The sequence below is a fragment of the Aulonocara stuartgranti genome (genome assembly GCF_965226115.1).
Source record: "Aulonocara stuartgranti genome assembly, chromosome: 12".
Classification (NCBI taxonomy): domain Eukaryota; kingdom Metazoa; phylum Chordata; class Actinopteri; order Cichliformes; family Cichlidae; genus Aulonocara; species Aulonocara stuartgranti.
In genome coordinates, this window is record NC_138948.1 from 9,737,263 (window position 1) to 9,809,351 (window position 72,089).

The window sequence follows — 72,089 nt, forward strand, 5'->3', positions numbered from 1 at the left end:
GTTAGTACGTTTTTGGACAGTGACACACTTTTTTAAAGATAATTTTGACTCTGTACACCACCATGGTAGATTTAAATCAAATAATCAAGATGTGAAGTGCAGACTCTCATCTTTAATTCAAGGGGTTAAATAAAAGTATTGCAGTACTGTTTAGGAATTAAATCCATTTTTATTCACAGTCCCTGGGAAGTCATGGACAAAACAAAAAAATGAATGTGGGAAAAGTTACCAAAATCATCTCTACAAACTCTTTTTTTGGCCAACTGATGGTTGTCACAGTGTTCCAGAGATGTGAGGGGATAATAACTCTTGCAGGTTTAAAACATGGTCATTTGCTTTATTGAATCGTATTATTTTAGAAGCGAGCTAGAACCCTGGGCTGTTTTCACTTTTCATATGTTATGTTATTTCTAGCTGATTCTTGTACAGTGCTTCTGAAGATATTGTTTACTTTGTGCCTCTAAGTAATTCAAACATTAAATGGAAAAAGTCCCCCCCCCCCAAAAAAAGTGAAGTGCACAGAGACGCAAATATGATTTGATAGACAGAGGCTGTTGCTGTGGTTTTTCAAGTGAGGAAGAGAAATTGGAAATTATGCAAAAAGAGACAAGAGGGAAAAGAAAGGGGGAGGAGAAGGAACTAGCAGTCAAGGGAGAGGTTTGGAAGTAAAAGAGAGTTATGATGAGTATGTTTGCTCTATGAAATGCTCCAAAGCAATCAACTGAAGCAAATTAATGCCTCTTACTCTGGAGAGTGAGGGGGGTATGATGATAAAACAGAAAAACAAAATAGACAAAATTCTGAAAATGCCAAAAATTTATGAAAAAAGGAATTAAAGGGAAAACAGAAGCCCCGTGTTTTCTATCTGTTAAGGATAGCATTCCTGGCAGAGATGTGAAGATTGCCTTTCAATCACTGGACTGTGTTTCTTTTTTTCATGTCCCTTTCACCTTCTGCTCACATCCTTCCCTCTCGTCATCCTTGTCTTGTCTAACTTCCACTTTCTCTTTCCTCTTCCTCTTTATCGTCTCTTTTCTCTGTTGCTTTTTATCTTCAGTTTTACTCTTTATCTTTACAACTGTCCTCTCTCCTCTTTACCTCCACGCTTCTTCTCATTAAATTCCCATCGTCTCGTATTCCTCTCTTTTTCAATTTCCCCACCGTTAGACCCACGTCTAAAGCTGTACGCGTGTGCATGAGAAACGCATGTTTTTGAGTGTGTCCTAAATGTGCTTATGCGTGTGACAGGAGAGACAGATTGGTCAGTATTTAGGGAAGCAGAACATCAATAGTCAGAGAAGAGCAAAGCAATCTAATGCTTTTTCTCTCATCGTCTTCCACACATACACAAACACGTACGCGCGCTCCTGCTGCCTTCCTCAGGCGTTGGGTGGTTGATGGTAGTGTTGGTGGGTTGGTGGAGGTGGTGGTGGTGGGGGTTATTCAGGAATGCAGTGTGTTGTGTTCCACTGTGTAGCGCCACAGGTTGCTAAACAAGCGGTTGAAAAATGGGCTTCTCCTGTGAGCAGGTGAGAATTGATCGCCCGAATACCTCTTTTATTTCCTCTTCCCCTCTTGGTCTTCCATCTCTGCTCGTGTTTTTATTCCTCTTTTCATCTCATCTTTATCCCTGTGTTCTGGTTTTCTCTGTTTTAAATAATCTTAGTTTTAAATAATCCCTGTTCTAATATAAACTTTCATCCACCTTCCTTCGATCTATCCATCCATTCTCCTTTTATTCTTTACTTCTTTGCTTTCAGTTCTCTCCTAACCTGTTTCCTCTTCTTTGCATTTCAGCTTATTTACCCACTCTTCTGTAGACTGTCCAGTTGAATGTTGCTTCATTGAATCACCATTTATGCTCTTTATTCCAAGCTCTCCTATCCTCTCCACTCTTTCCCCCCTTTACCTGGTCCTGACAGCAATAGAGGCTGCCCAATAAAACAGGCATAAAAACGCACTCCTTGTCTCAGCTCAATTTTTGCTCATCCACACATGTACACGCACACACACTCACACTCTCTCTCTCTCTCTCTCTCTCTCTCTCTCTCTCTCTCTCTCTCTCTCACTCACACACACACACACACACACACACACACACACACACACACACACACACACACACACACAGGCAATATAAATCAGACATAAAAAGCCAATCCCTGTCTGCAGTCAATTTCCATAAAGATGCAAAGGGGAAGCTCTGGGGGGGGGGGGGAGAATGAGATGAGATTGAACGTATGTAATGTGTAATGTAATATATGTGTGTAAGTGTGTTTACTTATATTTTACATGCACTGTCTGTTTTTTTATGCGTGCATATCTTTTTCTTGTGTGTGTGTGTGTGTGTGTGTGTGTGTGTGTGTGTGTGTGTGTGTGTGTGTGTGTGTGTGTGTATGTATGTGTGTGTGTGTGTGTGTGCGTGCTTTCATCTGTTCCCAGGTGATGTAGACAGTGTGAGTGCTAGTGGCTGTCGCTATGCTAATGATCCCTGTTTACATCACACATCACACCACAGGCTTCGTCACATTATCCCCATGGGACAAACGTGCACACGCAGACACACACACACACACACACACACACACACACACACACACACACACACACACACACACACACACACACACATTCTCCATCTCCACCCACTTACCAACCCACACACAGACTGGCTCATTCAAACTCATATATACCTATACATTGATATGTTTCTTGAGTAACCACATGCTCTCACACACACACACACACACACACACACACACACACACACACACACACACACACACACACACACACAGAGGCACACTAAAGTTGCCTCCTCTAATGAGCCAGGCATGTTTGCAGTGCTGTCACAAACCACAGAGTTTGATCACTTTCTAACTCTGGAAGTAGGCCTGTGTGTGTCTGTTTGTGTGTGTGTGACTAATAATATTGCAGTTGCTTATTTTTTGAAGGAGGGCCCTGTGTAAATTGCTGATTTACAGTAGCTTGTGTGTGTGCATCTATGTAAAGGATTAAGATATACTATTGTTTGTGTCGTATGCGGACATTTCTTTATTCAGTCTGGCAGCAGTTTGTATGTATGTACATACAAACACACTTCTGCCAGAATGAATAAAGAAATTTGTATATTACACAATTGTTATGGTTTTAAACTGCAGTTGTGTATATTTATGTGGGCCTCTACATGTAAAAGATATACGTACACACAGGGGAAAAAAACCTTCTTCTTATTGTTGCTTCCTTTAGGGGTCGCCATAGCGGATCTTTTGCCTCGATCTCGCACCATCCCTATTATCCTCGTCTGTGGCACCACCCCTCTTCATGTCCCCCTCCACTACATCCATGAGTCTCCTCCTTCAATCCTGCCTGGCAGCTCCATGTGCAAAATCCTATCTCTATCCACTATCTCTCCTCTGCACAGGGGGTGACTCAAAATAAATGTGGCATTTAAGAGGCATTTAAAATGAAACTACACCCTCTTTAAATTCTATGGTTCAATTCAGAACACACAATAATAATCTGCCCCTTACCAGGTCAAAAAATGTGATAAACACAACCTGAGCGACAATGCATGGCACATTATACTGTTCCATTAATTATTTAGCAAACCAAAAATACAGAACCAATGTAAAACTAAAAACACCCCGTGATTCTTGAATAGCTTGTAGAGCCATTATAAGTTTGAGTACCTTAGTTTTTGGATTTTAAGGTTCATGAAGTAATATTAATACAGTTACAGATGCGCTTCCCAACCCCCTGAGCCACGGTCGCTCAGGATGGAAGGATTTTTAACATCCCCTTAATAATGTGCATATAATAATATTGAAAATAAACCAGGACTAATACAGTTGAAATTACAGATTCACATTCCCACTATTTTACCCTTCTTCCCTTTCAGTGACTGCAGGAACTTCTCTCACATACAAGAAGAGACTCACTTTCCACAACAAACCTGTGCAGGTAGTGTTGTTAAGTTGTTGACTGAAGCACCGGAAACAGGTGAACTGTTATGGACTTTTTTTATTTAGCATGTGATTTTTTTGCTGACTGCTCTTGCTCTAACTTCTCTGCTTTTCTCTGGTCTCTGGAATCGCGCCTGCTGGTCGCTCTGTACGCTGCACTACTGTAACTTGAGCTTTTTTTTTTTTTGCGTTCATTCAGCTTATGTACAAAATGTTACTGATAGTTTTGCTTTGATAATTCTTTCAGATGTGATAATCCTTTAGTGAAAATGTGATACTGCGACGGCCCTACTAACATTACCTACATTCACAGTAAATTCAATGTTATGTAAATTCCTTACAAAAGTATGTTTGAGCCTTCCTTGTTAAATAAGTAAAAAAAATTTTTAAAAATAGTCTGATTATAACTTTACAAACACGCAGAAAATCATGTTCATCATGTTCATCATGTTCATGTTGTAAAAGCCCTTCTGGCTGACCACTGAAATATTGCAACACAACCTAACATTTATACTCACATATGAAGTCAGAAAAACTTAAACTTTCACAAGGACATATTGTTTAAAGAATACCACAGTTTATGTGATGTAGGAACACATCCAGCCATGCAGGCACAAACACATGTTCTCTCTGTCTCTCCCTGTCTTTCACAAGCACACATACTCACACACCGCCCACCAGTGAGGACGGTGTGACCTGTGCGAGTTAAGAGCTACACACCACTTTCCTGTAATAACTGGTGCTACATCTAATCCTATTTCCATTAGGCATATGCTCCACAAGGATGTGTGTGTGTGTGTTTGTGTGCGTGTGCGTCTAGTGTCTGCTTCCGCGTGGATGTGTGTTAGCAGTTTCTATAATCATGTGTGTCAAAGTGTGTTTGAAGACTGAGATAGTGTCCGTGTGAGAGAGCATGCTTCAGGGGGACTTGGCTGGAGAAAATGTGTGTGTATGTGCGCGTGCGTCTGCACATGTGAATGTGTCCGGTCCTTAATTCACTCTCTCTGTGCCGTGGAGTGCTGAATCAGCTCAGCCCTGATAGACCTGCTCAGTCCTGGCCAGTACTTCAATTGGGCAATCGCAGTACAAACACACGCACACACACTGGTGTGCTGAGTCATACCTAAGGACATACAGGAATACGCTTTTATGCAGAAAATCAACTTTTATGTGATTCAGTCTCAGAAAGCATAAGTTTCAGAAGTAATCAAATGCACACATACTGTATGGAAGCAGTTATAATGTAGCAGTTAGACATTAAAATTCTTTCAGTAAGCTTGCATTTGCTCTGTGGATTTGCAATTCCTGCAGCATTCTTGAAGCAATTCTCTATAGTGTTGCTAATGCAATGACACATTCAAGAGACAGACTGAAAATGACTATATTGTTGATGGTGAGAAGAAGTGCTTTTATACACTTATAAGTATTGAAAAAATGCTCATCATATCCGAGCTTTGGAAAACAAAGAGCTGTGTGGGCACTGAACATAACAGAAATAGCATTTTGTAAGTTTTGCTTATATATTGTTTATATAAGTTGCATTTTATGACTAAAGATTCAATTGACAAAACTGCTATTGGACTTAAGATTCACTTTTCTGTTTTGGGATGTCAACATTACAGAAGATATTTCACATCAAAAGACCGGACATTGAATATTATCATTTTGAAATTTTATTAGTGCTCTCAGTTTTAAAGACTAAACACAGTTTTTGCTTCTGTGAATCAGTAAATATTTGGTGTATTGTCCACATTTTTACAATATTGAGGGCTTCAATGATGTACTACGGTTACATTTGTGTACAAGTTGAAAATAACATTAGTTCTGATATTATTAAACACTTTTCACCTATTGTACCTGTATAAAATGAGGGGAGAAATGTAAAAATACTAAAAAGCAAGGTTGCACTTATGAACTAAAGAGTGTGAGTTTGATAGTAGCTCATAAGCACTATGAATGTAAGTCATTTATATTTCATTTATATTGCTCCAAATCATCAATTCGCATTGCAGTTACTACATGTAACACAGCCTCTCTCCATCAACCTTCAACTCAGGCAAGAAAACACCCCTAGAAAAAGCATTTGAAGGGGAACAGGGGAGACCTTGAGAGGAAGAACAGAGGAGGGATCCTTCTTACAGGATGGACAGTCTTGGAACAGATCTCATAATTGGAGTTCAAGATGAAATCTCAGTGCAGGGATTCTCATGCCATTCTGTTCGTCGTTCCCTTTTCTCACAAGGAGCAATGTGGGTGAGGTCCAGTCATCCAATTATCCAATCAGTGCACTCACTGTTGGGCATATCACCCACTATGCACCTCTTCACCTTTCTCACTCACCTTCACAGTCAATTTACCACATATGCCTTTCATATCCTATCACCTTTCCACAAACCTCCCTAGTATAACTCTACATTTTTCTCACTCTTCTCGGTAGTATCAAGTACAGAACAGGGACTGTACTATTCCAGACTTCCCATTTCACCTGCTCACGTGCCCCACCAGTTCCAGCCTTAGCGAGTAGGCATAGAGTGCTTGTGTTGTTTCTTGTGAACTGGAATGGTACTCCCATCTTAATACCACTTTCTACGCAGTATACAAATTGCCTGAAGGAACGTTTACAAGTACAAGTATAATATAACAAAGCTACTTTAATCACATAGATCATTCTAAGGGGAAAAAACATTTCCAGCAATAAATTTGATGCTAATTATAAAACAGTGGGATCTTAAATTGTAACATAAAGCTCACTGGGACTACATTAGCCTAAGGGAATCATTCTCATTTTTAACTTGATGCAAGCCACCTACTGGGATTTTCTAAAGCTGATACTGAGTACATTAACATTTACTGATAGACGTTAGCCAACAGACTGAAAGAGGAAATGCAGTTTTCTTTTTATGATTTTTATTTCCCTTTTAATAAGAATTGTTTGTGTTTGTTTTTGTTTTGTTTTGTTTTTTGACTGAATCATTGTGGCCTTGACAGAAGTTAGATTTCTTTACCATACCACTAGCAAATGACCTTACATATAAGCTACAGATGATGTGTTTACTGTGATTTCAGCTGTAATTATGAATGAACTATAATTAATTCTTAAATGTAAAAGAGAACAGAATGTCTCTTTTACATTAACAATCATTAAGACAGAGAATCAAAGACATGATAGATTAAAGAGAAAATGGCACAGTTACAGATAATGGCCCTTATTTGTCAAACTACAAACTCCCACAAACTACACAGCCCTCATTCAAGTACTCTGTCACTGAAAAGCACAGACCGAGATAGCTGCCTCATCTTCCAAGCAGAGTTCGTGTGAGAGAGAAAGAGGGAAATAACTGCAATTATGAAGTCATACGTTCCATAGAGATTGTCCACAGAGATTTGAAGAAAAGCTACAGAGCTACAAAAAGTTGTTTTACTTTACTCAGTTTTACTACTTCTGTCTGTTTTCTAACTACAATTCAAACTCTTTTTCTGACCTAAAAAAAAAATTAAAGCTATGTTAGATCCTAGGTGCTAGCATGCGCAGGCTAACCTCCTTAAAACGGAAAAGTAAGTGCACTTAACTTAACCCACTTCTTATCTTGAGAAACATTATCTTGTTATAACAAGATTCACTCAAGTTGAAACCTGACTAGTATTTCGTGTTTAGTGTGTGAGCTATAGGGATGGGTACCGGTATCACCGGTTCTGACATAAACGGTAGTAACCAGACCGAAAAGCAGCGCACATTTCGGTGCTTTATTTCGGTGCTTTATTTCGGTGCTTTTCTTTTTCCTGAGATGTCATACACTTTGGATTCTAGCCAATCATTTTACCTTTGCAAGGATAGTAGGCGGGCCCAGGTATGTACGTTCTTTTAGAGCAGAGCTACAGATTAAAAACGCCCAAGGCGAAGCGGTCAAAGTCTGGCTGTACTTCACAGCAAAAGATGCAAACTCAGCAGCCTGCAACAAGTGCTTTAAGGTGATACTGTGATACTGTGCAAAGGAGGTAACTCCTCGAATCCGATGAAACACTTGGCGACGTATAGCATTTTGTTAAAAGCCGAGAAATGCGCCGTATTTGATAGCTTGCTGCGAGACCTCACACTGTGCACATCTACTGCGTGTGGGTTGCCTGTTATCGGACCCGGAGTTAGCAACATCCCCCAAAAACCCAAAGAGGAGAGTCCTGGCCCCTAGCCCTGCCAGTGTAACAGAAATGATGACGGATGATGATGCAGCAGCAGCCATTCTTCTCTGTGTGAGTAGCTTAATGTTGTCCGTGTGTAATTTACATTGAGTAGGTTAACCACGTTATTACATTAATGCATGTAAGGTGAACTACCAAACACCGTTGTAGTTACATGCGGCTGTCTTCTTGTTTGATGGCAGATACTCCCTTCACCCTGGCCAAAAAGGCTAAAATGACCAAAGAAAAAGTGGAAAACAGTTAAACATGAGAGGTTTTTGGACAAAGTTTGTGTTTTTTTCCATTGTTTAAGCACTGCTTCCAGCCAAGAGTGATGCCATAAATCCCCTATAGCTGCAGAAAAGGCTAACATTGTTATCTTTTTACAAAAAAAACAGCTGAACATGAGAGGTTTTTGGACCAATTTTGTGTTCTCCATTCTTTAAGCACCAGTTCGAGCACCGTTTAAGCACCAGCACCGTTTCAAAAGTACCGGTTTGGTACTGGTATCGGATAAAACCTAAACGATACCCATCCCTAGTGAGCTATACCATGGATGCTGGACTTTTTTTCCCCTTGTGGTCAGAAAGAAAATATACACCATTTATAAAACATTTAATTTAGCCTTTTTTAATTTCAAGTCATCATTTCTCTTTATAAGAATGCAAATAGGAAAACAGAAGTAGTTTCTGCTTCTTGCTGTGGTCTCATAGCACTACAAGAAGATCTGAGTATGCAGAGAAGCTTTTTATTTCATCCATCCATCCATTCGCTTCCGCTTATCCTTTTCAGGGTCGCGGGGGGCGCTGGAGCCTATCCCAGCTGTCATAGGGCGAGAGGCAGGGTACACCCTGGACAGGTCGCCAGTCTGTCGCAGGGCCAACACACAGGGACAGACAACCATTCGCACTCACATTCACTCGCACATTCAAACCTAGTGGCAATTTGGATTATCCAATTAACCTATCCCCACAAGTTGCATGTCTTTGGACGGTGGGAGGAAGCCGGAGTACCCGGAGTGAACCCACGCAAACACGGGGAGAACATGCAAACTCCACACAGAAAGACCCCGGCCTGATGGTGGAATTGAACGCAGGACCTTCTTGCTGTGTGGCAACAGTGCTAACCACCGTGCCACCGTGCTGCCCGCTTTTTATTTCAGTACTGTGATAATACTACACTTTAATGCTAACAGATAATACTTTTGTAATCCACCATCATTATAAGAAGACATGTATTAACTTGTTTTCCAGATTGTTGGGATTCAAATGATTATTTTTATATAAATTTTTCCAAGGTGAGAAGGAAAATCAAGCTGGCAACATACAGAATCCTTTTCAGTATCTTACTCAACGTGAATTCGTGATGAATCAAGCTCATGCATGAATCATAGATCAATAATATCCTAATTTTACACAGGATCAGTGAGGATGAAGACAGAAAACTTGCAGAAAAACAAATATGCATAGAAAAATAACATATTGTCAATATTTCAGAGACCCCCTAAACTGCTCAGTTTCTGTGTCTCTGCTGTAGTTCAGACCCTGCTGGTGTGGCACTTCTGAACTCTTATGACTAAATAATGAACATGCTGTCATGAGGAAACAAGCTTTGTCATCTCAGGATAAAGGGATAAATAATCTAGTTTCAGCAACATTGAAATATTACCACCATTCATTCTCAGTTTCGGTTTAACATCACTGCCACTGATGAGCACAAACACTTTACATGCGATTACCACTCACACCAAAACTGCATCTTATGTTGAGGGATAATATTTCTCTTGACTGGACATGATATGAATGTGCTAATAAAATAACATATGCATTTATTAGACACTGAGGAAGGAGAAGGGGCTATGTGTTTTAAAGATGTTTCTAAAGGGGTGACAGGAGGACTACATTTTAATTACTGAATGAAGAAAGATGATGGGAAGAAGCAACTGCTACAGGACTAAAGATTAGAGGAGCACACACCAGTGGGAAGTATGGAAAAATAAGTGAAAGGGTGGAAAAATAACAGAAATTACATCTTGATGAGAAGAGATGGAGGAAAAGTTTAAAGCCAAATACAAAAGCACTAATGAACTTTCAGGGAAGCAAATTAAATTAACTGTAGTGAAATGATTAAGAAAAGAGTCATCACAATAAACACCCCGTTTTTCTTTAATTATGGTTCTGAAATTAATTAGTGGAATGTTGTTTAGAGTACGATTTTGGCGTAATTACAAGCAAAGAGTTCAAAGGTTGGTATTAATTTGAATATTTCTAAGAGCACAAGTACTAAAAAAATCCATTTGATTTTTAGATTTAGCACATTTTTAGCAAAAAAAAGAAAAAAAGAAAAAAAAAAAGCAATTGTTTTTTGTCATCAGTGCATTTTAGCCCCTTGTCTAAAAGAAACAGGCAAGAGGTAAGATAGAAATGAACACCATACAACGTGGTAGAGGGTTTCTTTTGTGTTTTTATTTGTTTGTTGGAGGTTATTTTAGTGCAAATCTTACAAGGTTTGTCCCTTGTTTTTGGTTGTTTTTTTTAAATGAGGGATAAAAATGTTATTCTAAGCTAGGCAACAATTCTCCACTATTGTGCTATCAAGGTTAGAAGAATTTAGTTCTTATAAATGTACATAGAAAACCACCAAAACACTGAATAGCCCTGTTGTGGCAGTACAACCCATATGGAAAAGAAATAGTAAAAACATATATGATTTACTCATGAAAGTGGCCACTTTCATGAGTAAATCATATATAAATCATATAAGGCTTACATGATTTACTCATGAAAGTGGCCACTTTCTCATTACTTTCATATATTTTTTTAGTAAGTATACAAAACATACAAGTTTCATTATATAATTTTTCAAGGGATCTTGTATGTGTTTTCACTCTTGTATGCTTTTCATACAAGTTTCATACAAGACAGATAAAAACTTTATAAGATTTATATATATCTTTTCAATATGGGAAATATCAGGCAATGTGTAGAAGAACATATAAATTAGCACACAGTATAAATAAAAAAGTAAAAATGCTCCTTTCGATTTGTAATACACAAGACAGGAAAATAATCTAACACCTACTGAAATATAATAGTTACAGATGAGCCTGGAGAAAGTTCTAATAGAGGCCTCAGAAGAAGGTTTCGATCATACAACATACAACAACACAGCTACAACACCTTCTACTGAAACCAAATGTGTGTGCATTTGGTTTCATGTAGATATTGAGTGTGTATATGTAAATATATGCATATGTCAGGTGAAAATACCATAAGATGTGCACTAGTGTATATACCTAAGATAAGATAACTCTTTATTGTCATTGCACAGTCATATATAGTACAATAGTACAATGAAATTGGAAAACTGTCCCACGTCCCATGTACAAAACAACACGACATGAAACAACACGACACAACACAACACAACATAGTAACTTAACTTAGTAATAAAATGAATAAGTGTATGTTATTATTGCACATTAATTATTATTGCACTTTGCTATAATATAAATATTATTATTGTTATTGTTTTACTCCCCCAAAAAGTCCAGGGAGGTAGCCAATCAGGTCAGCTGTTTGCACTGATTAGGGCTATTGCCCTGTTGTAAAAGCTGTCCTCGACTCTATTTGTCCAGGACCTCAGCAGCCTGAACCTCCTGCCAGACGGCCAGCAGCTTAAACACCCGGTGTCCTAAAACTGCCCATTGTCCAGTTAACAGTTCACAAAGTCTACCAGTGTTTTTAACTGTGCTATCTAAATGTCTATCTGGGGTAACAGTGCTATAACTTTGGGCAATTTTCAAGTTTCTTGTAAGGAAATAATCATGAAACAATCACGCAGACATCCATGTCATTATAGGCAGTACCGTATTCTTGTTTTCTGTTAATTATATCTAATACTCTTGTTCTGGTTTTCTGTATTTGAAAACTAATTACACTAATTAATATGATTTAAGGATGGGTTATATACAAAATGTCAGAGGCAATTATTATTCAAATTTCAACTAAGGATGCAAAATAATGAACTGAGAAAGCAATGCATGTTTTTGCACCTCCGTGGAAGTGGACCCGGTACGCCTGTAAATCAAAATCAGTGCTTAGGAAGCATCTTGCGCGTACCTATTATGTGAGATATGTGGGTATGTGTGTGTGTGTCTTCAGCCCTAATTTGATGTCTAAATAAGTGGTTCCTGCCCCCAAGGGTTTGCCTGCAATATATCACTCTGGCAACAATGGAGCTGCCGCTGTCATCATCCCTGGGGACCAGCTGCTCACTCGCTCATGCATGGCCTCGTGGGAAATGCAGACCTGTGAACAATACTGAGATGCTAAATGATGTGCGCACACCCACACAGGATGCACTCTCTGATACAGTATCGGCTTATAGAACTTGCAGCCTGCTCATTATTATTTTCATTTCTTGATATGCGTACCCTCTTTTTTTTGGACTCATTGTGAGGCTGCTCTCTTTCTTTCATCATACTCCTGCTTTTCTCACTGAACCACTTCCCAAGGTGAGATGGTTGACATTTGCTTTAGGTAAATTGGTCAGTAGTCAAGGCAAAGTCAAACCTACAAAAAGGGAACATTGAGAAGACCTTGGAACGAGCCAGTCAGGAAGAAAAGTGGAAAGAAAGAAGAAACAGACACTTACAGAAAGCTTTATGATGGATAATTTGACCGTAATCTTGAGTCTTCACTATTAGTTTAGATTAACTTGAAAGCACATTTTGACAATTCTGTTTTAACCTAATTTGGCATGGCATACATCTTCAAATTCCATGAGCCTAGAAATAATATAGAGTTTCACTTGCAGTTGACTGCTCAGGTCAAACTCAGTTTGCTGCCCATTTAAGGAACAGACCCAAAAGCAGACACAGGAGAAACGAACTAAGGTTAACAAAAAGCAAGTCACTGAATAAACCATGAACACAAAAACAAAGCAAGGCGAAATGAGGGGAAAACTAAACTGAAACCCAGACTGGGAAAAAACTACGACCACCTATGAAAAAGTGACATGAACATGAATCTGAACAAGAGCATGCGAGAAACTATGATGAGGAAAACATGAACATGACCTGAACAGAATCATGATGTATTTTGAACCTGATTTGATGTGGAGGGACGGAAAACAGATGACCTGGCGACTGAATGCAAACACACAGACTAAATACACACAGGAGGTGATCAGTGGAAGTGGAAACACATGGGGGAAACAGCTGACTGGAATGAACATAAAGACGCCACAGGGGAAGTAAAACAAAACACATCGAACATGGAAACAATAGACTCTTCAATGTAAAACAGGAAACATGGAGAGAGGAAGACATAATAACTCAAGTTTGACAACATGAAATACGCAGACAAAAAACACATGACAGACTAACACAGAAAACAGGAAAAGACTTAAACACAGAGACATAGGTGAAACATAACCTAGACTAAAACTCAATTAAACCTTAATTAATAATAACACAACACAAGAACTTAACATATTTCCAATATCATATAAGAAATGAAAACCACAAAATAAACTCAAAATGCTGGGTCACAAACTCAGCCCCTGACAGTTAAAGCCAAATGGGCTGTGACCTCACCTCCCATTTCTCCATCTGTCTGTACATACATACATCACTATGCTATACCTGTTCCACATAGTTAACCTGGAACCAGGTTTACTAAGGATCTAAGCCCTGGAGTAGTGTTGTAGTTCCCCATTCGAGTTCTGAATGGCCTTACTGTATGTAAGTATACTGGTTAGCTGGTATAATCAATATTCCTGTGACAAAGTTTGCATCATTTATGTGATAACAAGATGCATGCCAACAATTAATCTGTTAGAGATAATGGCATAGAATTTATTGTGTCATTGTAAATTATAGTAAGTGATAATGACTAAATATAGCCTGTAGCGTTATTTACTCTTCTTACATTTATGAAAATAATGCATTTCGTCTGATATATTTAACTTTTTTGTCCAAAAGTAAAAGAATTGTAAACAGTGTTGAGCTGAGCATTTTGATTATTTTTCCCTAGCAGTACTGTACATAAGCTAATAAGTTTAAAAAAATTATAAGATCGCAATATTTTTCCAAAAACTTGTATTTCAGTTTGTTACAGGCTCCTAAATGAAGACCTAATTAATTATACTATATTACATTTATTTAAAAATGTTTCAACATCAGTGCCTAAAGAAGATAATTACATTTCGAGATAGTGTATTTTAAAAAGTGTAAGTTAACAAATACATATTTCTAAATAAAAATCACAAGACTATTTAAAGTTTAGGCAAAATAATTGGCAAACATTTCTACAAATTAAACTTGTAATTGGTCATTGCCTGAGGTTAGGCTGTCTTAATTGCCTCTGTGACTAACATGCCATTTTCTCTCTCTCTCTCTGTCACGGTGTATCACTCTCTCTTTGTCTCAGTTGCTAAACTCTCAGACAATCAGCTCAATTTACCTTGCAAAACAAATCTCCCTCTAGCCTTGCAATCAGTTAGCTGAGTGGGAAATCAATTAAGCCCATTGCTAAAAAAAAAGCTATTAATAGAAAGCTGACAAACAATAGGGAACCATATATCATGACAAGTGCTGATGTTTTTAATTAGTGCAACATTTAACATCTGCAATTATGAAGTCATAATGAAGAGAGATGACTGAGAGTAGTTTGGTCAATGGTTGAGAAAATGCACTGTATTACACTGTATTGTAATACACTGACTCTATTAAACAGTCTATAAAAAAGATAAAGCACTGTTTTTAAGGTGTAAGATGAGTCTATGGATTGATTCCATTGTTTTAATGTCTTTTTCCACAATTTGACATCTTGCACAACTTCTTTACTTTGCCTCAAACTATTCACTAAAATGACCTTTTCCCTTTTCTTCATCAAAGGAAAAAGTAAATTATATGTATTAAAAACTTTATGTTATTAGAATTTAAGCCTACAGGAAATTATTTTAGGGTGGTTCCCATACAAGGGATAACATTAAAAATTTCAGAGGAATCTAAAGTTCGCATTATACCTTCCTTGTCTGCTAAGGTCCATTCAGGTCTGAGTAATGTCTACGATGTCTGCAAACCTGTTTTTTTTTTTTTCTTTTACTTATCTGCAAAGAATTTACTTTACAATACACCAACTATGCATGTGTCCCAGATGGCAGATTTCAAGAAGACTTAAAAGAAGTGCAGGGATGATTACTTAGCCACTGGAGCCCAGTCCATGTCTGTGTCCACTACATAGTAAAATCAACCCCTAAAGATGATTCTATTCTTATTTTTTTGCATTTTTTTCTTTTTAATGTGCATATTTTAAATGTTCTCTTATTGCTTATTTATATTTTACTGCCATATTTTACAAGTAAATTGTCTAAAGCAGCACGTATTTCATGCTTTTTTTCATTTTACAATTAGCCTAATTTTTATTTTACTTATATTGAAGTCTGCTTTAGCTTCTCCATCAGCTTTTAATATTTTGTGCTGCATTAATCACTACTGCCTTTTAATTTGCATTTAATTTGTATAAAGGGTCCAACAGAGAGACCCTCACACAACCAAAATTATTGCAGCCATCTGTAATGAACTTGTAGCCTTTGAAATGGTTGCTCAGAAGAGAGGGACTGGGTCTGTGACCACTTATAGTCTGTTGCCATCTTCAAAGAAACGTAGGTGCACCAAGACAGAAATAAAACTGTACAAGCTAATTGGTCTCCTATCAATCTGTGATTGAATGAAATCAAGTTGGCAATTACGGTTCATGCAAACTGTTCATAATGATAAGATTAAAGATTGGGATGAATCTGTAAAAATCACAAATCTGTTGCTGTCTGCATTCACAGAAATTCACATTAGCTATTTTTATTCAAAACCAGCCAAAATGTCGTAGACCTGAAGAGTTACAAAAGTGCTACAGCACAGTGATGTAACTGCATAATGACATAAGCAGCTTTGCTTTTACTATACTGTTTATAAGAATAGAACCAATTTGCAACCAGCTGAGTCGAGTCCCTCTGTAGTCTCACTGTAGTTGACTTTCGCACACTGTTGCAGACTTGCTCTGCCTAATTACAAAGTGTTGGCAGTCCATCTTTCTGTGTTTTTAAAATAGATGGCAGTTATTTGCAAACCTTCACCGACACATCGGAGAATGATTGCAACCAGTCTCAGTTGTTGCCAGTTGTTTGGAGACAAGTTCATTCCTACCAGGTGGCCTATGCAATTGCCTTGGAATTGAAAATGGCCACTGAAACTACTTGCACTTGGCAGCTGAATGGGAAAAACAATTGGTTGCCAACCACTAATTACATTAAAAATACTCAAAGATGGGGCTTCAACAATACACATTTATAGCATACAGCCTAAAATAAAATAAAAAAAGGTCTCTGCTTAAGGTTAGGTCACCTGCATACACATTTGTGCATTTGTGCCCAGTGCAGTTTCACTGTTTATATGTTGCAGGGACTAAGTGATGGGGAGGAGTGACAGGCAGAGATGAAGCAGCTAAAAAAAAGAGCAAAGACACAGAGTTGGTGGTGATAGCAGTGTAAATATGCCAGTGTGGTTGAGCCAGGAAGCAGGGGAGTTGACCTTGGTCATAGTTTAAGACCTGTCTTTTATCCGGCTAGCAAGCAGCTCTGAGAACCATTTGTCTGCACACTGCAATGATAGCTTCTCCCTCCTTGTATCTCTTTCTTTTTTCTCCTCGGTCCTCCTTTTATCTGTCTAATTCCTTTCCCTCTTTTATTACTCACTTCAAAATTCAATTCAAAATCCTTGTTATCACTTTGAAAGCTTTGTATGGTCAAGCTTCCTTTTACATTTCCGAGTTAATACAGCCCAGGGCATGTTAGGTGTACCTTGCTTCATACGTAAAATCAAAGGCACCCGATTTATGCTTTTGAAGTTGTGGCTTCCAGACTTTCAAAATCACTCCTGTTGAAATTTATATCTACAGCCTTTAAAAAACTCTATCCTCCAGTTTAAATATCCTCTCATGACTGTTTTTCACTTTTAGTATTAGTCTTTAGTTTGCTTACCCTCAGTTTCGTCTTCTTAGTTTTTTTAGTGTATCTTCAGCAATCTGTAGAGAACTCTTGAGTGGAAGCTAATTAAATGTCGGCTTTCTTGTTGTCTAAAGGTGCTTGTTTAAAGTAGCATCCACTTAATTATGGACATAATCACATCTTTAAGCTTTAAACGAATATTGCTTTGCAATTTTTTAACAAAGATTTTTTCAATCCCATAAAGGAATTTTCTAAAACATATCTCACAAACATATCCTTCTGTTTTGAAGCAGTCATCTCACTGTCTTCTCTTGATTGTCAATTAAGATGACTTATAGCTATAAACACTATGTTTCTGCTGTTATACTGCAGAAAGCATCAATACATATTAAAACTGGGTTAATTATGCTTTGCGACTGATGTGATTAGTAGCAACATTTCTCTCTTAATTATAGATTTTTAGAGAGCATACTATATGAACACAATCCTTACATGCCATCTTCTTTGTTGTGTGATCACGATAAGATCAGCCAGAAAAAGGCATAAATTTAATCTACCTCCATAATACCTTCTGTTTTTAAAGAGACTGATTTTCTCGTGTACCTTTAACACTCCAACATCTGCAAGATTGCGCATATCATCATTTCAAACTACTTATTTCACGCAACTTGAGTGCTCGGAATAAGCTGATGTATCAGCTAATCTTCTATATTACTATCACTTGCTGTGCACTGTATTTAAAATAATGTTGTTTTTCCCTAGTTGCCCTCCGGGGTTACATTGATCTTTCTCTGCTCTTGCCATTTGCTGTCTTTAAATTAGCCTTCACAGGGAGTGCTAGGAAACAGAGCCTTTGTGCTAAAATGAAATCTATATTTACATGTATTCTCATTACAATGTTGCTATTCAATTATTGACCTACTGGGTTTCTAATCTATTACAGCCTCTTGAGGACTGGCTTGAGATGCAAATGCTTTCTCTGACTCTAAAGTGAAAAAATGTTATTTACAAGATGGCAGAGTTAAAGCCGCATCCTCGTGACCCTGAGGGCACACATCCTGTAATGACAAAACTCTGTAGGGGCAATGCCTGTGAAGGCTTATAGTGAGTGCTCACAATGTACTTTTCCTGGTGAGGTGGCTATGCTCTGAAGCTGGAAAAATTCAGAGCGTAGCCACCATGATGTCATCCACTGTTAGGGGATAAGAGATTTCAATATTTTTCCAAACTGAATGTGAAAGGTGAGGGATGACTGAGTGAACCTAGAACCAGTGTTTGGTTAAACAGATAACTATATCTATAACTCTTCAATTATCTGTGGGGATGGAGGATAAAAACAAACAAACAAACAAACAAACAAACAAACAAACAAACAAACAAACAAAAACCCCCAAAATAAAATAAAACAAACATTCAAATCATTATGGAGATCCCTTTGGGCTGGTTATTATCTTTTTAAATTTTTTGTTTTAAAACACTAAAAAAAAGTTCCTGTGTGTGTTATACTGTAGCCTAAAGTTTAAGTTTAAGTTAACTGGCAATAACAAGACCATGGATCTCAGCCTCATGTTATGGAGTAATGTTAAAGTAATGACTTCAATAGACCTGGACTTTGTAAAAAGAATCATCGCTTAGATCATTTACTTGCCTTGCAACTGAGCTGCTCTGGCAAGAGCAGGTGAGTCAAATGTACGGCTCCTGAACATCCGCCCGCAATACGATTATCCAGCTGAGAATCGATGTTGGCAGGACTGGGACTTTATTTTGATGGGCACACCATGCGCCCAATCACCCTCAAAGATAGACTGGGATCATACCATTATGTGAAAGAAGGAGGGGGATGGGGGGCAGCTGTTCAGAAGACAGCAAGTGTAGTGGTAGAGGCCAGGTACGTGGAGTGGAGCTGGATCGAAATGCAAACATGTCAGAAAAAAGTGAAGAAATGAGTGAAAAAGTCAAACGAGCAGCAGAATTTATAAAATAGAAGCTGGCTTAAGTGATACCCGTTTATGTTTTTAGCCATTTTCCATTGTGGAGGACAAAAGATTTCAAACGTGTCCAGGCCTTTAACATAATCTGTGTTGTAGTAGTAAATCCATAAAAAGAAGGCTTCAATGAAAAGAGGGAGAACATCTGGTTTAACAGGATGTACTGCCAGATCTGTTATTTAAATATAGGCATGTGTGGTATTCACAGAAAAATTGGAACCAGCTAAAAGCCAACAAAACTATTTCAACAACCACCAAACAGCCAAAAAAACAAACAATTAAAGAACAGGTAGGCAGAGTCTGCAAAAAGATGTAAACACATGTAAAGTTGGATCCTTGTCGGGCACTGAAAGCAAACATTTCACAGATGCTGAAACTGTAGGTTTCGTCATTCACATTCACTGAACCAGCAGCAGGAGAAGACCAAAACTATGCTTCACGTAGTTTTTACACAAAGGTTTTAATCAATTCCCTCTTACTTTTGCTGTCTTGCTTCCTCCAGTATAAAACCAAACTTCCTGCACAGCTCGGTCTCCCAGTGCGCTTTGAGACCAGTTTCCCAACAGAAATCTATATTTTCTGGCTGATTCGCTTACTTATTGTGCACCAGTCTACTGTTGTGTGGAGTGTTTTCCCAAAAGGTGTATCAAAAGTAAAAACCATGCTATTTAAAAGCAATAATATGTTTTTATAGTATTGGTTTTGTTGCAGAATGAAATCCATTTTTATTTTATTTGGGGCCTTACAAAAAATCTATATGGACTCAAGTATGTAGAAGAAATCAGATACATGTGATATGAATATATATTAAGTAAAGATGCTACAGAAAGACAGCAACATTGCATGAACTTTCATTTGAATTTGACAACCATTATCAGGAGACCACTGAGATGATGGGAAAGAAAAACAGCTAATCAATATCAGATGTTACAAACAATTTCATAGCTGGATCAGTTGGAGTGATGATGACACAGAGCTGTCCACACACTAAATGTAAATACTGAGATTTTCTACATCATGCTGTGTGTAAGATAAGTTGGACTTGGATACAGGGAGTTGAAAGCTGCAACATGGTTTTGTTTTCAGATTTTGATATGGCGTTTTTCTAATGTGAAACTGACTTTTTCCTTAAATCTATTGGAAACAGAGTCAACACACACTGTAGTTTTTAATCTTGGAATGAAACACGACAGCTCCAGCCTTTGACTGTGGCAGTATGAAAAAGTGAAAATGAGTGTGCTGTTATGATAATGTATGCAAGTATCTGCAGGACTTTGCATTTGTATTTGTGTTCTTTTTCACTGCAGCAATATAATATAATAATGTTGCAAACTTTGAAGCTGTTTTTTATTTTAAATCTACCATATATGTGCCATGCGCCAATAAAATGAACATGAACTACTGCATAGCTGAGGGGAGATTAATATTAAAACCTCTTTCTGGATCCATATCCAGGATCCAGAATGTTTGTTTGTGTGTGTGTGTGTGTATATATATATATATATATATATATATATATATATATATATATATATATATATATATATATATATATATAATGTGTGTGTCTGTGTGGACTTTGTATGTGTGTTCATGTGTGGTGTGCATGTGTGTATGAAAGAGGCACCATGATTAATGCGCTGCTGTCATAGGGCGCCAGATGATGAAGTAGTCATACCACAGGAAGAAGAAAAAAAGAAAATCAGAATAAGAGAAAAAAGTGGACAGATGAAAAAGAGCATGAAAAGCGGAGGCAGGATATTTATTTCTTTTATAGAAGAATCCTGTTTCACATAAAAATATCTTACTACTACCCTTCTGAGCAGGTGAATCATAAATGCAGGATGATTTAAAACAAGGGTTCTTTTGTAAAGGAAAAAAATCATTAGACTTGAATTTTGAAATAATCAAGATCAAGAATTTTAAAAGATGAAATCATACTGTCAGAAAATTACTATCTTCAACTTACTAAATAGCAATAAAATAATTGCAATGGATTGTTTTAAAGATGTTATGCCTCTCTGACAGTTACCTCTTGTGAACCTCATCAGACATTGGTGTCTTTTTTATTAAAAGAACACATCAAACTTTGAAACACTTAGTTGACAGGGAATAACAAATCAGGTATATAGGTGTAAACTAATATACGCTACCAGTCAAAAGTTTTAGATCATTGAAATTTTTCCAGGTTTTATTGAAAATTATGCAGTTTAATGTCACATTGCACTCTGAAATGAAAGCATAGTACAAGTAGGCAACTTGTCCTGTCAAAGCTGAAGTTGAAACTGAGACTTGCCTACTACAGGGAGTGCAGAATTATTAGGCAAATGAGTATTTTGTCCACATCATCCTCTTCATGCATGTTGTCTTACTCCAAGCTGTATAGGCTCGAAAGCCTACTACCAATTAATCATATTAGGTGATGTGCATCTCTGTAATGAGAAGGGGTGTGGTCTAATGACGTCAACACCCTATATCAGGTGTGCATAATTATTAGGCAACGTCCTTTCCTTTGGCAAAATGGGTCAAAAGAAGGACTTGACAGGCTCAGAAAAGTCAAAAATAGTGAGATATCTTGCAGAGGGATGCAGCAGTCTCAAAACTGCAAAGCTTCTGAAGCGTGATCATCAAACAATCAAGCGTTTCATTCAAAAGAGTCAACAGGGTCGCAAGAAGCGTGTGGAAAAACCAAGGCGCAAAATAACTGCCCATGAACTGAGAAAAGTCAAGCGTGCAGCTGCCAAGATGCCACTTGCCACCAGTTTGGCCATATTTCAGAGCTGCAACATCACTGGAGTGCCCAAAAGCACAAGGTGTGCAATACTCAGAGACATGGCCAAGGTAAGAAAGGCTGAAAGACGACCACCACTGAACAAGACACACAAGCTGAAACGTCAAGACTGGGCCAAGAAATATCTCAAGACTGGTTTTTCTAAGGTTTTATGGACTGATGAAATGAGAGTGAGTCTTGATGGGCCAGATGGATGGGCCCGTGGCTGGATTGGTAAAGGGCAGAGAGCTCCAGTCCGACTCAGACGCCAGCAAGGTGGAGGTGGAGTACTGGTTTGGGCTGGTATCATCAAAGATGAGCTTGTGGGGCCTTTTCGGGTTGAGGATGGAGTCAAGCTCAACTCCCAGTCCTACTGCCAGTTTCTGGAAGACACCTTCTTCAAGCAGTGGTACAGGAAGAAGTCTGCATCCTTCAAGAAAAACATGATTTTCATGCAGGACAATGCTCCATCACACGCATCCAAGTACTCCACAGCGTGGCTGGCAAGAAAGGGTATAAAAGAAGAAAAACTAATGACATGGCCACCTTGTTCACCTGATCTGAACCCCATTGAGAACCTGTGGTCCATCATCAAATGTGAGATTTACAAGGAGGGAAAACAGTACACCTCTCTGAACAGTGTCTGGGAGGCTGTGGTTGCTGCTGCACGCAATGTTGATGGTGAACAGGTCAAAACACTGACAGAATCCATGGATGGCAGGCTTTTGAGTGTCCTTGCAAAGAAAGGTGGCTATATTGGTCGCTGATTTGTTTTTGTTTTGTTTTTGAATGTCAGAAATGTATATTTGTGAATGCGGAGATGTTATATTGGTTTCACTAGTAAAAATAAATAATTGAAATGGGTATATATTTGTTTTTTGTTAAGTTGCCTAATAATTATGCACAGTAATAGTCACCTGCACACACAGATATCCCCCTAAAATAGCTAAAACGAAAAACAAACTAAAAACTACTTCCAAAAACATTCAGCTTTGATATTAATGAGTTTTTTGGGTTCATTGAGAACATGGTTGTTGTTCAATAATAATATTATTCCTCAAAAATACAACTTGCCTAATAATTCTGCACTCCCTGTATGACCACAAATTATGCTGTAATTGAAGCCGTTGTCCTGTGAGCTGCCTATCACACACGCTGTTAATTCTCAGGAAGTTGTCCTTAGATTCATTTGTGGATTTGGGTCTGCCAGACCTCTTCCTGTCAGAGCTTGGCCCAGTTTGAGTGCCTTTTGATGATAAAGGAAAATGTACTCATTGACATCTTGACTTTCTTTGCAATTTTTCTAAAGGTAAGACCTACATTTTTAAGTTTTTATGATGGTCTGTCCCTCTTCCATTGTTAATTGACTTTTTCTTTCCATTTCTGTAGCAACACAATACTTTCCACAGTACAATCCTGTTCAACTGATGTTCAGGAGGGTATACTACCACAGTGTGTTCCAACACTCCTTTTATGCAGACAGAGGGTGTTGTAAGTAATCCAGAAAAGTTGGAACCTGTAGGATTTCGTAGCACCAGATTTCAAGGCTTGATCAACCTCCATTGCTGCAGAACAGCTCTGAATTGTTCTGCAGCAATTTAAAGCTGCAGAAAAATTAAATTGTTGACTTTGGCTGGAACGTTTTTAATTTGCAGATACTAATGCATTGCTCTCTTAAGGTCCCACCACAACATTTCAATCAGATTAAGGTCTGGACTTTGACACGGGCATTGTAACACCTGCTTTTCTTTTTCAGCCATTCTGCTGTAGATTTGCTGCTGTGCTTGGAATCATTTTCTTGTTGGATGACCCAGTTTCAGCCAGATGGTCTCATGTGACTCTAGAATATTTTAGTGTACAGAAGAGTTCATGGTGAACTCAATGACTGTATGATGTCCAAGTCCTGTGGCTGCAAAACAAGCCCAAATCCTTACCCCCTCCAACACCATGCTTCACCGTTGTTATGAGGAATTTGCACTGATATGCTATGTTTGAAGCTGTGCATTATGGCCGAACATCTCCACTTTGGTCTCATTTGTCCAAACAACATTGTTCCAGAAGTCTTGTGGTTTTTCCGATCCAATTTTAGTAACTTAAGCCATGCAGCTCTTGTTCTTTTTAGGGGAAAAATCTTTTCTCCTGGCAGCCCCCAAAACAAACCATACTTGCACAGTCTTTTTCTAATTGTACCATAATTAACTTTAAAGTTTAACAAGCTAACCGAGGTCTGTGAAGTCTTAAATGTAGCTTTTTGAAGTTTCTCTGAGGATTGCATGTTCTGACCTTGGAGTGAATTTGCCAGGCCGTTCATTCCTGGACATCACTGTGTGAGCACACACAGTCAAAACACCTGCTTCTACAGGAGTTATTCACAATTGCTTATGATGAGTTAATCAAGTGCATTTGATTAGCAGAACTTGGCTTCTACTTACTTTGTCAGTTGTTATAGAATCAGGGTGCATCAAGGGTGCAGTTCTTTCTGTGAAGAACTTTGTTCTTCATATGACAATATACACTATTACATTAAAAACAGCTCAGCCAGGTTATAGTGGGTGCAAAAATATTAGGATATTTTATGGCTCAGGATTTGCAATAGTACCATCAGCTTTAGTGACCCAAAGATGAGAACCTTTAAATAAAAACGATAGAAGAAAAAATCATGAATAAATGCTTTGTTTGACCCTGTAATCTTCTTTGAAGAGGCACCAGTGACAGAGTAAAGCATCATCTTAAGAACATACAGTGTCTTAGAGAAGGGCTCTGTGGCTACCCACATAACTACCATCATAATTGCTGAACTTAACCCTACTGAGTAAAGTTTCTCTGCTCTGCTAATAACAGCGTGTGATGGGAAAAGTATTTACTTTTATGAGAAGGTGAGCAAAGAAGAGGGCAGAGGATCTAATCACCACTCTGAGGTGTGACAGAGGCTTAAGGTCCAATTCACTGTTGGATAATTAGAGTCTGAATGTGAGCCTTTGTTCAGGCCTATGCACAAGGCTTAGCGAGAGTAGGTGTGTGTCAGAGCATGTGTGCTTAGGAAGGAAAAGAAGTGAAAGAAAAGGAGAGGTTTCCATCGTTACAGGAAGTGTATCATCAGTACAGCTGGTGAACCTCTGGGTTGCCGACGGAAACTCCAATCAGACCAGCTGAAGCCATCCCACTTCCTGATGCGAATCCAGATTAAACCCCCCAGGAGTGACCTCAGCTGTCATTGACAGACACGCACCCACACTTATGTACATACACATAGATGAGCATGTGCTCCGTGACATGCACGCATGAAATCCACTCTCATAATTTCACATGCACGCACTGAGATGCTAATTAAACTCCACACAGTCATGACAGGCGCACGCACACACACACAACCCCCCCCCCCCCCCCCCCCCCCACACACACACACACAGAGATTTGTGTTTCCATTACTTTAAAGGACATTAGAATAATTTAAATGAGCTCTTCCTTAAATCCATTCTTTTCTATCTAATGTTATGGGGACTACCACAACAAAGAAACCCATAGCAAAGTCTCCAAATTATTACTATAAAATCAAACCTGTGTCCTCACAAAATAAGAAGTACACACACACGCCAAGGTGTTAATTAAACATCATGATAGGTGATGTCACTTCCTTGTGCCAAATCTGACAGAATACCCATCCCAGTGCCCACTGTGTCAACCAGCTGCTACCTACCTACACACACACACACACACACACACACACACACACACACACACACACACACACACACCTTTTTTCCATCTCTAAAAAAGATAGATTTTATCAATCCTTTGAAACCAGAAATGTCTTGTTCTGAAGGTCAAAATACGATGTTGTTCATTCTTGATTTTATACAACTTTCACTGTCATAAATGGAAAAATGTCCCTAGAGTAGCATTATTTCGTGTTATCTCAAAAAAACGAGACAACAATTCAATACATACATTTAAAAATAAAGTCCATATTACAATGCAGGTAAATGTGCACAACAAGATTAAACATATATCAAATTGCTCTCTGTCTTTAATTCATTTCCTTCCTGGCGAGAATTTACCTGTTTGTTTGATCGTCGTCTATCGCTGAAATCCATCAGTATAGGCTTGATGTTTGTTGATGGTTGTCTTTCAAAACCTCTGCCTGGAATATTTACTCAGTTTCGACTGCCTGTGTGGGATCTTGCGTATGTGTGTGAGTGTGTGCTTCAAAATGACCGAGTGTGTGTTCATGCATGGATTTGTGCCTCTCCATGTTAATAAAGTCTACAGATATAGCTGTCAGCTTGCTGTGTTGATTCAGGCTCAAGGCAAACTGCTCGAATATCCTCCCTAACTTACTGTCTCCATCTATCTCCATCTTTCCATCTGTCTCTCTTCTCTCTCATCATCCCTGTCTGTCTGCATCTGCCCCTCTATCCCCTCTGTCTAGCGATACTGTTTGTGCATCTGGCACAAGTGGCTCTCGCTGTTCTGTCTCAACTAATTTCACAATAAACTTCATGAGAAAGACCTTCGTAGAGAATATTTTATTTCTGCAAAGAGGTTTGGCTGGGAAAAGAAAAAGAAATATCCACCTGCAGCTACTCTTGCACTGTTAATTATTTTCAACAGCCCTCAGAGAACAGGTGCGGTGTTTTGCATTCAACGGTGGCTTGTAAATGTTGTGAAAAAGCGAAGATATAGCGATAATCATAGCAGCAACAGAAGGAGAAAATGAGCAGTAACATTTTGAAAACATCAACTTATGCACCTACACTGCGTATTGATTTGTTAAGATGAAGAAATTGGCCATCTCTGATTTTACTCTTCATTATTGTCCCTTGCTTAGCCTAGCAGAAAATGGTTCTAGAGTCAAATGAGTTTTACTCATGCAACAACAGTGTGATTTGTTGCTGCTGTATTGGTGATTTACTATGAATACTTGCTCTGCAAGTATCACAGCACGCTACCTTATATATATTTAAACATTCATTCACAAAGAGCTATTTGAAACCCAGTTTAAGTAAAATAAGTAATAAAAAACACCTTGAATCGGTGGTGACAGGGGAGACAAACGATAAACGCATTGGCAGAAGTGGTCATCTAGTATACAAACACATACAGACAAAAAGACAATACCGACTACAGAAATACAAAATATTATAACCGCAAAACAAAATTCTTATAGCAAATAAAACAAATATGGGAACATATATTAAAAGATTTATTTTAAAAGAAACATCGCAATTAAGGTTTAAGAATTTATTACCACCAACTAGCCAGTGACTGGCTCTAGAGTTTAAGAAGACTAAGCAAAGGTTTGATGCCTTAGAGCTGGGACTTTTTTTGTGTTAGGAATCTGTGGCACCAGATTTTAAAGACACCAATGAATAGACTGTATAGACTAACAGCTGAAACCAAAAAAACATGTTTTTGACATCTATCACTAGAAGCAAATTTGATGTCTGTCACTTGCCTGTCTTCTCACAGAGCAGAACTCTTTTTAATGCATCAGTCCACACTGACATCGAGAAACACATCACCTCAGGACCCCCTGAGTTCTTTTTTTTTTGTTCATGCTTGGAGTCTTCTCTTGTGAAGCAATAATATACACAGACAGCTATGATCACCAAAAAGTATATCCAATTTCTGAGTTAGGAAGATTGCTTTTAATGTCAGACCTTAATGTCACTGCAACATTTATTTCCCAATAAATAAATAAATAAATAAATAAAATGAATGAATGTACAGATTAACAAACAAACAAACCTTTTTTTCCTAAATGAGTCTACATGAATTTTTTTTATCAGTTATGTTCTTGCTCTGTTCCAACCTGGTGAAGACAGCTTGGACAGCTGCACTCCTTTCAGCCCCTTATTGTCCTGATGACAGACAAACAGCTGGTTTTAAGAGGAGGTATAGAGTGGATTGAATGGAATGAATGCTCTGGTCATAAACTCACATCTCACTCATTTCTGACTTATTGTAGACTTGCAGACGTTGAAGCAGGTGATGATCTATGAGCAGTATTACAGGCAGAAAAATAAGGTGGAAAGATGGAGATGGAGGAAGAATTGCAAAAATTTAAAAATGTCAACTTTGCCTTTTCAACTTTGAACTGTATTAGAGGGGAGACGCAACTATTTATGTATTTTTCAAAAGCTGTCAAAAAAACACTTGAGATTGAGACCATCCATAACAATTCATCACCTGTGCCATGCAGCATTATTTCTGCTGTTATGCAGTTTTGCCATTAGCATGTACTTGTGAACTGTGACAGTTAAAATACATTTATGGGCTCTTACCTCATTGGCATGTAGTTCTTCATAGGACACTGACTGTGGGTTTGTTGCAAGCACACAGTTTGAAGCCTCAATCGTGATCTTGAAAGAATCCACCTGCCTCGCAAGGTAAAGCTTCATGATTTAGAAACTGAAGTTTCTGTCTGCTCTGCTGAGGTTTTTAGCCTCTTCAGTAAATTATTTGGCTTTATGGATTGCTGTTTTGATTTACTAATGCTGCCTTAAACAAGAAGCAGAAAGATGCATGCAAGAGCAGTGTTTGTATTTAACTAATTTACATTTTATAGAAAATATGATCTTTCTCGTATGAACCAAAGGCCTAGTAATAGAGTGATAAATCCACACTCTTGATGACGAGAGGGATGAAGGATGAAATGGTTTTGGGGCTTCACCTCTGCCTATAAAAGCCTGGCTCTTTTGACCACAACTTTCTTATCGACTTTCAGCTCAGGCTTTAATACCTTCAAGTGGCACCAGAGGATAAGTAAACTTCACTATCTCAGTGTGTCTTCATCTACTCTGTCTGCCTTTACTTTTTAGTTTGTGACAGATTTCATAGGCTATACTAGTCTCATGTTCCTCTGCTTTCTTCCCCCCTTTTTTCGTTTTGCCTGTATAGATTTGTCCCTGTCATTTTGATGGGTCTCATCTTTTTTTTTTATCATTTCAACATCCGTTTTTCCTCCAATGTCATATTATATAGTAGTTCTCTCTTGACTTTGTCCCGACGTCTCTCTTTTCTATCACCTTTCTCTCATTTTTGCCGGCTGTCTCTCTGTTTCTGCCCTGCTCTGTTTTTCAATTTCACTCCCTATCTTCTTCACTCACTGTGTAAATCCCCTCTTATCCACTCCCAGTAACAACTCGCCACATCCGGCTCTCTTGTTCTATCACTATGGATATTTGTTCTAGATTAACCTCTTGCGCTCTGTCCCACCTCTCCTCACTCACATGCATTTTTCACCCATATCTCACCCTCTTCTTCTGTTGTGGCTGCCCTTCTCAGCTCCATCCTTCCTTTGTTTTTGGTCTTTTACTCTTGCCCTCTCCCTTCTCTGGGGAGCTGCGACATCAGTTTAACAGGCATCATAGCATCCAGTCCAATGCAATATAAATGCCTCCCTCTCTCTCTCTTTCCCTCCCTTGCTCTCTCTCTCTCTCATTTTCTTTTTTTTCTACTTCTTTCCCATTTGCACAGAAAAAGAGAAAGAAGGAACCTGATGAGCCACCAACCACCAGCCAATTCCCAGGGATGACACGCATGTTTGTGCCGCACAGATTGCCGTTTGCTTTTCATCTGAGGGATAGATTGAGCTCTTGACCCTCCCCACTCCTCCTTCTCCCTTTTCCCTCCTCAACAGCTTCCCTCCTGTTTTTGTCCCAAAAGGCTGTAGATGGGTTTTACACAGGGTAAGAAAATTGTTTTCAATTATCTTTCCTTTGACATTCTTTCATGTTTAATTTTTTCTATTCAGCATTTCTGTTCAGCATATTTGTAGAAGCATAAATACATGCATGTAGATATGAAGACGTTATATAGAATAATAATTTTTTGTAGGTAGCATTGAAATTGGTCACAAGCTTTTGGTAAATGAAATATTATATAGTGAACGTAAGAGAAATACTGAAACAGTATTCTTTCAGTATTGTTCCGGTCTGAAGGACTCATTTGCATGAAAACGCTACGTCCAGATGAACAGAATCAACCTTTTGGGGGAGGACTGAAACAGACCTTTTTCTAGTACTTTGCTGGGGAAGTTGCGAGAGCCCAAGAAAAACTTTTTCCAACTTCCAGGTGAGTGATTAAAAGCACTGCACTGAGAGCACACGATATGGTTGATACGACATATGAACTGACAGTAAATACATCTGATAGTTACCTAGGCAACCAGAATGTGGGATGTCCAGAAGTGATCAACCTTCAACTTCAAAGCAATGTCCAACCAGTGAATTGCTTTCCAGTATGTGCACAGCTTTACTCTTTGTTTATACATAATTTCAGCAAGTCCTCAAACCTGCGCACTTGTCCCTGAGGTCTGATCTAACATAATAAAATCACTTAAACGACATGTAGGAGAGCATACAGTTTAACACAGAGAACTAAAGAGGCTGGAAAGGTTTTTGCAGGCAGATGTCTTTCAGGACCATTATGAATTTATTCTGCATAGATTTGTTCCCCTTATGTTTTTTTATTATTATTTAGGTGCCCTTTGGTTTTAGTTTTGACACCAAAACTAGTTCTTACAGTTACAAAAAGAAGTATCTCATAACATTAACCATATCTTCGAATTCTTCATTTTCCAGGTTGTCACAGGGACAAGTTTAAGTTAAATGCAACACTTACACACTTTGCTTCCTTATATATTAGTTTCCATGACTTGTGAAGTCTTTTTGAGATGGTTTACAGAACAGTCCCCATACAATGGAGTTTTAAAAATGTTTAACACTCAGTATGCCTGACAAGCTGATAAGCTAACAATAGCATTTATCACTGTCTGAAATATTAAAGTACTTTTGTTCCCTCCATGTTGCGTAAAATGCTGTCTTGTTATTATCATTCTGTGAGTGAATTTACAGTATGTATGTGTCTGCAGAGGAAATAAAATGTCTGTATAAACGTATATTCTAAATAATCAAATTTATAGGCATTATTATGTGTGTGTGTGAGAGAGAGAGTGAGAGAAAGTGAAGCCAATATGAACACAATGTAAATAGCAGACATTCGTCTCGTGAAACTATGTATATACATTTGAATATTGGATTTTTGACAACATTTTGTCAGTGACTTATTTTGTTGAATAACAAACGATGCAGCTTAATTATGAACATTCTGAAAGACTGAAACATTTTTCATGCTATTCTGATTTCCTCAGCCACTCAGTACAAACATTTTTTATGTTTGTTTGAACAGAGACGGGGACAAAGAGTGACTCCAGTGAGTGTTGACTGATTCAGATCACAAAAGACAAACAAGTAAACAAACAAAAAAAACCCTTCAAACAAAACATGGTTTTATTTTGGTGTCAGTTTACTCAATTCCTTAGTGCATATTGCAAGAAAATCCATACAGAGTGTAAAATTATGATATTATTTTATGCCATGTTATACCCCTAATTAAAGATTGTGAATTATTATGTAGTTTTAGTTTGCATTATTCTCCTGAATTAGAAGAAGCTGATAACTATTGCATTAGTTAAACTGATTTGCATTACATTAAATTGCTGACTTGTTGTGAATGAATGATATTGTTTTATGATGCATTATATTGCTGAGTTATAAGAAATACTGTTCGCAGAAGGTTATTGTCTAATTTGTCTGAGTAGAAGAGAACAGAGTGTGCTGGAGTTTTCTGCCCCATTTCAGCAGGAGCAGATAAACAGGGAGCCAAGGTCGTAGCTTAGGCGCTGTGTGAGAGAGAGCATGTGAATGTTTAGGCTTTTTATGATAAGGTGGAGGCACCAGAGGTTATAAAAGTTTGAGCAATGCTCCACCATTTTGAGATTTTGAGGCTGTCTGCATCAGTGTCCATCTCCCACGTGTGTGATCATTAAATCATCGTTTGACTCAACCCGACCGGACCAGTGTTGTTATTGTGGTTTTTTCTCTTGTCTCCATCCCCAATATTTTGAACCTCAACAAGAGTTAGTTTACTGATTGCTTCTAGCCTTTGCTAAAACATTTGTGTGGTGATGGGAGTTATATCTTCTACGATTGTAATCCGAAGTGCACTGAAAGGTTTTGATGAATATGAATAATAACAGTTATTTAAATTGTATAATAGGCTCAACCAATGACCAACCCATCTGAACACAGTTGGTAGGAGTCAAGTTTAATAAAACTGGACCGTTTGGTAATAATACCAGAGATCTTTTGAGGACTTGGAAAACACGTGCTGAGAATAAAGCCATGATGTAGAACAGCAATTCTTTTATTATTCCTTTTCATGCTGCATTTGCCTTGGAAGGGTAATGGCACCGGTATTTGTTAATGGTTATGGGCAATGTATTGGTTCTTGCTTGTGGAAACCAGACCTCAGCACCATTCCTGCATGTGCTTGAGATTACCATTCTCCACAGTGGTTTTCCCCTAAACAAGGAAACAAAGTTATCTCCCATTTTTTCAGCTGTTGTGGCAATCTCCCATTGAAGTTGATTGTCTTATTAGGTATTATATCTATTAAACTGTTATTTCATTCAGGCATTTCATTTCATTTTTGATTCTGAAGACTTTCATAGGTGGCAGTACTTAAAACATTACTTAAAAAAGCCTTTACTTGACTCAGCGATCTTATCTAATATCTTAACTTTATCTTATCTAGGCAATATTATTAGAAAGCACAACATATATTTTCATTGCTATGCAGATGATAGCCAGCTTTATTTATTCATGAAGCCACATGACACAAATCAACTAGTTAAACTACAGGCATGTCTTAAAGTAAGTAAAGCGCTATATAAATACAGGCCATTTACCATTTAAAAACAAAAAGGCCTGTATGACCTCTCATTGCCTACTTCAGACAAAACTGAGGTTATTGTACTCAGCCCTAATATTTACTTTAGATGGTATTACCTTGGCCTCCAGTTACACTGTGAGAAATCTTGGAGTCACTTTTACCAGCATATATCCTTCTGTGTGCACATTAAACAAATATAAGTAGAACTGCTTAATTGTATTTGTTGCTAAAATTAGAAACAACCTGTCCTAGTGTGATGCGTAAAAAACAAGTTCATGCATTCATTACTCATAAGGTGAACTGTTGTAATTCACTGCTTTAATTTCTCTTTAAAAACTGCAGTGAGAGTACTGACAGAGAAAGAGAGGACATATTTTCCTCATATTAACTTATATTTACTGGCTCCCAGTTAAACGTAAAATTGAATTTAAAGTCTTTCTCCTCACATACACATACTTGAATCAAGCCCCGTTATATCATGGAGATCTCATGGAACCATACTGTCCCAATACAGGACTGCTTTCAGACTGTTGGCTTACTTGTGGTATGTAGGGTATTTAAAAGTAGAATGGGAGGCAGAGCCTTAAGCATCCATGCCCCTCTTCTGTGGAACTAGCTCCCAGTTTGGATTTGGAAAACTGGCATCCTCTCTATTGGTGATCTGTCCAGGGTGTATCCCACCTCTTACCAGATGTTAGCCAGAATAGGGTCCAGCCCCTCCAGGCCCCTCTTCTGTGACCCCGATAAGGATAACAGGATAGGAATGGATGAATGGATGGAGGCTTACACTGCTGAGGCCTTGCCATGATGCGCTGAGTACTTCTTCACTTATGTCCTTTCACTCTCCATTTTGTTCCACTATTACATTTAATCATTAGAAAGTAGTAGTAGAATTACTGTAAATCATGTCTCTCTCTCCCATACGTGTGTCTTTGCTGTCTTTTCTTTTAGCTCACCCTCAACTGGTCATGGCAGGATCAAGGTGGCTGCCACTCCCTGAGCCTGGTTCTGCCAGAGGTTTCTTCCTGTTAAAAGGTATTTTTTCCTTGCTTGCTCTTAGTGGGGATGTCTGATTGTTGGGCTTTTTCCCTAATATTCTAGTTTCTTTACACTATAATATAAAGCAATTGGAGTTTACTATTACTGTGAATTGGCACTATTTAAGTAAAATAGAGTTGAACTGAATCTCCCTCTGTGCCATCTGTGAATCCCTATGCTTCTGCTTCAATGTATCACTGGAATTCATGTATAGACCAAGCCACTTACACACACTGGGCCTTCAGCCCAGGGAAATTGGCTGCGTAACACAAGTTGGGAGGTGAACAACACGTTTAAACGCCATCTTTTCTCATATGTATCCCACATAACAACATAGTCCAAACTTGTTCTCACTACTAGAAATAGTTCATTTCATTTAGGCAAGAGTGTGACTTGCAAGAGGGAGCACATGTCATACCCACTCACAGCTCCTACAGTCACACATAGATGGTACTGGGAAGCTGGCTGGTTAAGACCCTTGATGTCTGATTGCACTGGACATTTAGGTTCTCCGTCAGATAATATTTAGACAAGTTCAGGGCTGCAGTGAAAACTGATACTGCATGACAGAACAAGACTAAAATACACTATATGGACAAAAAGTATTGGGCCGCACTTCTTACATGTTTGAATTCAGGGGATTTGAGTGCCTTTACCAGAAAGGTAGAAATCAATCATCTGGCCATTTAGTCTGCCTTTACAAACATTTATGAAAGAACGGGTTGTTTTAAAGAGCTCACTGAATTTAAATGTTGTACAGTAACTGGATGCCACAAGTCAGTTTGTGAAATTTCATCCTTCATAGATATTCCACAGTCAACTTTAAGCAGTACTACTGGAAAATGGAAACAACTCAAAATACACAGAAACTCAACCACAAAGTGGAAGACCATGTAAAGTTACAGAAGAGGGTCATCAAGTGCTGAAGTGCATTGTGCACTGAAGTAGGCTTTGGAGCTGGAAATTTCATGGCATGGGTTTCCACAAGGCACAATGCCAAGCATCATATGGAATGCCGTAAAGTACGCTGCCACTGGACTCTGGAGCAGTGGGAACGTAGTCCATGCGGTGATGAATCATGCTTCTCTATCTGCAGTCTGATGAATGAGTCTAAGAATTCCAAGAGGACTTTAACTGCCTGATTTTATTGAGCCATGAGGTTGATTTTCTGTGGTTCTGGGGTCCTTAGTTCTACTAAAGCAAAATCTTAATGCCTCAATACTACATTTTGGACAGTTCTATGCTTTAAACCTTATGGTAACAGTCTGGGAAAATCCTTTTCTGTTCCAGGATTGCTGTACCCCAGTGCACAAAGAAAAGTTCATAAAAGCATAGTTGAATGAATACTGTTGGCAAGGACTTGACTGGTCTACATAGAGTCCTGATCTCAATACATTAAATACCTTAGGCAAGAACAGAAATTGTGAGCCAGTCCTTCTAGTTCAATGTGTGTTTGACCTCACAAATGCTCTTCTGTCCCCACAGACACACTCGAAAATCCTGTTGAAATTCTTCCAGGAAAGTGGAAACAGTTACAGGTTTAAAGGCAGGACCAACTACATATTAATGCCTATGGATTTAGGATGAGATTACATAAAAGCTACTGTTGATGTATTGTGTAGGTAGCTTAATATTTTTGTCAATGTAGTGCAGAATGCAGAGGTTGCTTTATATTTTCATATAAAGAAAAAGAAAAGGGTGATTGGTTATGATCTTGACCCTCAGTAACATGTGATTTTTAAAATGGGTATCATTAGGAATGTGTAAATTAAAAAAACTTTGGATTTCTAAAGTATGTGAACTCACTAGACGAAAAACAGGCAGAATCGAAATTTAACGTATGTGTCAAAATCTGTGCTGCATATAAGGTGGTTGAGTGTCGCTGTGCGTGGGCTGCATTATATCAGTTTGCTTGTGTGTAGCGTAATATTTGCTTGAATTTGTCTATCAGTGTGCTCGTGTGTCTGTTTGCGTAAATTTGTGTCTCTAAAAATTTTTTGTGTGTTTGCTGTACTTGGTAATTAAAGCGGTGCGTGCCAGCCCAGTGACAATGTAATACCACTCTAATCGTCTTCAGCTCTCCCATCTGTGTGCCCAACATGACTGTCTCTCTATCGCACACGCACAAACTCAAAGACACACCAGACGAGCCAACGCTCGTATTTCTTTTTACCTTACAACTCTCACTCGAGAAAAAGAGACACAACGGGAAACAAAGCGCCACTCAGACAGAAAGCAACTCGCTCAGTAGACTGGGACAGCCAATTAGAGATTTACAAAGACATGAACATATTAATATTTAGCAAAGTGCTTACTATAATACTTACTATAGCATACTTTCTATAATATAAATTACACGAATGACCATAGTTAGACACAATCCACATTTTAACCTTCACAGATTTGTATTTATTCCCAGAAACTTTCAGTAAGTGAGGCGGATCTCTTAGAATAAGAAATGGAAGGAGCAAGGTTTCTAGTTTAAAGAGGATAAAGGTTTAATATGTGAGAGGGTTGCAAATCAAGCTATGTAACCGTTTAAGAGGTTTGGCTGTATCTAAAGAGATATGGTGATATTTGTTATTGCTGAGTTGTTTTTGTTTTCACTGTTAGAGTATACTGATTACAACTGCAGACAGATGCTGTGATACTAGTGGTTGGGGAATAACAGCTTTATTTATTTTTTTTCAACTTTTTACTCCCGAAAGATTCTTTTGTCCGCTACTGTGCTGTATGGAGCTTTTAGCTACTAAAATACAACAAACTCACCTTTTTTATACTAGGTGAAATATTCACAACCTCTGCTGTATTAATTTGTGTTTCTAGTCCTGAATTTTCACCTTTTATCACATTTCGCAACACAAATGTCTTACCGTTATGTTTGTGTCCCTGAATACGATTGCTATCTGTCCAAACGTCCTCGTATGCTTTGATTAGTCATCCTCTCCTTTTCACGCTTTGTAGAGGCAAAGCATGAAATGCAGCATGCAGAAGTATCAGTACTAGCAGCGGGAGATAATATATATTTAAAACCCAGACGTTATTGTGATACTGGGTTAATTAATTATTGTCTACTTTTAAGGGAAATAGTCCACGTCTGGAACATGGATAGATGAGTGGTGGAGTAAAGTATTTGTATTCATCCTTTCATGTCTAAAGATGAATAAAAATACCAAAGTATTTTATGTACTGGTTTTGCTTTGGTCTTTAGCCCCCACTTGAGACTATTTACAATATACATGTTCTAGACATATTTACTTCTTGTTGTAACACATTTGTTTCAAAGTTGTGCTGATTGTCACAAAAGAGGACTACAAAAGCCTGATAAAAATGTTTTGGGATCTAGTTCACATTTTGCTGTGAGACTGGGTTGCAATACTGGTATGCAGCTAAGCATAGAGTGAAAGAGGTGTGATAAAAACATCTATAGGGTTTAAGCTTTTTTGTGTATTGCTGTTTGTCCTTTTCTTCCAAAACCTTCTTCCTAAAAAGTTAACTAATTTTTCCTTCATGAAAGTTTAGGTTTGAAAAAAAGTATAGGAGGAACATGAAGCCAAAGAGACATAAAATCCAGATTTTAAAAATTCACTTCACTTTATTTTACTCTACTACTGGCTCCTGCCCCTTCCGTACTCTTGTACCTTCCTTCTGCTCCCCTCACTTCTCCTTATCTCTACAACATGGAAATTGGATACTCTAATTTTTATCCGCCTACTCTTCACTGCTGTGTCCAACAGGCTGAACACCACACTGTCAGCCTGTTGGACACAGCTTGTCAGTAATATGTAACATTTATAAGTAGGAAAGCTTAATTTCCAGCCCTGGAGACACGCTATCTTGACAGTCCCAACCAGTGTTACTACACTTCACGTCTAAAGTTTTAACAGACAGACTGATGTACATGAGTTTATTAACTGACTGGGCCTGTTGAATAAATGAGTCTCTGGTGTAATTCCTTATGAGCTGGAAGATTTTGGAAGCATGTACATCCTGTTCCTCCCGTTTTACCCGTAAACCCGTCATCTATTCTGAACCTTCGATTTACCTGTTCCACCTAACATCCGTCCACTCTCATGATCAGCTTGGGAAAATAGAGCTCATTTAAGACTCTGATACACAATTACATGGACAGAGGCTTACAGGCTGACCCTGTAAACTCAGCCACACACTCAGATTCATGCACATTACATCCCCCCCCTCTCTCTCTTACACACACACACACACACACACACACACACACACACACACACACACACACACACACACACACACCTGTCTGGATACTGCTCCCCTGTGTGATTTTTATAGTGAAAGGTTAATTTGAGTGTAAGGAGCCCAAGGCAATGACTGGGAACAAGGGATAGAGAGAGTGTGAGAGAGAAAGCAAGTAAGAAACAGGGAGGAGTGTTAATTCAGTTCAGGAAAAGCACCCACTTTAAGTAAGATAGTGACAGAGACACCAAGAGGTAGGAGAGCAAGAGAGACTCGAGCACTCAGAAGCTATATTTAATTAGCCTTGGATGACTAGCTGACTTGCTAGAAAAAGGCCACTCTCCCTGCACACTTCTCTCCTGTCAAGTACCCTGTTAGTGAAACCTCTAAGACAGATGGAGGGGGTGGAGGCAAGACGAGAGAATGAAAGCAACAGATGGACAGAGGGAGATTCAGAGATCTAGACAAAGTGATGGAAATGGACTGAAAAAAAAAGGAAAGCATGAAGAGAGGGAGCTACACAGAGAGATCAGACCACAGCCATCTGAAGTTTGGACAACAGCAACAAAGAATGCAAAAGTCAACATATTTAAGCATGCAGTTTACACAGAGCTAGTGACTCCACAGTGTAATGGTTTACACAATCGCCTAACAGACAAAGAGTCTCTGGCTTGATCCTGGGAGGAGAAATGAATCCCTTTGGGGTTGTGTCAGGAAGAATATGTGACGTTAAAAACTATAAAAATCTACCAAATCAAAAGTGCAGAGCCACCTGCTGTGACAATCTCTTTTGATTACAGGAACAGCTAAAAGTAGAATCACACACAGAGCTGATGTATACAGTATACACATGTATATGGCATATATCCCCATCGCCGCATGTCTTTTTATATTCATTTCTAAAGATATTTATTGATATAAAGTGGCAAATCTATGGCCCCACGGGCAAGGAAGCCCATATTAATCTTTATTGCTCTTTGGTGGTGTGCATAGCTGGGAGCTGTTGGTCAGCTATAGTAATCTGGCTTGGGCTGCCAATATTTGTGATAGCAGGTTTTTTTCACACACTCTTCCTCTGAAAAACAGTGAGATGCAATTGTAAAAGAGAACAATTCCACAAGGACCACCTACCAGAGATGAGCAGTAAGATGTTAAAAGTAACGCATTACTGTTTTTTCAAGTTACGAGTAAAGGATTACTATTGCAAAAAAAAAGTAATTACACTGCTGTTGCTGCGTTACTGTGTTACTAAACCATGATTTTTTTTTTTTTTTTTTTTTGGCCTGTCCCGTTTGGCTCTTTTGCCATCAGAATTGTTGTCTAAAGGCAAAGAAAGATGCCCAACGGATTTACTTTACCAAACTGACCATCCCAGCCTTGCCGTAATGGTCCATTTGATTCACCTTTTATTGTTTATTTTATTTTCACTTACTGAATACGGGACAGACTTGACTGGGGGAAAGAAGGGGAGAAAGAAAGAGGGAAAGAGAAACAGCTGAGAAGAGGGACGGGGGAGAAGGGCAAAAGACAAAAACCAACAGAACGGGCAGAGAAAAAAAAATGCATATATCAATCACCTGGATCACCTGCTGAGAAAGAAAAAAGAAAGCAAGCAGAAGAGAACAAGAGTAATAGAATAAACAACATCACAATGATATATGGGAATATGACAGTAAATACTAAATATTAAACATTATTGTGCAGCACATAAGATCAACAGAACACAGTGTGCTTTGAGGTAGGAGCCAAAAAGGGTGTAGTTTGTGGGTGTGATCACCCGTGTGTACACCTGTGAGCATGGACGCGCTTGTTTTTTGTTTTTTTAAAAGGTTCCTTCATGTAATAATCTGCTAGAGGGTGTGGGGGGGCCACAGCCCCGTCCTCCAGGGCGTGAAGCAGGTGTGGAGGAGATCAAAACTCCAGACATCCAGAGGCCCCCAGAACACAAGAGACCAAGGAAGACCAACAGAGGGGCAGCCGCGCCACTGTCCCAGAAAGAGCTGAGGAGAGTCCCAGATGAGGGCTCACTCAGCAGCCGCGGAGCAGAAGCCAGGGGGAGTTGCAGTGACGCGCCCGTGAGCTCCGCTGGCAGCCTGAGTGACCGAGCCCCAGGCCGAGAGGCCGGGGGCACCCCACCTCCGAAGTGGCCCGAGCGAGCCCCAGGCTCCAGGCCCCGATAAGCGGCCGCCAAGGAGTGAGCCGGTGTGTACCTGGACGCCCATCCCCGGACACAAAGAACCACCAACGCACCGATGTCTGAGGGGGTCCGCCACTGGCAGGGGAAGTGGTGGTAGGGGGAGATAGGCCTCCAAACCTTGGAGGGCCTGAGATGTCCCCAGAGAGGTGGCGCCTGACACCCAACCTGACATATAGACACAGACATACAGGCACACACAGATACAAACATCCATTCCCACCCTCATGCTCTCATATGCACTTACTCCACACTCAACCAACGTGGAGACAGACATAAAGAGACGTTGTACACACGATCACACTCCCCAAGCGTACTCTACAAACCGGGTCTAGGTGCCCCCGCCCCTGGAGGGGGGAACTGCACCCAGACCCAGGTGGTGTTTCCCTTTTCCCTGCGGTGGGGGGAGGCAGACCGCCCCGACTCCGCAGCAGCAGGAAGGCTCCACACTCCAGACCGCAGTCGGACGGCCAACTCCTCCTCCTAGTCCTAGCCCCCCTGCTCCAGCAGGTCGCAGAGAACGGGGGTGAGAGAAGACTCCGAACCTCCCTCCACCCGCTCATTGTAATGTTGATGCATGTGTGTTCTAAGGTGCATTTAAAACCCAGGAGGGCTTGGAGCTACCTGCCAGAGAGCAGCAGGTAAGCGCATGGTCCCTCCTGCTAGCCCTCAATGTCTACGTGTATTTAAAATTGAGAGGTGGGCAACGATGCCAGGGGTGGGGTGTACACCCTGATGGTACTTTGGACACGGTGTATCGTGCCCACCCCAGTAGTAATACGATGGCACCTATCCAAGATGGCGGCCAACTGAACGATGGCACCTATCCAAGATGGCGGCCAACCAAACCGGTTTGAGAACCGGTTTGACCGGTTTCGTGCGTGTGCGCATGCGCGTTCAGTAATTCGATGGCACTAGTCCAAGATGGCGGCCAGCCAAACCGATTTGACCAGTTTCGTGTGTGTGTGCGCATGCGTGTTCAGGTGTTCTTACCCTCTGGGCGGGAACGACTCCTCCTAGTGGGATGTGCTAGGTTGTATGGGTATAAAAGCGATCCTTTCACATTCTAAGAGCATCACCGCCACGGTCTGAGGAGCACCGACACATCGCGCTAAGGATCCCCGACGCATCGACCTAGAGCACCGACACATTGCGCTAAGGATCCCCGACGCATCGACCTAGAGCACCGACACATTGCGCTAAGGATCCCCGACGCATCGACCTAGAGCACCGACACATTGCGCTAAGGATACCCGACGCATCGACCTAGAGCACCGACACATCGCGCTCGCTAAGGATCCCCGACGCATCGACCTATGGAGCTCGGAATGACACCCAGCCAGGACATCGCCCATGCCATAGGCACTCTAGGTATGTCTTCAGGAGTATGCAGTCGGGGTCCTCAACGTAAAAAGCAACGCTGTGGAAACGCCGCAGATGGAACTGTATTCAAGTTAGAATATCGAGGCGTCGAAGGGTATGTGTATGCCATTAAATATACCGAAGGGACAGTTGTGCTTAGTGTAGATTGTGGTGAGGGATTGTTTTGGGGGGAAGCCCAAGTCATGTCTACTAAAAACTGGAAGCTCTTCCGCACCGTAGTGTGTGCGGACCTGGACAATGTGGGTTTCCCAGAGCTGCTGTATGTTTCCCAGTGGAACAGTGCATCAGGCCCTGAGCTTTACAGGGTTGAGGCTGATCGTTTCAATCGCAACCCCGACGACTTTATTTTTCTCAGTGTATGTGATGACAGGGATAGTCTTATTGCTTCCAGAGGGCTTGAAAACTGGAGGTTAAATCCATACCCTCTAAACCTCGAAGAGCGCACAAGATGGTTTAAGGACTTGTTTTTTATACAGTGGTGCGACTGGAGAGGTTTGTCGCGTCTGTTTAGCCAGATTGATGACGCGATCAAGAAGGACAGACTCAACACTGCGTACGAGAGTATTAGAAAGCGCCTTGTTTTTGACGATCTGGCGAGTTGTCCGAAGACTGGTTTGCCTGGTACCCTGTGTAAACCTAAAATCATAAGACCTTCCGACAGCTAAACAATAAACTGGTAGGTTTAATGTGTGGGTGTGTGGGGTTGAGTGTGTATCTATGTGACAAATTAAGAGCTTGTGGTTTTCATTTTACAGAGAATGACACGCCCTCGTGGGACCTGTTGGAGTCACCATCAACAGAGCTGCTAATCCCGACCCTCCAGACTCCACCACCCTCACCACAATGCTCGCAGGACCCCCTCATATCAGACCTGTGGGATGAAACTGTAATCGACATCAAACTCGCAACTCTCCACCTGTTAATGTTGGCTTTGAATGAGTTTATACAAGAGACATGTTACGGATGCCAAACAGGCCACCCCAGTCAGGTGCAACACAGCTGCTTGCAGGAATTGTCTGAGTATTTCTTCGACACCTACTATGATGATGTGATGATAAGGCTCCAGACTGAGCGATTCATCCCTGCCATCCGGCTGTTTGTACGCTCATCCACTGCAGATGGGTCTGGAACACAAATCCGCAGAGTTGCAGAACACATCATGTGTGAACTGAGATCAGAGCGATATATAGTATGCGCCATTAATGACAACATTGGGCACCTGCTAGATGCAAGTACTTGCGCCCGCCGTGTTAAACCAGCCATGCTCCGCATGATTGGAAACTACTGGGCTGGGTTACATCTGGTTTAATGTGGGGTGTCCAAGTATCCATTGTCTGTGATTGTGTCTTTGTGAAAATTAAATAAAAAGACTTGTTAACATCAACATCATAGTCATTTGTGGTTTGTAAATCATGGAAAGCACATTGCATAAAATATATCACGATCCAGCCCATCCTGCGGGGTTAGCCAGTTTAAATAAGCTACGTATAGCGGCAGGGGAGGCATCAGGTGTAACACCTCCACTATCTCAGGTCAAACATTATTTAGAACAAGACGACACCTACACACTCCATAAACCTGCGAGGATCCATTTCCCCAGAAATAGAGTATTGGTGACAGGGGTCGACAAACAGTTTCAAGCCGATCTGGTTGACATGTGTGAATATGTGACAGATAATGATAATGTGAGATATCTGCTAACATGTATAGATGTATTCTCAAAATACGCATGGGTTAGATGCCTAACAAACAAGACAGGGTCTGTTGTATCAGCTGCTTTTGAAGATATACTTAGTGAGGGTAGGATCCCTGTGAAACTACAAACAGATGAAGGCAAAGAGTTTTATAATGCAACCTTTAAACAGCTAATGAAGCGATATAATATCAAGCATTTCTCAACAGCTAGCGAGGTTAAATGCAGTATTGTCGAGAGATTCAATCGTAGCTTCAAGGGTAGAATGTGGAAGTACTTAACATCAGCCAACTCCCGGAGATATGTAGATATCATACCAGATCTCACACAAGCATATAACAATGCTTATCACAGATCTATCCAAATGGCTCCGGCAGAGGTGAATAAGGATAATGAGAAGTCGGTCTTCAACGCGCTGTACAAAACGAGGCCTCAGAGGGAACTGCGCTTTAAATTTAATATCGGTGACACTGTACGAATATCAAAACTGAGAGGAAAGTTTCGAAAAGGATACGAGCAGACCTACACCGATGAGATTTTCACAGTCAAGGAACGTATAGGGAGACTGCCCCCAGTGTACAGACTAGTGGATCTAGCAGGAGAGGTATTGAAAGGTTCATTTTATGAGCCTGAGATACAACGTGTGGTTGTTGATGAAAACAAAACATTTAAAATTGAAAACATATTGGCTAGAAAAAAAGTGGGTCGGAAAAAGCAGGTGCTAGTGAAATGGCTAGGATGGCCCAACAGCTTTAATTCGTGGATTCCAGAAAAAGACATCGTTGAGGCGTAATTAACTCAGATGACGCAGCTCTACACACATTCATTCAACACTGAGCATAGACTGAGAAAGCATGAATAAAAAGAACAACAATGCAGGCTTCTATGTAAGCCTCTTCTCGAATGCTTCATCACATGTTTACCCAGGTAATAAGATATCTAATTTTAGAACAAAGCTAGCAAAACCTATTGTTTTGGATCAGCCATATGAGGTCGCTGTTATAGAGATACAGTACCCACGCATATGGCGGACTTTTCCACAATCAGATTCGGAAGTGGAAATTCATGACCCCGTCAAAGATGGAACCATAGCCATAACCATGATCGAACTGTCTGTGGGCCATTATGCATCTGTGGAACAGATAATAAAAGAATTTAATTTTAAATGTCAACAGCACCAAGCCACTGGAGACATTAAAATGCAGTACAACGCCGTTAGTAACCATGCCTGTGTTATGGGGCCTAGGGGGACTATTCTCACATTTAGAGGGAGACTGGCGGAAATCCTAGGATTCAAAACAGGAGAACCGTTTGCACTTCATTATAAAAACACATATGCCCCGCACCCCGCAGACATATACGGGGGAAAATATAACATCTTTATTTATGCAGATATCGTTGATTACCAGCTTGTGGGTGACGCCCACGCGAGGCTATTAAGAGCTATAAATATTACAGACGATGACCGCCGGTTGCCTATTCTACAATTTGACAGCCCACACTACACACCTGTGTCAAAGACATTAATCGACGACATAGAAATTGATTTGAAAGACGATCGAAATCAACACATACCCTTTTTATACGGCAAAGTGTTTGTCAAGTTACACTTCCGACCGATAACACAGCATTTTTGAAAAAAAAAGGATGGCCGTCTACAACTCTGATGACTCAAAATATGTAAAATACTACTTATCACAGGCTGGTGGAGAGCTCGGAGGGTATGTTGGGACCAGTACACAATATGGGACAGGTCTGGGTGGGTTGTTCCGTAGCTTGTTTAGATTTGCAGTACCGCTGTTTAAAAAAGGAGTCAGCATAGTCAAACCACACCTAAAAACAGCCGCATCGGGCATAGTGTCTGATGTCATAACCAACATAACCAGACCCTCAACCACTAAGCAGGACGGTAACGGCTTGTATGTGTATACGCCCAAACCATCTAAGACCCCACCCCCAGGGCAGCCGTTGTCTAAAAAGCGTAAAACCACAAAACCTAGCAGGAGAGCCACCAAACGGACACCGTCACGCAGAGTGAAGAGACCCAGAACCACTCGTTCAAAAACTGCAGCGCTTGACATATTCTAAATGGCACTGTTACACAGTCATTCTGGAGAATGTGTAAAAACAGAGCTCGATCTTTTTACTGTCCCATACACACAGACTAGCATTGAGAAAAGTACATTTATTGAAATCCCACCTGTATCTGCAATCACTGATGGAGGGCCGATCGAGTTTTACATCTCATCGTCGGGTGAAGATTACCTGGATCTAAATGACTCATATATCTACACACGGGTGAGAATCACAAACGCTGATGGCTCAAACCTGGCTAGGGACGCTAATGTAGGATTTATTAATTATCCTGGATGCAGCATATTTAGTCAAGTCGATATTAATTTGGGAGACCGGCTCATTAGTCAATCATCCAATACATATCCATACAGAGGTGTGATAGAATGTCTTATCAATTATAATAAGGACACTTTAGACACACAGTTCAGCACCGGGTTATTCTGTAAGGATACAGCATCACACATGAATGACACATCTATAGAAGGAGAGAACCAGGGTCTGATGACCAGAGGTGGCTACACAGCAAATAGTAGTATTGTTGAATTGATTGCACCAGTACATGCAGACCTGTTTTTTCAAGAAAAACTGTTACTTAATGGAATCGACCTGTCGCTGAAATTTGTGCGCTCTAAAGACGAATTTGCTCTCATGACAGCGGATGCCAATGCATACAGAGTTAAAATTGTCTCAGCCAGTCTCTTTGTCAAGAAAGTTAGTGTATCACCTAGCGTCAGACTTGCACACAGCAAGGCATTGCACCATGCAAACGCAAAATACACGGTAGACAGAGTATCTTTAAAGACCTTCTCCATACCTGCAGGGGCTAGAATATCAACAAATGACAATTTATTTATGGGTAGGATACCTAAATTTGTCATCATTGCATTCATAGACAATGAAGCATACACAGGCTCCTACCAGCGTAATCCATTTCATTTTGAAAACTGCGATATAGAATTTATGTCTTTATATGCTGATAGTCAGGCTTATCCTGCTAAACCATTCCAGCCAAATTTCCAGAGAAAACACTATATCAGAGAATTTTACCAGCTGATACAAACCACAGGGAGACATTTAAAGGACAGATCGTTGGCCATAACACGTGACGACTTTGGTAACGGCTACACTTTATTCTGTTTCAATCTGGAAGCTGACGAAGGACATTCAGGGAATGTGTCGTTAATTAAAACTGGGAACGTGAGATTGGAAACCCGTTTCAGAAATCCACTACCCCGTACAGTGAACCTCTTGTGTTATTCTGTATTTGATTCAGTCATTGAAATATCTAACATGAGACAGGTGCTCTTGGACTACTATTGAGACAAAAACGGTCATGAACACTATAGAACTATCAGCCGTGGTCGGCGGCATTATCAATAAAAACACACATTTCCTAGGCGTGTTAGCCTATGATCAACTAACCACTGAACGGCTTCAAAGACTCCCTGCTATGTGTATTGTAAACACCCACCCTTCTACGATGCCAGGGGAACATTGGCTTGCTGTTTATATTTCGAGAGACAGACGCGGTTATTTTTTTGATAGTTTTGGTCACTCGTTAGACAGTTTTCCCCCAGCAATAAAGATGTTTCTTCTAAAAAACGGCTCCACTGTTTTATATTCAGGAAAACAAGTGCAGAACGACTTCTCCATCACATGCGGTCAACATTGTGTATTTTTTTTATATCATATGCAAAATGGTGTATCTTATGCCCGCCTGCTTAACATGTATGGGTCTGATTTAATTTGTAATGATGCTATGGTGTGTCGATTTGTCAACAACATACAACCTGTTGCTGTATGCAGTGATTATGTGTGTGTGCAATGTGGATACTGATATGTACTAATGAGAATAATAATAAAAACAACATGAGAGCATGATTTAATCGAGTCAATGGTATTTATTATCAAATCTCGTATATATATATATAGATTCATAACATACTTTGTTTAAACATAAAAGAAATCAAACATTAACCAGTAATAAAAGACATAAAATATTTAACAGTAATAAAAGAAAATAAAACAAAACAATTTAGCAGCAATAAGTGAAAAAAAACACAACAGTAGAAAAACACCAAACAGCAAATATTTTTAGCAGAAAAACAATTTCTGCAATAAGAAAAAAAACCTGAATTCAAAAATCCAACCACTCTACAGGACCCCCCTTTATTTTGTTTTTTTTATTCTTTATTTTTTTTAGTGTACTATGTCGCAGCGGTCCACCGGGGGTGTTCTTTTTTGGTGTGTGTTTTAAAAAACCACGGTCTTCAGACAGTGTGTGATCGGTTTTATACAAGGCGACGGTCTTACGTATGCCTGTGTTAGATATGGCTGATAACGGTATGTTTAAATCTGAGAAAGCTTTTAAAAACTCTGTCCAACCGATAGGTCTCAAACCCTCAGAAGGTGTGTGTGTGGTTGTGACGGCTTTAATTAGATCATAAATGTGTGAACCAGGGATGGTTTGTTTATCAACAACAATTTCGCCTTTGTCATTGTAAGAGATCAAGTGTGGCGAACGGTTCACCGCTGATAGAATAAGTTCTGCATTCCTCCTACTCCTTTTAGGTATGTGTGTTAAAACATTCTCCGCAACAAGATCCCGCACCCCGGCATCACCATGAACAGGCAATGTGTCCGCCGCCTGGGGTTGCACATCCCTGTTAAATTGTTCAGGTAATGATAAAGACAGTACATTCTTTTCACGGGCACCTTGTCTCACAAGGGTGAGGTATCTTTGGAGAATATCGCTGTATTTTTTAGCCTTCTCATACACATCTATGTCAGAATCTTGTAACACTTGTAACATCTCCTTGTCCAACTCGTTCTGAGACTGTTGTCTGATGGTGCCTGTTTGCTGCTGCTGCTGCTGTTGCTTTATTAAGTCCAACTGGTGTTGGGGTACCAAAAACATCTTTTGCACATGTTCCATTTTCACCTGTTTGCTATCAGACTGGTTATGAAAGGGATTGCAGCCCCTAATAACGGCAGTAAAAACCCTCCAGATTGGTTGATTGTCTTTCTCTTTTTCAAAGATTTTATTTTTTTGTCTGCAATCAGTCTGATTATTGTTTTTTTCTTTTTTAGCTGTTTGTACTGCTGATTGGTCAGTGGAATGTTACCATGCAATACATTAAAGGCTATCTCACACAATGCATTGATAAAATCTAAGTTTGAATTACTAATAATAACTCTGCGTAGAGTAGGAGGAGCCCTGTATATCATCTCCAACAGAGACAGATTCCTCCGCATGCGTGATGACATCCTCTCACCTCTTTGCTGATTTTTGTTTTGGAATGTAAACAACCGGACGGTCTGACAGTAAATTTGTTCTGAGTCTTAAATAGTCCGGGGTCTTAGCTTTATAGTCTATTAAAAGATACCCGTATGTTGTCGATGTGGCATCATTAAACGCTTCTATAAAATATTTAGTATTACCCGGAAACATTTGCCTGGCTAAAAGCATAACCTGATATTTATCTCTCGGATTTTTAAACAATATTAGGTAATTAGTGTTCAAGGAAATGGTTCTACTGGATTTTCCCTGAATAAACAAATTCTGAACTAGATATATACAACTCAAATTCCTATGATGCACATACTTTGTGAACACATTTTGTACTTCTAAATTGTTAGCTGCATCGTTCATCACATCGTCTATAATTAACAAATTGTTCTTTTCTGCAGGCAGAAGGGTGTCATCAGCAAGAGATTCGGGTATACCGTTAACAAAGTTTATGTTTCTTATCTTAAGAAGCTGGTCATATAGTGTCTGCCAGCATGAGTATATATACACAATGTTATCAATGCTGCATGATATAATCCTGGAAGAGTTTTCAATTATGTTTTTAACAAAAAAAGTCTTGCCACAGTTACTGGGACCGCTGACCACCATGCTGAACGGATGCTGCAACCGGGCGTCAAACCCCTGTTCTAATTTAAAATCCATAAGGAAGGGTTGTGAAGTCTGGGAGCACACGGCGCTTATTGTAAACAACTTTAACTTTTTTCACAATGGTTTCATTCTTCAAATGAAGCTTCTTTTTATCGCGTCTGATGCTATCAGACACGGCAACTAGGTGTGCGTCTGATGTCTGATTGGCTACAAACTTGCGGACTAAACCTTTCAAGGAGTCGTGGGTGACAACTTTCGAGTTTAATGCATTCAGTGTGACGCCTTTACATTTGACCTGGGTCTTGCCCAGCGATGTGTGATACGCATAACATTTTGGCCCACCGGAAACAAATTCCGCTATGTAATCCTCCACACCATCCTCTCCACAATCTAATTCACTTGTGAGATCCCCCAGAAACGGACCTAGAGGAGGCATCCACTCGCCAGGGCGTGCCGTGAAAATGACACTGTCCGTGTCACAATACAGCACGCGCTGCTGCAAGTTGTCTAGCAAATCATACAGCATGAGTCTGGCGTGTGCAGTGGTCATGGCCCCGACAAAGACATTAACGTCCTTCACACGGGAAGCTCTACCATCAGCGTGGCGCCACTGCACCATTGCGACGTCGTCAGAGATGAAACAAAACTGACGCACGTCGTACTGGTCGCTAAACATTAGCTGGCTAAATCTGGAAGGGTCTGTAATGAGCTCAGATGATGCCATGTTTGACCTCATGCTGAAACGACCCCATAACGAGTTTAACAACAGCTTGTTACAGTTACGAACAGCTTTATTTACACAAATCTTGGATGGGTCTAGCATTATTCCCTCCTTCTCATAATACTCGTCTATGTACTTCTGCTGTTCGTCAGGTGTGTTCACATGTTCAGGATACCCCGAGGCCTCCTGTTTGAGTTTTAGGAAGGCTTTCACATAGTCTTTAAACAATGTGTCGGTCTTATTGGGGAAATGCCACACCTCATCAACAGCAAGAACCCTGTATCCCTTCTCAACAGCTTTTTCAAGCTCAAATGAGACCCATGTGCCTTTCAACACCCGCTCACTGTCACTGTGCCCGCATGCAGTATGCTGGTTCTGGTCTTCAGCACACATGCTGCAGAGTGGAAACATCAGTTTTCCATGGCATCTGTAGGGTAGGACGGGGTGAAAAAGACCCTTAGGTGGGAGCACTGTGCATTTAACAAAGCCGAAATAATTTTCTAGCTTGTCAAAGTTGGTGTAAATGACTTGAGGGTGTCCTACAGGATAGTCTTTTTTAGACTGCACTGTGGGATAGAGACTGGTGAAGTCGTAGTAAAATATTTTTTCATCACAAGCAGTCTTGTGGTACAGCTTTAGAGCATTTGTGCGACCGCCAAAAAGGGCGTCTCGGGGATTCAGGCGTTCTGGCTTTCTGTACGTATGCATGAAAGCCACAACTGCAGGGTCTGTCTGCTTCAAGGCAGCCCATTCACACTCCCACATCACTATTACGCTCACACTGTGTTGTGATCTCAGTGCATCAACTTTGTCACAAAACATGCGATGCAGCAGTCCATAGGATGCTTTGCTGACAGGATTAACTTCACTCTCGGGGTAGCATTTAACACAACCGTGGTGAAAACATCCTGCAAATTCATAAGCTGTATTACTTGTGGGGTCAAAACCGTCCACAAAATACGGTCCAACCCTCTGTTCGCCTCCTCTGAGAGCATGTTTTACCACTTTGTTGGTGGTGTGGGACACATATTGAAGCCATTCAATAGAGACGTTAGAAAACGTCTTGTTCTGCTCAACGTATGCCCCTTCATACGTGAGAGCGAGCGCGTCTCTAGGCAGAAACAGCGTTTTATACACACCCATACTAAATGCAGCCAGGGTGGTATACATGAATGGATCAACTTGAGTACAACCCAGTAGCGTGTCACGATAAATGATGCATGCTTTACGCAGGACATCAACATCGTTAACACAGTAACGCCTGAGTTCAGCCTGAAAATCAAAGGGATTCTGTGAGGCAACCTGGTACCATTCCATGAATCGCACCTTATCGCTTTCAGACATGTGCTCATAGCCGTAGAAGGAGGGGTCTGGGTACGGGCCCACATAACGCTCATTATCCCTCGTATTAAACCTGTGTGGGAAATGGCCCTTCTGCAGGTCTTGAAAACCTAAAGCAGAGGGTATTTTGGCAAGGCCCATGGGCAAAAAGCTGAACGAATCAATCCACCGCTGGTCATAGTCCCTGTCATGCATTAAAATCACACGGCTGCCGCTCATTATGACACTAGGTGTTATGCTCTGTCTGACAAAGTACTCGAGGAGTATGTAGTTATCAAAGCCAGATGCATTATGTGCTATGAAAGTGTACCCACGAAACCTTGGGCGTCTGTAATGCTGCACAAACGCCTCCACACACTTTAATGTATTAAATGTGAACTTATTGCCCTTCAGATCAGACGCACACACAAAGTTAGCCTCGTGTTTACCGTTGTGGTACCGCGTCTCAAAATCATATAAAATGTATTTATCGTTAGGCTTCTGTTTTTCAACAGGCTGTATGAAACACTGATGGTCGGAGTCTCCTGCTAATTTAGGTTCGCGGCAGTGCTCGCATCTAGGCTGCGCACATTTGTGTGGCAATTTCTTGGATTCTCTATATGTGGTGCCACAGTGCATGCAATGTTTCATATTATCACAGGGGATCATGTTGTGTTTTAATTCAGGTAATTTGTGTTGTTGGTAACAGTGTTGTGATTTGCAGATGCGGTTACAGTCGCTGCATTTCACTGTGGGTCCCCTGTGATGTTGACAGAGTGTGTAACATGTGTTACATCTATGTTTACAGCTGTGCTGTAATGGTGTATTATATATACTGTAACAGAAATTACACACATAGGATCCCCCCAAAAAAGCGGTCGGGTTTAAAATCAGGTGGTAATGTTGATTATGGAGATACATCATCAACGTGTTAGGGTTTGGCTCTTCATGTGTGTAAAAACATTCCAGGCGTTTACGCCCTTCTGTGTGGTAATAGATTACAATCTTAATGTTGAAGTGCTTCTCAAATTTACCGACATCAGAGAATGATACTTGCTGTGTGTCGCATAGACCTACTTCAGCATGCATCTGTTTAGCTGTAGCAAGTTTTTCATGCTCAGAGGATGATGAGTTTAATGAATGTGCTATGCATAGGGAGAAGCACAAATTGTTGTTTGTGTTGTTTGGTGTGTATAAATGTCTGCCTTTCTTTGAGAGAATCTCATCATAAGGTATGTGCGCCAGTCTTAAGCGAGACCCGCCACTACTGTTCTGAGCTACCGTGACAATAAACTCTAATTCATCATCACCGATAGATTCATCATTACTCTGCATAACTTGTGCAATTTGATCGAGAAACAGCTCCGGATCATACCGATCATCAGCGTTTAAAACAGCCTGAACATCTGAAGCCAGCGAGGGGCCACGCAGGACCACGTTTAGAACACTGCCCTGTTGGGATCCCGCCACAGCTCTGTCTATCACATTGGCTAAGCACTCGCGCACTCGCGCCGGCACTTGTTCTGGATGATCGAGACTTATACCCCTAAAATCAAGGCGTTCACGCAATTCGCGAGCATTAAAATTAGGTATCTCTCTAATGTGTGACTGAGAGCGGCTGCCGGACCCAGACTGCACAACGGGCTCAATAACAACTGCAGTAGCTGCAGCAGAGGTGACCCGGCTAGATTGTGCATCAGACGCAAAATCACCAGCAGCACAAGCTATATGGTTAGCATCAGTAACAGCAACGGCCCGAGCAACACCAGCTGTACTATCACTATTATTAGCAACAATAGCCCCATCAGCAATAGCAGACGTAGGAACAGTCTGACAAGGATGTGTATCGGATGAGGCTGATGCAGGCACCCTATTAAGTCTAGCTATAATATCGTCTAATTTTTTATCTGTTTCTTCAGCCCACTGCATAAAAGTCTCTAAGTCAAAACATCTAACAGGAGTGGAGGTTCCGTTATTATGTTTAAATAATTTATTTGGAGGGTCCATGGTCTGGATTTTAAAAGTCAGGGACTTGAAATTTTGCTGCAGATGTTGTCTAATGTACTACACACTTTGTTTATGAGTTTGGTAAACTGTTGCCTTTGTACCTGTGCTTCTTGGTGGTATTGATTGAGTCTAGCTTCAATCAAACATAATTTATCAGCTATTGAAGCTATTGAAGCTATATGACTTTGTTCAGCAGGCTGAGCGTCTGGAAGCTTTATGTAAGCATCATACGCCGCTGATATTTGAGAGTCTGTTATGCCGTCTTCTTCGAAATCTATGTGTGAATCAACGCTATTTCTGACACATTCTGGGGTGGTGGGTATATGAACTAGATCAAAATCTGACATGCTGTACTCAAAAACATCAGAGAAATCGCGTGGTAGCCACTCACTCGGGGGTGTTGCAGGTTCGCTGATGAAGATCGGTTCTGACTCTCCACTGTTGCACAAAGCTCCAGGTTTTTGTTGTTCTGGGAGGTCGATACTGCTTAAACATTCCAAAAACGTCTGGAATCGTATGGTGTCCTGATCATTATGAGGAGGGGTGCTGTTCTGCAGTCTGTGAAGATAGATAGACATGTGTTAAAACATATTATACATGTACCCATTTCAAACTGAATAAGCGTGTCTCCCTCTCTATCTCTTTTTATCTAATTTATATATGCCTATGCTTACCTTGTAGTGTGCGTTATTCGGGATGGTCCTGCTTCTCCACACACCCGGTTCTCTGGCGTGGCTCTGTAGGTGTAAAACGGTCAGTTTAGAACATTTGTAATTGTTTAAACCCCTTTAAAAAAAAATACACAACTATACATCCCGTACGTGACAAATAAAATTTGAATTTGAATTTGTATACACACCTGATGTAAGGTAGGGCTCTGTGGTAGCGGTGTCTGAATGTTTTCCTGCTCAGTTTGTTAACCCTGGAACAAACAAAAACGTTATTACATAATTTAAAACAATCGCTAGTTTAAAACATACATACGTTTAAAAATCCAGTAATGCTGTACACACCTTGTGCCTGTTAGAGAACTAGTTCCAGCTGTAAAAGCGCCCGTTTCTAAAGAAAAGGGTCCTGGGCCGTTCTCCCGAACTCCTAAAAATTAAGCTTTTGTTTTAGGAAAAAAAGATAGTTTGAATATCCTATAATATGTTAACATAACACTTTTTAAAAATCCAATAATAGGTTTTGTTTTACTTACCGTTTACGATGTCCATGTTATAAAGAACGATGTTAGTGTTGATGATCGCAAAGAAAATGGTGTGCTCTGCAGCGAATCTTGAGGCGTAAATGGCTCAGGGTATCGGGCTCTGAGCGTGTTTTTTATATAGGGTGGGTGTTTCCAAAAAGAAAGGTATGTCTCCAATCAATTTAAATGAGGCCCTACAGGGCTTTTGTCTTCTCAAGGAATTACAAAGGAGCCGATACTTCAGACAATAGGCGGGGTCCCCACCCGACTGGTATCACCTGCCCCCATTTACCTTGTCGAGGAATTACAAAAAGAGCCAATACTGGCCACTTTAAACAATAGGCTGGACCCTTGTTCGCATGGTACTCTCAACAACTAAGTGATACCCAGCGGTGGGCTTTTACAATCCTGAACAAATTCAAACAATTAGCCAGCTGTTGAAAAGTTGGAGCGGGTCTGGGCGACTGGTTTTAGAAGTATCACTGTAGCGTTTATTTTCTAAAGGGCTGAATGTTATTTGCGACTATCTGTTGTGTTAAAAACTACTCTGAAACCATGAAACCACTTACAGAAGAAATGGCCCGTTTGATCCGTTTTTAAATAAATAAAATGCTTGCATCGGTGCATGGTGTGACACCAGAATCACAAAATGAGTGTATTTAAAAGACGATTAGTTTGAAAAGAGCGATACTGGCTGCTTATAGCATTTATTTTCTAAAGGACTGAATGCTATTTGCGACTATCTGTTGTGTTAAAAACTACTCTGAAACCATGAAACCCCTTACAGAAGAAATGGCCCGTTTGATCCGTTTTTAAATAAAATAATCGCATCAACCCTGGAAAGAAACCCCAGTAGATGTGTAAAAACTAGTTAAATTAAAACTAGGGGTTTGATTAAATGAAACGCTTGTGAACATGCTGACATCACCCATTCAGAAGAAATTCCCATTTGTGCCGTTTATAAAATAAAATGCATGCCTCACCGCAAGCTGAGACATTGTCAGATTTAGAAAATTAGTGTGATTAAAACACTATTACCAACACTTTTGACTAGAGCACACCCTCTTTGTTAAGGCGCACTGTGAACCAAAACAGCTTCCACTCCGCCAAGAATGAAACAAGATGTCTCCAATCAATTTAAATGAGACCCTACAGGGCTTTTGTCTTCTCAAGGAATTACAAAGGAGCCGATACTTCAGACAATAGGCTGGGTCACCACCCGACTGGTACCAACTGCCCCATTTACCTTGTCGAGGAATTACAAAAAGAGCCAATACTGGCCACTTTAAACAATAGGTTGGGCCCTTGTTCGCATGGTACTCTCAACAACTAAGTGATACCCGCAGTGGGCTTTTACAATCCTGAACAAATTCAAACAATTAGCCAGCTGTTGAAAAGTTGGAGCGGGTCTGGGCGACTGGTTTTAGAAGTATCACTGTAGCGTTTATTTTCTAAAGGGCTGATGAAAAGAGCGATACTGGCTGCTTATAGCATTTATTTTCTAAAGGACTGAATGCTATTTGCGACTATCTGTTGTGTTAAAAACTAGCTGGCTGGCTTTGTCTCACTCTTAGTTCAACATTCCGAAATCCCGATTTTTAAATAAAATGATCGCATCAACCCTGGAAAGAAACCCCAGTAGATGTGTAAAAACTAGTTAAATTAAAACTAGGGGTTTGATTAAATGAAACGCTTGTGAACATGCTGACATCACCCATTCAGAAGAAATTCCCATTTGTGCCATTTATAAAATAAAATGCATGCCTCACTGCAAGCTGAGACATTGTCAGATTTAGAAAATTAGTGTGATTAAAACACTATTACCAACACTTTTGACTAGAGCACACCCTCTTTGTTAAGGCGCACTGTGAACCAAAACAGCTTCCACTCCGCCAAGAATGAAACAAGAAACAAAGAATTGCTTTTAAGAACACATGCATAACTGAATGTTGCGATACACCTAAGTGAAAAAATAGTTTAATTAAAAACCCTATGGTTTGATTAAATTAAAACCCCGTTAAAAACACATAAACTCATATAACCCCTCTGATACCCTGTGGTATTTCCACACCTGAACACGCATGCGCGCACACACACGAAACTGGTCAAATCGGTTTGGTTGGCCGCCATCTTGGACTAGTGCCATCGAATTACTGAACGCGCATGCGCACACGCACGAAACCGGTCAAACCGGTTCTCAAACCGGTTTGGTTGGCCGCCATCTTGGATAGGTGCCATCGTTCAGTTGGCCGCCATCTTGGATAGGTGCCATCGTATTACTACTCACCCCCAAGATCCTATATGTATGTGTAATGAGAGTGTGAGTAATGTGAATGTCTAAGTTGTGGGATAAAATTGAGGCAGAGGCAGCCAGAAGGGGACGGGGGGGGGTAGCCTCCTCTGCACCCTGGTGACATACCCCTACTCCAAGGCCCTGCATGTGTGGGTGGTTGTGGTGGAGCGGGAAGAGGGAGGCAGCTGGAGATGGGGAGGGAAGGAAGGGAGGGGCAAGTGACCCCTCCCTGGGGCCAGCTCCCCCGCTGACCCCAGTAGGCACCCCCATACTCCGCGACCCGCCAGGGAAAGGGGGCCCAGGCCCATCCAGACCGGGCCTAGTGCAGCAGCGCCGCCCGGCCCCACAGAGCCCGGGACAGTCCACCCAACCCCACCACAGAGAAAACTGCACCCACCCCACCATCCACTCATCTTCCAGACTACATAAGACAATAAACACCCAGGCTGAGATCTTCCTCCACCTCTCCTGTATCTCCCCCTCCTGCAGAGGCAGCTCCTGAGGAGAGGAAAGCTCCTGCAAGATGTGACAATCTCCCCCACCAGTTGAAGAGCCCCCCAGGTGGCTCGACGCACCGGCGGCACCCTGCTCCAGGGCTGGGCCCCCATGCACCCACCCGCCCACAACCCCGGCAACACACCAACCAGGACCCAAGCCCCCGAGGCCCGGTCCGGGTCCCAGCCCAGAGACGGAGCGCCCCCAGAACCTCACGCCCATCCCGGACCCACCCAGGGGCAGCCAGGCTACCAGGTCAGTAACCCACGTCCGTCAGCACAGACCCTCCCCTAGCCCCGCTGCACGCAGCCGCGAGGAAACAGTCACCGGAGAGCCAACAGAGCCCCTAACCGGACATGACCGCTACCCCGGGTTGAGCCCCCCAAGGAAGATGCCTCCGGGGAACCCCCCGACGCCCTAAGCCTGTCCCTACCCCCACACCAATCACAACAGTGAAGGCGGGACCAAACTATGACCCCCCACCCCCACTAGGTGATGGAGCTGATCAAAGGAGCCCAGAGCAATTGATCTGATGTGGTGGCAGAGGCTGTATCAAGACTAATGTAATCTAATAGATAATTTCTATATTGGTTAGAATTAAGATTATTTTTATTTTTCCAGTTCATGAGGACTGTTTTCTTGGCTATGCATAGGGCAGTGAAAACCATATGGGCGATATTCTTTTCTGAAGTGACATTATCTAAGCTGCCCAACAAACACACTAAGGGGGAAGTTGGAATGTTACATTTCAGACACTTCGATAAGTCTTCACATATCTCGCGCCAAAACTTCTGAACTGGTGGACAGAACCAAAGAGCGTGGATATAATTGTCCGGTGAATTGGTTTGGCAGTGTGAGCAGTTGTTGGTAGACGTAAAGCCCATCTTGAACATCCGATGACCTGTATAGTGCACTCTATGTAATATTTTGTATTGAATTAATTGAAGACTGGGATTTCTAATTAGATGAAAGGTTTTTAAGCAAATCTGAGACCAGAAGTTTAGGTCTAAGTTAACTGATAAATCCGCTTCCCATTTTGCAATAGGAAGTGATATTGATTCATCTGTTTTAGAAAGCATTCTGTATATTTTGGATAGTAATTTGGGGGTTTTAAGAGTAAGAAATTGAACCACACTTGGTGGTGTTTGTAGTTCAACTTGACCCGGTTTAAATTTCTTTTTTACTATGGATTTAATTTGTTGATATTCTAAAAATCTTTTCTTGTTGATCCCATATTGTGTAACTAGTCCGTCAAATGAAATAAATTCTGTTCCTTCTAGTATATGTTCTAAATATTTGATTCCTTTATCACTCCAATCTGAAAAGTTTATCATATTATTGTTTTGTAATATGTCAGGGTTGTTCCAGATAGGTGTACGTTTGCATGGGATTAATGAAGACGCCGTCAATTTTAGAAACTCCCACCATGCTGTCAGAGAAGAGCTGATGTTGATGCTTTTAAAGCATTCATGTCGTTGGATGTTTGAGCTGATAAATGGTAGGTCTGAGATCTCTAGATTATTGCAGAGTGCTTGTTCTACATCTAGCCAAGGTTCATCTAAGAGGGTGTGTTTTAGCCATCCTGAGATAAACTGAAGCCTGTTGGCTAAGAAGTAGTGCTGAAAGTTAGGCAGTTCTAGTCCTCCTTTATCCTTGGTCTTTTGTAGTGTTTTTAAGCTTATACGTGGGGGTTTATTTTTCCAAAGGAATTTGGACATACATGAATCTAGAGATCTTTGTAGGATTCTGCAGGAAAGCCATCTGGACCTGGAGCCTTATTATTGTGCATACTTATCAGGGCTTCCTGGAGTTCACCTGGTGTCAGTGGTGAATCCAGTGCCATTGCTTGAGTGTCCAATAATTTTGGAAGAGTTATGTTGTCCAAAAACTGATCAATTTCTTTTTTAGATGGGTTTATTTGTGGTGAATACAAGTTTTTATAGAAATCCCTGAAAATGTTGTTTATTTGTATCGGATCATATATTGTGTTCCCAGATGAATCTTGAACAGCACATATAGTTGTTTTTTCTTTATTTATTTTTAGCTGGTTTGCTAGAAATTGACCGGATTTATTACCATGTTCATAATTTTGTAGGCGTAGTCTTTGTACTAAGAATTTTGTTTTTTTATCAATTATCTCATTTAATTCTAGTTTTGTTTTGCGTATTTTGTTCAATGTTTCCTGATCTTGGTGGGACGCGTAGGCTTCTTCTAGTGATTTGATGTTTTTTTCTAATTCCTGAATATTTTTGTTTTCTTTTTTCTTTTTATGTGATGAGAAAGAAATTATTTTACCTCTCATCACAGCTTTCCCTGCTTCCCATAGAACAGAAGCTGATGTTTCGGGAGTGTCATTATAGTTCAAATATGAAGTCCACTCTTTTTTAAAATATTTAATAAAGTCTTCATCTTTAAGTAGTGATATATTAAATCTCCAGTTTTTTCTTGGCGTAGTATTATTCTTGTGCATTAGTGTTAAAGATACAGGACCATGATCGCTGACAGCTATAGGGTGAATCTCAGTGTCTGAAATGTCGTTCAGCAGTGAGCTGCTGACCAAAAAATAATCCAGACGAGAGTAGGAGTGATGGACATGTGAGAAAAAAGTATATTCCTTACTGGTGGGGTGAAGGGAGCGCCATGCATCGCAAAGACCAAAGTCGCTCATATACTGTTTGATTATATTTGTGGACTGCCAATTACGCTGAGTTCCCGCTGTATTGAGCCTATCCATGTCTTCATTTAGTCCAAGGTTGAGGTCACCTCCAAGAACAAGTGTGCCATCTAAGTGTTCAGAGAGTGCACTGAAAAAAACGTGAAAGAATGAGGGATCATCAACATTTGGACCATATACACTTGCAATACATAGCTTTTTATCACGTATAGATAGTTTAATGATTAAGAATCTGCCCTCTGGATCTATAACTGTATCGAGTACTGTGAAATTAATATTTTTATGTATTAAAATTGCTGCTCCCCTTTGTCTAGAATTATAACAAGCTGAGAACACATTAGGAAACTCAGGTGTTTTAAGTTCATTCGAACCTCTAAGAGGTCTGTGGGTCTCTTGTAATAGGACAACATCTGCCTGTAGTTTTTTGAGTTGGTTAAATATTTTTAACCTCTTTTCTCTGGAGCCAGCTCCATTTATATTCCATGTAATGAACCTCGGTGTACCCATAGATGTTTGTGTATAACTAGGGATGTATGCTGTGTGCGTCGCTTAGACAGGTGGAGAGAATACGTCACTTGTTCATAAATAAAGAGAAGGAGAGAGAGAAAAAATGTGTGGCGAGATGCTCCTTGAGTCTGACTTTGTGTATGCATAGTTACTAATATGAGTAGGCTTGGCTTAAGTGTGTGTGTATCTTATATGACTGTGTGCGCTGTCTGACTGATGTAAATGTGCTGCCGTTGAGCGCATGGTGCGTATGTGTCGAAATAAAGGATGTTTGTGGATGAGTGTCGAAGCAGGTGATCGAGGCAGTGAAAGGAATAAAGAAAGAAACCAAGGACAGGGGTGAGCAGCATAAAACCAAGAGGGGGAAAAGAGAGGAGAAAAAAAAACAGAAACAAAACGTAAACATTCCAATTAAATCACTGACGGAGAGTGACGGTGTTAATTCTGCTATGAAATTACACTTTAAGATGCGATTTGATACTGGTAAGTTAAACAGATGTTAATGCAAGTTAGTGTGAGTGGATAGGGAAATGGTGCAGCTGATTCTTATCTGGTGTGAGGTTAATACAGCCACGGAGTGATGTTGGGGTCGCGGTGGAGCTGTCCGTCCACGTACAGCCGGTCCACAGCGATGACAGCGCGGGAGCCCTTCTGGATGAAGCCGCGTCGGATTGGGAAGAGGACCCTGCGTCGTTCCAAGATCTCTTTGGGGAACTGGTCGTTCACGCTGAAGTCCGTTCCTTTTAATTCCCTGCCGCGGCTTTTCACATGTTGCCTTTGTTTGAAGTGGCCGAATTTGGCCACGATAGGACGTGGTCTCCCGGCCGTAGCCCGAATGGGGCCGAGGCGATGTACCCGATCGAAGACGATGTTCTTCACAGTGTCCTCCGGCAGCTTCAGGTGGGTTTTGATGAAGCTTTTTACCGTGGTCTCCGCGTCCTCTCCAGCGGCTTCTGGAATACCAGAAAATACCAGATTATCACGCATGCTACGAGCTTGTAGATCGATAACTGTTTCTTTTATTTTTTTATTTTCTCTATTGAGCTGGGTAACATTATCTGTGAGACATTTCACCGACTCCCTTAGCGTGGCATTTTCAGCAGCAAGCGTTTCCACCTGCTGCTGGCTGTACTCCAGGGATTCTCGCAAGCATTTAAATTCTCGGTGAAGAATCTCCACCAAGGACAGCCTTGCGTCGAAACTGGACAATCGCTTGTCGATTGACGCCAATATGTCGGCAATATCTTTGCCGGCTGGCGATGTTGAGCCGGGGGAATCTGCCGGGCGTTGTCTTTTCGACGACGGCGTCTCAGGTTTGGCCGGGGAAGCTGCACACGGGGTCTTCTTCATCACGAGATCCTGAAAGCACTGATCGATGTAATCTTGGAGAGTCTCTAAACTCTCCTCGTTGTTCTCCAGGGTGTTGGAGATTATTTAGACAAATAGTGTTAGTTATAAGACAATTGATAAGTGTATTTGGTAATGCTGAAGCTTAAATGAATTTGTTCAAATCTAAACTACCATTTGCTTTAATTTTCCGCCAAAATCTCCGGCGTCTGACGTCAGTTACAACATGAGTCGCTTACCTTGTCCGTCACTCCAAACCATGATTTTGTTAGGGAGAGTGTCTCATGACAATGACGTTTGTGAGTGGAACGTCCGTCTGTGTGTAGATCAACAATGGATAATATAGAGTGTGGGAGAGAGTACGACCGTGCAGCGTTTAAAGCTTGGAAGTACTTACACTACTTTGATTTTGATTCCATAAAAAGTGACAAAAACATTAGTGTCCACTGTACACTGCGTGGGAAGAAAACTTCTTTCTTCAAGTTCGAGAATGTTGCATATAATTTAATTTTTGCTTGATGCAATGTGCATAAAGCTAAATAATTACAACTAATAAAACAAGTTTTAAAAAGAGACTTTTTTTCATTTGATTCAATTTTATATGATGGATTACGCAGAAAAAATTGAATTGGACTAAAAGGTCTATTGCTTTATAATTATACAGGTTGTGTATCATGTTTTTAAAAGTAACTAAGTAATAAAGTAACTAATTACTTTTGAAAATAAGTAATTAGTAAGGTAACTGGATTACTTTCTTGGAGAAGTAATCAGTAATTAGCAACTAATTGCGATTTTCCAGTAACTTGACCAACACTGTTACCTGTGGTTTTAAGGGGCTGGAATACACCACCAGAAGGACTTACTGGATGTTGGATTGGAAGGTCTGAAAAGAGCAAGAAGCCATTGTGAATGTTATCATCCCAGTAAATGGCCGCAGTAGGCAGTTACATGGCTGTGGTTACATGTACACATTTCACTGTGTGTTATACTTGTATAACTATGCATGTGACAAATAAAGAACCTTGAACCTTGAACCCACATTTTTTTCCATTTGCTTGTAATGTTTCAGAAGATTTCTGGTCAACTGTCTAAAATGGATAAGACTAAATATTGCCTTATTTTTTACAAGTGTATGCATTTAACTGGAATATTTAATATTCCAGTTATATTTAAGTATCTTTCATTAATCGTCTTTAAATGACTGTCTTGTCTCAATCAACTCTCTGAAGACTATTTCTTGTTTAACACAGTAACTGCTGTTTTGGTCTTCCTCTTGTTTCTTAAGGACTATGTTTTAAAACGTTACTCCCAGGAGTTCATTTATTTATTTATTTTGGAAATAAGAAAAGCTTATTTCTCTAAGCATTCATATCAAGAGGGCATGTGCAGGAAGACCACAGACAGAAATTAATTATTTTCATTTGTGGGTGATTTTTTTCCAGTTCTCTTAAATGGATTGGAATTTCAATTTGTCTGGCCTGTAACTGAGTTGTTTATCTGGAGATTACCTACTCAGTTTGGGATTTTAAACTGAACTAGGAGACAAAGCTTTATTTGAAGATAAAAGTGATTAACAGAAAATAGCTCAGATTATATAAGAGAACTCTAGTGGTTGTGAGAAAAAGTGCATGCAAAATGTGGAAATTTCAGCCTACTTAACCTGAATAAATGACTACATTAACATAAGACAATAGAAAAATTCTGTTAACAAGCCAGTTGAGGGAAGCCATGGCATACCTACCTATAAAACACGGCTACAGTAATGACTAATCTGTGACACACAATAAATGATGACCCTTAATATCAATTTCCCCCAGGAAGTCCGTTCTGTCTGCAAGGACTCGGAATTTTAACAATATCCTGTAATGTCTTCTATTCTATTCATGCCACAGACAATTTTTCAGTGAAGGTGTCAATTTCCTACAAAGCGTAAGTTTAATTTTAAAATAAAAATCTTAGATTCATTTTCATCTAAAGATGTCACAGAGCTCCATGGGTTTAAACTTCCCTTAGAATAGCTGGAGAGTGAAGCATCAAACAACACATCCAGAATATTTCAAAGGAGCAATACACTCTGCCCTAAAGGAAATGTGTCCTTAACATCTCTTATGCCTTTTCCCATCAAGTAGCCCTTTCTTGTTCCTCTTCAGTCAAAAGCTGGTGAAAAACTACAAGAGTTTTAAATAAATTTTTGCATCAAAGTATTGCATCAAATACGGAGGCAGTGGTTTGACAGATTTGTTTTTTTTTATCTAACAGCTGTAAACACAATGACACTAACCCACTCCGAAATCAAAAACTGCTTTTCTCTCATTCTCAGAGGTTGGTGATCTCTAATCCTGAGAACACGTCTACTGTTCGGAGAGCAGCTGGTGGCAGGTAGAGTCTTACCTGTTTGATGTGACTGAGGTGCCTCTTCTGTTCAAATGAGTAAAATTTTCTCTCTAAATGTTCCTGTTGACAGATATTATTATTTGAGTCTCTTCCCACCAATGCAATACATTCCCAAAATCATTCGGCGAGACTGTTTTTTGTCACTGTATCCTGCTCTTCTTCTCAGCTCGACGTCATAACAAGAAAGTTATCACTATCAAGTTAATTATTCCTTGTTTTGATGGACATTTATGCTCTCAAATTATACTAATTTAGTAATCTCCCTCAGCACCAATATGTTTGACAATTGCTGTTTTGGATGAAACTGCATCAGATAAATTGTCGTAAAATTCGGTAAACACCTTCCCCTCTCAAGTTGAACAGATTAAAGTGATTGCTTCTCTTTCCATCTGGTTTCTAGTTTGTCCAATTCTTTGGTTAATTGACCTTCAAGTATATTCTCAGTCGTACATCGCGCTTAGTGCTAATCAGCAAATGCTACTATGCTAACAAATTGTATTGAGATGGATTTTGTGCCACCTTAAGTTGTCCAGTAATGTGAAATTTCCTTCCTTTCGCAGTCATGATGGATTAATGTCATAGCAGGTAATTTTCATACACTCAATTCACGAGCTGAATGATGCGTCTGACAATTTTTCGTGTGTGATGGAATTGCAGCAGTACGAACTCTGTAATTTGTGACGGTAATTGCAGAAAGCTCTTACCTTATGCAAATCATACACAAATATTGCAGATGTCCTGTATTAACAATTTCTTAACCACAGTCTCCAAAAGTGATTCCATCCAAATTGTGCATTTCGCTTCCCTATTTTCTCTTTCTGCCCTGCAACCACGCCCTCTTTCTCCCTGTCTGTCTACCTTGATAAATTGCAGCTGGTTGGGAATGCACATTCACAGGGGAAATGATAAATATCCATAGAGAATGGATTTACAATCTTCAAACATCCAGCTAAAAGACAGCTCTTACCCCTGAGGAAATACTTCAACTCTATTTCTCACTCACTTTTTGTTCGTTGCGTCTTATTCCCCTTTTAAACCCCCTTTTCTCCATTTCTGTCTACACACATTTCTTGCATTCACTACTCAGAGGAAATACTTCAGTGCTCTCTTCTCATCTCTTCCCGTCTCTCTTGGTCATAAAAGCCAATTTGGAGGTCTTGACTTCCAGACAATCCTGGATCTCTAAAGTTAATCCACCAAAATAAATGCTCAACCATTTGTCTGCAAGAAAAATAGTCTTAAGAAATGTGACTAAAGGAGTATATTCTGCGTACAGGTGTAGAAACCTTAAAATTTTGTATTTATTCTGAATATCAACAAAGATCTTCACTTGTAACAAAGTTCACTGGCTAATATTTTCCTCTGTTCCATTTGTCCCAGATATGTGGTAAAGGTAAAATAGGTTTGTTCAAAATAAATAATCTACTGAGTACATGTTCTCTTGCTAACCAACAAACAAACATAACATCAAAATGACATAGAAATTAATATAAACTGTCTTATGAAGACACATTTTCCTCAGAAGTTAGTTAAGACCCTGGTTTTAACTATTTGTGTTTATTTATTTTTGCTTATTAGGGAAACACAAATGCATTACACGGAATTAAGAAAATCTTTAGAGAACGAACAGAGGTCAGAGGGATCTTCCATGAATGATGAGGCTATTTTCTGAAGAATAGATTGGTCAACATGCAGTGATTTTATACCTGTTGATATCTCTCTCTCTCTCTCTCTCTCTCTCTCTCTCTCTCTATATATATATATATATATATATATATATATATATATATATATATATATATATATATATATATATATAACAGTCTAAGGAGCTTGGAAAGGAAAGCGTCTGGACTTCTTAAAGCAGCAATGGTAATTTCTCACCTTGTTGAATCACTAATTTTGATATGCACGTAAAGTCGAAGACACACACACAGAAAAAGAGAGAGTGAGAGAGAGTTGTCAGACTTAGTTCAAAAGCCTAAAGCTAAAAATATTTTAAGGATTACAGTATTGTTTATTCATTGTACACAAATCAAACATGACTAAATGAGTAATGGAGTTAATATTGAGCTCAAAAGAGCAGAAGAAATCACTGGACTGAAAGGAAAAGTAAATAGTGATTATTTCTGTCTGAGTCAGCAGTGGGCAGATATCCATCTGAAAACATCAAATATTTGAACCACTGTGAATTCTTGATTCAGCCTCCCAGGTATTTGAACAGTCACGGAAGCCACTAAACAAGAAATCCCTTATTGTTCTGGGGATTGTGTAAATCTGTAATGGAATACTTGAAGCATTTAATTTCAAACACTGTAAATCCATTTGGGGGAAAGGATTTTGAAGGCTGACATGAAAACAATTCACTCAGCCATAATTTGAAAAACTCTGGACAGTGCCCTGTGGACACGTCACTTATTCTTCTAATTTTAATATTATTTGTTTCTGTGTTTTTCCCTTTATTCAGATAAACAGCCATTTTGACTGACATTTTAGCTTGAAACATCATTTTTTCAGGCTTTTCATTGGTTTCAGTCGTCTACCTTTAACTCCATGTCCAACAACACGTGTGCACACACACACATATACATTTTTACTGTCACGGTTTTGTATTTTGAATTATTATTGTCTTTGAGTTCATCATTTGTCATTTCTAGTCTTTTGATTTGTGCTCCTGTGCTCCATGTTCAGTGTTTCCTCTGACTCCCCAGTCCGCCGTGTCTCTTTGTCGCAGTGTCTAGTCTGAGTGTTTGTGATTGTCTCATGTTTCTTGTTTTACTTTGCAGTGTCTTGTGTCCTGTGTTCGGTGTTTTGAGTTTTGCTTCCCCGTTTTCTCATCTGGTCTAATTAGGTTCCACTTTGTCTCCCTCCTGTGTGCCATTTCCTCGTTTCCCCCGATGTGTATATATTCTGTGCGTTTATCTCTGTTCCTTGTCGGATTGTCTGTTTATCATCACCGGTGTTTCTTTCTGCATTTCCTCCTCAGTGTTCCATGTCTCAGACGCCTCATTCCCGGTTGTCAGGTTTTGCTATGATTTCTATGTTCCTCATGTTCTTTAGTTTAGCTGTTTCTTCAGGTTTTGTTAGTGTTCTCAGTTCCCCTTTGCTAGTTTTTTTTTGTAGTGTTTTCATACAGCCACAAAGGCTCATTTTCAGTTTAAAACATTCTCCTGCATCATTGTCTGTGCTTGGATCCACTTTCTCATCTCCACATTTCCATTACTTTCAAAGTTCCTGGACATTTGATTTAACCACAACTACACAAGCCACATAACACTAACTTTATGCTCAGCTTAAATGTGAACAAATACATCTCCAACCTTTGTTAATAGGACATGGACACATCCATGAAATTAACAGATGCTACAAATTCCAGTGGTTTGTATTCAAGGTGATTGATATATGTATTTTTTGTCTGTTTGTTTTGTTTGTTTTCGTTTTTTGCCCTTTATCACTGTTCCTTTTCCCTGCTGTTTTTCTTTCCCTACCTCTCTTTCTTTCTCCCTTTTCTTTCCCCCAGTCATGTCTGTCCCGTGTGTAGCAAGTGAAAATAAAATAAAATAAACAATAAAAACAAAGGTGAATCAAATGGACCAATACGGCAAGGCCGGGATGGTCCGTTTGGTAAAGTAAATCCATTGGGCATCTTTCTTGGCCTTTAGATAATAAATCTGATCGCAAAAGAACCAAACTGGGCAAGGGGGGGGGGGGGGGGGGGGGGGAGACAATGAACACAGGTGGATTTTATTCATGGCATTCTGAATGCACAGAGATACTGTGAAGAGATCCTGAGGCCCATTGTTGTGCCATTCATCCACAACCCTCACCTCATGTTGCAGCATGACAATGCACGGCCCCATATTGCAAGGATCTGTATACAGTTCCTGGAAGCTGAAAACATCCCAGTTCTTGCATGGCCAGCATACTTAACAGACATGTCACCCATTGAGCATGTCTGGGATGCTCTGGATCAGCGTATACAACAGTGTGTTCCAGTTCCTTGCACAGTCCAATAGCTGTGCAAAGTTCAGCAACTTTGCACAGCTATTGAACAGGAGTGGACCAACATTCCCCCCACAATCAACAACCTGATCAAGTCTATGTGACGGAGATGCATTGCACTGCATTAGGCAAATGGTGACCACACCATACTGACTGGTATCACACTTACATATTTCAGATGATCAAAAAATGCTTAGTATTAGACAAAGATTGCCTCACTAAAGTTTTTTATTTATTTGTTATTTTAGGTAAAAAAATAAAAAATAAAAAAAACCAGTGGTCAGCGTTCAAGATTTAACAGTAAGAAAGAGGTGGAGTAAAAATGTCATCCATTTTTACTTTGGAGAGAGATTTCGTCATTGAAAGTCCCAAAAAAAGCAAAAAGCAAAAACCACTCCGGACCAGAATACAAAGACATGTCTCACATTTACCAAATAACATCAAGATGACTTTTGGGAAAATATTCTTTAGGCTGACCAACCAGTTTGGTTACATCATCAGAACTAACACAGAATTTCATAAAAAGAATCATACCAACAGTCAGATATGGTGGTGGCTGTGTGACGGTCTGGCTTGCTTTGCTGCTTCAGGACGTGGACGACTTGCCATAATTCATGGAACAATGAAATGTGCTCTCTACCAGAAAATTCTTAAGGATTATGTGCATGCATCGGTTCATGCCCTAAAGATCAAAAGCACTCGCAGAGGATGATGACCTGAAACACACCAGCAAGTCTACCGGTGAATGGCTTAACAAAACAAAACAAACAAACAAAAAAACCCCCACAATCTAGGTTTTGGAGTGTCCAAGCCAAAGTCTTAAATAAATCCGATTAATGTGCTTTGCCATACCACAAACTGCCCATTCATGCCTGAAAATCATCCACTGAAGTAAAATATTTTGGCAAATAAGAATAGGCCAAAATTCCTCCACAGCAATGTGAAAGAATCATTGTTGATTATCACAAATGCTTGATTGCAGTTCTTGCTTCCACTGATGGGACAACCCTTGGCAGTAGGTTTCGGCAGCTATTCATTTTTCATAAAGCTATTTTTATAATTCTGTCCACACAAATGCAAAGCAGGAGATGAAGCATAGCTGAATATGTTATTCAGCTATGCTTCATTCTAAGCCAAAGACTAGAAAATATGGTGAGGCATATCTTCCCTTTGGTTTCACCTGCACAAGTGCCAAGGTAGGTCTCCCCTGCAGAATTGGTTTTCCCTTCGTCAGGAGCAGCGCTGGGCTCTCCACATCACGGACAAACAGTATCCCACATTCTTGATTTTTAGTTCACAAACACTTGTTGTAATGACTAACTACTCCTGACATTTTGGAGATGTTAGCTCTTTATACAGTAAAGTTACAGCGGGATACAAATAACATCAGGCTGATACTGCCACAATTTGTTCCCCCCCCATCTAAATCACGGACAAACAGCATCCCACAGCTGTTTATGTTTTTAAACCCATTTTGCACAGAGAGGCATTTTTTGAAAAATGTATTGATAGCAATGTTGAATATTATTACACAGGAAAAAAACAACTACATGTAAAATAATTACACAGTGACGCCTCTGCCTTTGTAAATGGAGGGACAGTAACTGTGTGTGTATATGTAAGCATGTAAAACCTGAAGATATAGACAAAATACTGTAATCTGACTATTTACATCTTTCTTGTAAAACAAAGGGGGGCCTAGCAAAAAAGGTTTGGGAACCACTGTGGTATTGTATAGTTTATATATTTGTACATCTGATGACACATCCACCCTCCACAGTTTCACACGAAAGAAACTGGGGATAAAACAAAATCGGCAAACATGCTTGAGAAAAGTTCTGCTGCTCTCATGCGTGGTATAAGGTTTAGGGGAAACAATCCTCCTGCGTAGGTTTTCAAAATGAGAACTGCCTTCATTTTATAATTTACTCAGTGCTTTGTGCATTGGCAGTAACCCTGTGGCCTCCTGTCTCACACCCAAAAGCCATTTTTAACTGCAATATGTTCAGTTTAATTTACCCAATTAACTAAACTGCAAACACAGTATTAGTATTTCTAATGTACTTTCAAAACACATCCCAACACACATAACTGTTACAAACTTTATCATATTAAATACATTAATATGATAAATTTTTAAATGCTATTTGTAAAGATAATATGTGAATATTTTTGCACGGTTTGTATTTTGTAATGTCATTAACCCATATATGATAGTTTAAAATTTGTTCAGGTATTATCGTTAGCTTAATAACATCAACTTGAAAAACTTGCAGTGAGACTTTTTTGTTAGAAACTGTTTGCAAGGTCAAGAATTAAGTTGCATCGACAATACTTCCAGTGAAGGACTGAGGTCATGTATTTGCAACAATATAAACCTGTCAGTGTTAGTCAGTTTCACCATGCAATTTATGTACTTGGAAACAGGAAGAGCTTAAGTGAAAATAAAAACTGCATATTTTATCTCTCATGTCCTTCATCAGTTTTCATGGTTGAAAGGCTACTATTTCATGGGAAAGACAAACGCATACTTTATAATTCAGCGAACAAGGCGTCGTTGAAAGTTACAACAGGAAAACACTTGTAAATTGCATCAAACATTGTGGAGCCTGCCAAGCAGTGTTTCAGAGAAGACTGATGATTGGTGGGAGAAAAAGAAAAGGACAGAAAATATTGCTAAACTCAAAAGATAAGGAAAGATACATACACAGAGAGGGGGAAGGAGAGACAAAAATAATCTATCTAGGCATCTTCCTAAATGGCAGTCAGCAGTCAAGTAATTATATTTGAGCAGCCAACTGATTTCTCTTTGTGGTGTGTGCGTGTACTTATGTGTGTGTGTGAAATTTTGTTCAGTGTGTTTCCCATCTCATCTCTGAAGATATGAATATTAATGACCCTATTAGCAGACACAGATGCCAGGCAGTGCTTTGGTTGGAGTAACTTGGGGTGATATTGAAACTGAGTGAAATATTGTCTTTGTGAAATCAGATTTTAACTGCTCTTCTATCTGCTGGAGTCATCGTCGAGGTCACACTAGTGAGGTGGAGCTTATTATATATTCCCATGAACTTCTAATAATTTAATTTTGAGTGAGTCAATCCAAGTGAGACAACTTAATCGAACATGAAGTTTTTAAAGAAGTGACACCATCAGAAAGTGAGTGCAGCTTCGATTCAGACTTTATCAAGCTTACATGTAGAGAGAAGTTTTTTCAGATGTCCCACTTTTTCTAAACTGCACTTCTGCTCAACTTTGGTGTCAGAAAGAGAAGAAATTTTGTTGAGGTACCAGATTTATCTGTCGCTATAACAAGATACAATCTGATAGCAAGTGGTTTGAGAAAAGCTAATCTTGAGGGAAAATATTATTAGTAATTATGACAAAGTTGATTAAAATATTTCACTATGTACACAATTTAGGATCAGGAGCAAGGCTACGGTGTACAGCTGTCTTTACTTCAAGGACACATATTCTGGTTTTACAGAGACAGTTACAGCAGTATGTACATACATAACTTCCCTTTCTTAAAGAAACATCTTTGAATGGCAGCCTGTTTTGATGGTTTAGATTAATTGGCTTTTAAACAGAAACACAGATTTTTTGATATTGAATTAAGTCATGATTATGACTTTTGAATATATTAAAAATAATGTTCTTTAAGTTTTTGACAAATTTATCTGGGGAGAAAAGTGGTTTAATTTTTTTTTTTTTTTTTTGGAAAGTCTTCATTTCCCAACTACTAAACCATAGTTTCCACTGAACTGTCAACCCTTTTAATTTTGTATATTATATACAGGAGAAAGAAATGCCCACAAACACATTCTGCAAAGCCTCCCACCTCCCACAGTCTGTAAAGGTAACTCTTGTACTCTTTTGACCTCCCTGCAGAGCAGATAACCCTCCCGCGTGCATGGATCAACGTGTCTTTTGTCTCTAATGCCATAACCTCACGACTTGCCCTTAAATCAGCAACATGCTATCATATAAAAGTTTTATAT

The 72,089-nt window shown here is 39.9% G+C and overlaps 2 protein-coding genes across 4 annotated transcripts; one reads left to right on the forward strand and one right to left on the reverse strand.

The window, feature by feature from the left end:
• Positions 1–40,909: 40,909 nt before the first annotated feature.
• Positions 40,910–42,781, forward strand: LOC309719411 (uncharacterized protein; the record flags this gene model as incomplete). Of its 2 annotated transcripts, none has more annotated exons than XR_014280238.1 (2): positions 40,910–42,148; positions 42,228–42,288. XR_014280238.1 is itself a non-coding variant. In XM_082555525.1 (2 exons), the coding sequence occupies exons 1-2, from the start codon at positions 41,406–41,408 to the stop codon at positions 42,779–42,781; spliced, it is 609 nt and encodes a 202-aa protein (XP_082411651.1). In that variant the 5' UTR covers positions 40,916–41,405. The 2 variants fall into 2 exon arrangements, 1 of the variants encoding a protein (XP_082411651.1); XM_082555525.1 differs by having other exon boundaries at positions 40,916–41,460; positions 42,228–42,781.
• Positions 42,782–42,977: 196 nt separating this feature from the next.
• LOC309719410 (uncharacterized protein) lies at positions 42,978–55,065 on the reverse strand (the record flags this gene model as incomplete). 2 transcript variants are annotated; one of them, XM_082555524.1, is made up of 6 exons in its annotated part: positions 54,389–55,065; positions 54,201–54,282; positions 54,047–54,109; positions 53,862–53,924; positions 53,579–53,745; positions 42,978–43,118 (listed from the first exon to the last, which is right to left on the reverse strand). In XM_082555524.1, the coding sequence occupies exons 1-6, from the start codon at positions 54,402–54,404 to the stop codon at positions 43,006–43,008; spliced, it is 504 nt and encodes a 167-aa protein (XP_082411650.1). In that variant the 5' UTR covers positions 54,405–55,065. The 2 variants fall into 2 exon arrangements, with proteins under 2 accessions (XP_082411650.1, XP_082411649.1); XM_082555523.1 differs by lacking the exon at positions 42,978–43,118 and having other exon boundaries at positions 53,205–53,745.
• Positions 55,066–72,089: the final 17,024 nt, after the last annotated feature.